The sequence below is a fragment of the Orcinus orca genome, chromosome 12 (genome assembly GCF_937001465.1).
Source record: "Orcinus orca chromosome 12, mOrcOrc1.1, whole genome shotgun sequence".
Classification (NCBI taxonomy): domain Eukaryota; kingdom Metazoa; phylum Chordata; class Mammalia; order Artiodactyla; family Delphinidae; genus Orcinus; species Orcinus orca.
Window position 1 is genome coordinate 2,103,008 of NC_064570.1, and position 71,549 is coordinate 2,174,556.

Sequence of the window (71,549 nt, forward strand, 5' to 3'; positions counted from 1 at the left end):
ACTTTACTTTTCAACAAGAACATAGTTCAAGCATTTGAAGTTACTTCTGATGCTACCAAGTTTCAAACAATGACAACATTTTTCATCCAAACACTTTTCTGCTTGTTCTTTTAGCAGTGACCCCAGTAGACTCCCAGGTTGGTTATAAGAATCTGCTTCTGAATTAGCCTTTTTTTTTTTTTCAGGTCAAATCTGGCTTTCTGGAACACAGCTTGAAACCCCACTTCACAGATCAGCATACAGGTGGTAGTGATTGGAGGGGTCTCTGCACTGGACACTGAGCCTGGGGAAGCTTACTTGCTGACCTCTCTGAGCATGTCAGCCCTGGCGGTGGGGCAGCCTCAGGGAGTGGGCTTGCTGCTTGGTCCCCCTCCCCTGGTTGAGGAAGGGGGACCCCTCAGCAAGACCTCACCTCTGCCAAGCTGCCTCTATGCTTGTTGCAAAACTCAGTGAAGACAAGCCAACAGTTTACTTGTTTTAATGTAATGAGTGGAGAGCAAACTTCACTGCTACTCTGTGGCAAAATATCAATAGCAAAGTAGGTAAGATTCTCTGCCTGAAAATACATTCTTATTTCTTGTTAAATATCTCTTTTAACTCCGGGAAATAGGAACTACTATAAACAGCACTGAGAAGTCAACAGTCTAGCATATGCTCTTCTACCGGCAGGCAGTTCCCTGAGCTGTGACCTCTGGAGAAGTTACTTAACTCCCCTGGTCCCTACAGAAGGGAAATTTTGATGATTAAATGGGATAGAGAAGTGTATAGAAAGCACCTGATGCTTAGTAGATTTTTATTAAAACTGCTAGTTCCCTACTTTTGTTCTTTATGGTCTCAGTTTTCGTTTTTCGAAATTAGAATTTGAAAGTAGCTGGCATCTATAGCCTACTGTAACATTCTATTTGGGTCTTTGGAAGAGATGAAGCTAATTAATGCTTTTGGTCTTGCAGATGTTTGAGAGAGAACCTCATCCTGAAGACTGAAGGAAAGGAATTGGTCTCCTCAGGGGTCTGAACGCAAGCCTGCCCCGGACATGATTCCAGGTCCCTTACATCTCCCAATAGAGGGCTGGACAGACCTCTCCTGTGGTTTCTCCCTGAACCTTAAAATACTGTTTAACATGAAAAGTCCCCTCAGCAGGAGTTTTCCAGGTGCCTGATTGGCAATTTGGATACTGTGTGGGCAGATGGAGAGAGGAGGGCGTACGTGCAGGTCCATCTCAGTCACGGGTTCCAGTGTGCCGTGGGTATTGTCCTGCAATCACTCCCTTTGATGTCAGGAGCTTAACTAGGGCGTAGCTTCCATAACATGATGCATGGGACCCTTAACCCCACGTCCCCCTGAGGCATCCGCCCACCTTCCTCTGAAGCACAGTCTCTCCTCTCCAGCCTCCCAAGCTGACCTCTGCTCCTCCCTCATTCTTTTCTCTTGGCAACCATCCTATCATCATATGGTACTCATCACAGCGCTTCTCAACCTGTGTGACATCGCCCCCTAGGGGACATTCTCAACACGTCCTCCTGTTGTCTCCGTTATCACCAAGACAACTGACCCTCAGGGGCTGGCAGCAGGGTGCTAACCACCCTGAAAGGAAGGGGACCTTCCTGCAGGGGGCAAACCTACTTCTCATCACAGGAACACAGTCTAAGCCTGCTTTACTCTTAACACCCGTCTTCAGGCCAAGTCTCAGCAAGCACTGAACTTACCTGGAACACACAACCCTCTGACCTGCAGGCAGATCGCACTTGGCTTTGCTTGAAATTCTCAATAACTTGTGTTGATCGGTTCACTCTAGGTATCTTGGTGTCAGTCTGCATCTTCACTGCGTCCATGGGGATCCTAACATTAGTGAGCGGTTGGCCAGCTGCAGACACCATCGTTATCTTCTCAGCTGCGGCACCCAAGCACTCAGATACCAAAATACATTTATGTTATAAAATTACTGTATTCGTCAGGGTCCTGCAGAGGAACAGAACCAATTATATATATATATATATTTTATATATATATATATATATAATACATATATTTATGAAAGGAATTGGTTCACGAGGTTATGGAGGCTGAGAAGCCCTCCACGTGCCGTCTGCAAGCTGAGACCAGGAGAGCAGGTGGTGGGATTCAGTCTCGGTCTGAAAGCTTGAGAACCAGCAGAGCTGATGGTGTTAATCCCAGCCGGAGGGCAGGAGAAGATGAATGAGACAGTCCAGCGCATCAGTGAGGCAGGAAAAAAGGGAGGATTCTCCTCCCTGCACCTTTTGTCCCACTCGGGCTTCAGCAGACTGGACGCTGCCCACCCACACTGGGCAGAGCGACCTGCTTCCCTGAGTCCACAGATTCAAATGCTCATCTCGCCCGGAAACACCCTCACACACGTCCAGAGTCCTGTCTCATCCGGCGCCCTGTGCCAATCAAGGTGACACAAAATTTACCATCACAATTGCTTTCTTTTTACTTCTCCTTCATACAAAGGTGAGGGCCTTATATTGCTTTTTATAAAGGCTGTGCTATCTGTGAATTCCATTTGCAGATCATAAAGGAGCATCACACAGGTTCGCTGCAGCGGGGAGGTGTGCTGTCTGATCAAATAAAACTGCGCTTATGAATAGTGGTTCTCGGGGTTACTGTTCCAGGCTGTGGGCATTTTTCATCAAGGCTCTTGAAGACTGAAGTGCTTAAAGGTCTTCAGATAATCTATGTCTAGTGGGGAGATTTCAGAAGACATGACAAAGAAAGATTCAGGAATAAGTGGGGAATTTTCTGGTGCCCCTGAAATTACAGCTCACAGATGGCTACTGGACTCTGCCTTTCACAACAAAAATGCCATGTTAATGAGCTGAGCCCAGACTTACTAAGCCTGAAATAATGATTTTTGATCCAGGCATGGGATTAAAGCAGTGACCATCAGGCCCTGAGGGAACCGCCCCAGGCTCAGGCCCTTGGCAGGGGAGGGAATTGTGTGTCCCTAACCTCAGGCCGGAGGCTTCCTGGCTGTCCCTGGACCACAGCCAGCGGTAGGGGCCCTGCCTTTGGAGTCTCCTTTCTCTGGGTCCACGCTGCTAAGTGAGTGAACTCAGAGGCTAGCACGTGGCCTGCAGGGATTCTCCTTCACTTCCCACCACTGGTGTCTCCATGCTGGCGCCGACCCTGCGGAGCCTCGTGCTGGATTCAAGCCCCAGGGAGACACTGAAGTTGACCTGGGGGGTCCCGAAGCTGCTCACACCCCCTCCCCTCCTCCCCCACGGCTTCCCGGGGACACAGCAAAGAGGGAGGGAAGCATGGCCTCCTCCTTCTGCAGCCCACAAGATCGGGAGGCAAAGACCATCCCTGGGGCTCTGGCGAATACCCTGTTTCCTCCAAATTAACCGGGAGAGTAACACAGAGCAGTGGCTCGCTTTGCTTCAGTCAGTCAAGCAATTGCTCCCATTCTTTCCTTTTCTTTTCCAAGAAAAACAAAGGGAAAGAATTGAAGGAAGGAAGGGTATATTGAAGGAAGGAAGAGAAACAGACATTTTCCAACCTACAACTGCAGCTTTCCAGGGTCCTCTTGGAGAGCTGAATGCTTCTGAGCCCTTGTACGTGCGGCGTGAAGGGAACCCTGGCCGCTCCTGGGAATCCCAAGATCAAAGGAAGGCCTTCCCGGCCGCTGTGTGTTTTGAAAGCTGCCGCTTTGAAGATGTGCTGCAGCTGCTTATTGCTCACTTTCAGAAGGCAGCTTTATATTCTCTTCTCTTTCAGGTTTTTCTGCTAAGTTAGGAAAACTATCTTTTCATTTACTGCCACCTCCTGTTCGGCGCCGGTGGTTTTTAGATGACGCCCCACCAAAGGGCCTGATGAGTGTGCGATGGGATGCCCGCTCCTGCGGGAGGGGCCGGATGGGGAGAGACAGGAGGCAGGTTTGTCTGGTGAGGTTCCTGGTCCCTAACTAAGAATTAAGGATGGAGGAGACACCTGCCTTCCTTCCCTTCCATGGGCATCTTCTTTTTCATTCCTGAATTCTCCCCACTTTGTTGGGAGGCCCTGGGGTTTGGAACAGTGTGAGAGAAAGCCCGGCTTGGACTCCGCTGAGCGAGGCTGGCGGCGGCCCTGGTGGCCTGGCGGGGTTTTCTGAGCCCAGGACCTTTCCAGCTTCCCCACCTGGCAGGCAAGGCCACGCGGCTGGTTCTGGCCTGTGGGGAGGGGGCAGACGAGGCCTGTGGGGAGGGGGCAGACGAGCCCTGTCTCCGGATGCTTCTGACCGAGGCGGGGCCTCTCTCCCTACTCCTCTGGCTGAATGGGGAGGACTTCGGGGACGGAAGGGTGGGAACACGGAGGGACCCAGCGCAACCACGGAAAAGGTCACTCACCCACCTAATGTTTTCTAAGCAAAAATTAACTTTCTGACATTAAGCTACAGAATTGGGGGTTTATGTGTCGGGTCAGCTAGGACTACTCTGAGAAACACAGGCCTGCTACCCCACCTCCAAGCCCTGGTTTTCTTGTCTACACAGAGTGAGAAATAACACTGCCTGCCTCGCTGTGTTCACGCCAAGATCACAGGACATGAAATTTGGGGGTGTGCCTTGACCACCCCCAAATATTTGACAAACCAAATATTTATCAAGCATCTGTCTGGCCTCGGCAGACAGGCTCTCACCTCTGATTATCTTCGCTGCCTTTCTCTGAAACGTCTCCATCCCTTTGCTCATTTGTGTGGCAGAAAAGTCCTCACAACTGCCCATGATACACAGTGAGGGCAGCGCCATGACTCTGCAGCGGGCTACGCCCTGTCTTCTGCCATCTGCCGTTGTCATTCTTGCCAAGTAACATTCCCTCCACCCCGCCAGCTTCATCTGGTCCACCAAGGGGATCAAAATCAGGACACCGGGACAAACGTGTCTGTCTATCACAGCGACACCTAATACCAAGAGGGCTCCAGTCCCATAACTGTCAGGATGACGAAGTCGCTCCCAGTAGGAACCAGGCTGGTATCACTCCCTAAGAGCTCATAATTATGTGCCTGGCAGCTGCACACCCAGGCAGAAGTGCGCCAAGCACAGGCTCCAGGCAGGAAGCAGGGGCCCCGCCAGGGCCGGCGGAGTCCTGGTCCTGAGGTCGGCCCCGCAGCCTGTCTCTGGGTGCCGGACACCAGCATGTCCCTAAGTCCCGGCCCTGGGGGCACCCACAGAGCAGGGCCCACCTTTTTAAAAAGGTTAATTTCTTTTGCCCAGCTTGATTGGGGTGTAAGTGACAAGTGAAACTTACATATGTAAGGTGTACTACGCGGTGTGTTGAGTAGGGATACGTGGGAACTGTCCAGCACACCAAGTTCACTGACACATCCACACCCCACATAGCCACTGGTGATGATGAGAACACTTAAATCTACCCTCTGAGCAAATTTCAAGTACACAGAAACCTATTACTAACTACAGGCCCCATGCCGGCACCTGATCCCAGGACGTCCTTACCTTTTAAGTGGAGGTTTGCGCCCTTCGACCGACATCTCCCCATTCCCTGCCCAGCCGCTGGTGACAACCGCCCTGCTCTGGCCCGGCAGCTGGACTGCTTTTGATGCAGCACAGGTAAGACAGGCAGTGTCGTCCTTTCTGTGTCTGGCTCATTGCACCAGACACCCTCTGGTCCATCCGTGCAGATGATAGGAGTTCTTTCCTCGTCGTGGCTGGATAATATTCCTCACATGGGGAGTGCAGAGCAGATGGAATTGGGGCCTGTTTCAGAGATCAGAGCAAAGAAGGAGCTGCAGGCGCCCCTTTCAAGTGGACTCTGAGATGCTCTGAGTCAGAAGAAGGTGATTAAAGGGCTTGGCCTGGGCGGGAAGCTCCTTCACCAAGGGCACCATCGGGCCCAACTAGGGTCCCCAGAAGCAGGGGCAAAATGGACCATAGGAAATGCAGCTCGTACATTACACACCACCTGTGTCTCACACACGTGCACACACACACACACACACTCACGAGGCTCTCCCACAAGCCACAGCTGTGAACCAGGCACTGGCTGTCTGCTTCACATGACACCCTTACACTCACACCTCTGACCTCCGTGCACAGGGGCGGGGGGAGCCCCGAGGCCAGTGGCCTGACACCGTCTCAGCGGAGTCACGTCTGTTGCTGTTTTGTATCTGCCATCGGAGGTGATGACTCACCCGAGCAGCTGGCACGGGACAAAACCCCACTTCTTCTCCCCGATCAATGTGATTTCAAAACACACAGTCCCCAGACCCAACCGCTGGCCTGTGGCCCTAACCAGCCCTGAAATCTCAGACAGGACGGCCAAGGGGAAGGGCTGTCTGCCGGCCATCCATCCCCACGACGGACAGATCCACGGGCTTCCTCACCTCGTGGGGCAAAAGCCATGCCCTGGAGGCCTTAGGAACCCCACTAGTAATTCATCTCTCCTATGAGGGGAAAGAGAGTCTTGCGGGCTGCAGACCAGAATACCGGTGACTTGCTTCCCAGAAATGGCAGACTTGGGAGGTTTCCAAGGGGGGCCGCCAGCCGAGGGCAGGGGGTAGGGGGGAGACAGGACCAGCGTTTGGCAGAGAAAGTGAAGGGAGGTTGCGGGTCTGGGGCTTCCCCACGCAGAGATGGGGCTGAGGACGGCTACACAGTTTGCAAAGAGAAACTGTGTGTGTGTGTGAGTGTGTACACACATGTATGTGCACATGTGTGTGCATGCATGTGTGTGTACACGACGATGAAAAAAAATACACAGGGTGAGAGCTGTGAGTTAGGGTTTATTTGGGGCAAAATATGGACTGTAGCCCGGGAGACAGCACTTCAGACAGCTCTGAGGAACTGCTCCGAAGAGGTAGCGGGCAAGGTCAGCGTATGTGTGATTTTGGTGAAGGGGGGTGCAGGCAACCAAGCGCACATTTTGCAGGTTTCTGCTGGTCACTCCTTGCAGGGGGTGTTGAAGGTCAGCGGTCACAGCAGCTTGTGATTTAAGCATTGTAGAGGCAGACGGCAAGTGCCGATGTTCAGTCGGCATGTGCACGTGTGCACGTGTGTGTCCTTCCCTTCCCGCAGTTCCTGCCCTCAGGGGTCAGGGACTGTCACCTGTGACGGCTGACCCCTTTGGGCATGTGGGGAACAAAGCGGTGGCCCAGACCCTTGGCTGCCAAGCCATAGAGCAGCCCCCCCTCGTCCAGGTGTGTGAAGGCAGGAGGCCACACCTGGAGATGCTCCCTCGTCCAGGTGTGTGAAGGCAGGAGGCCACACCTGGAGATGCTCCCTCGTCCAGGACCTGGAGATGCTCCCTCGTCCAGGTGTGTGAAGGCAGGAGGCCACACCTGGAGATGCTCCCTCGTCCAGGTGTGTGAAGGCAGGAGGCCACACCTGGAGATGCTCCCTCGTCCAGGTGTGTGAAGGCAGGAGGCCACACCTGGAGATGCTCCCTCGTCCAGGTGTGTGAAGGCAGGAGGCCACACCTGGAGATGCTCCCTCATCCAGGTGTGTGAAGGCAGGAGGCCACACCGGGAGATGCTCCCTCGTCCAGGTGTGTGAAGGCAGGAGGCCACACCGGGAGATGCTCCCTCGTCCAGGTGTGTGAAGGCAGGAGGCCACACCTGGAGATGCTCCCTCGTCCAGGTGTGTGAAGGCAGGAGGCCACACCGGGAGATGCTTCCTTGCCAGGCTGGCTGGGGCGGCTTTGGCTCTGATCTTGCACCAGGTTCTGCAGACAGCAAGGACCCACGTGCAACCAGAACCTTTGGAGTGTGATGCAGGACAAAGATTTCTTCTGACTTGACGTTTCAAAGACTCAGACGTGCGCTTTGCAAACCCTCCTTTGATCTGGTGGCGCGGACTCAGGCACCACCATCTTTCTATCTTTAATAGAAAGATCTATTAAAAAGAAATAACAAGCCCGAAATGGAGTCATTTGTTCCCCCCAGGACAGCAACTTCTGCTGATTTCTGTTCATTGCAGTTTCAAGCTCTCCCAGAAACGGGACCTTTAAAGAGACTGCCCACAATGCCTGACCAGCACCGGTGAGGTCACTGGTGTGATTAGACCCCTGCCTTCCCTTCCCCCAGAAGAAGGTGGCCTGGCCTGGAACAGCTCCTTTCCTCCTCTTGTGACATCTTCCTGCCCCCTCACCCTGCCCCCCTGTAAAACCCTTTCTCTTGGGTCCTTCCTCAGAGCTCCCTTCTCGTTGCTCTAAGGGCTGCTGCCAGATACGCAAATCACTGAATAAAGCCAATTGGACCTTCGCATTACTCGGTCTACTTTTGTATTTTAACAGATCAGAGCCATTGGCTCTCCAACCTCCCAGCCAAAGCATCCGCGTGTGTGTGGCGACAGCGGGTCCCCTGGCTGCAGGCGCGGTATTTCTTTCCACTGCCCACGTTCCCACGTCCCACACGGGGGCCCTTCCCTTCTCAGTCACACGTCAGCTACAGGTCTGCGTGGGAAATGATGATTCCCATCACGTCTTGTAAAATCTCCTTGGGTGACCGTTGATATTTCCTGAAATGATGGTCTTACCAGAGCTGCAACCATCGAGAGAAGGGCTGGGATCCAGGCTCCGTTACCTCCCTCCCTGCTTCGGGCACCTCCCCAGCCTCAGGCTTTGTTTCTCATCCTCAAACCCAACAGCAAAACCGCCAAGCAGAGGGCCTTGCTGCGCTTGGTAAGGACGTGATGAAACGTCTGTGAAGTACGCTCCCCCTAAGCTCATGCTGTCGGTGAAAATTGCTTGGTCAGGACCCTTCCCTTAGCACCTGGAGGAAGCATCTCTCAGTGGAGAGAGAAGTGAGTTCCCCGTACGCGCTGCCCCCAGACCCAGCTGACGATCCCAGCACGGTGTCCACGATAGGCCAGGCCCCAGTTCTCAACCACAGAGGACGCTGAGAGCGTGGCACAGGGGTCCTTGGGGCAGGCCCTGGGCACAGCCTGCCTTGTTCAGGACGCTGCCCTTGGAGGCACTTGGGGTCTCTCTCCTCACTTCTCACTGCACTGATGGCGATCCTGCTGAAGCACTGAGAGGCGTCTCTGGGGCCCCCTGTTAGGCCGCGTCAGCCTGTTACCCGGCCACCTGGGACGGCTGCCGGCCTGGGGGAGCCTCGGCCCCTGTGGAGGCAGCTGGCTGCTTCAGGGACATTGGGCTCTGCTGGCTTTCTGTCTGTCTTCCTGTCTGTCTGTCTAATGGGGTGTGGCCTCTTCCCATCCCTCCATTCTCCAGGCGGTTCTCAAGGTTGCCCAGAGAATGCAGGTCAGTCTCCAAGTACGAGCCCCCAGACATGGACTTTCCTAACACCTGGTGGCCACTCGCCACCTCCCAGGGCACCTCAGGTCTCACCCATCTTAGGGTCACTGCAGAGGCTGCAAATTAGGCTGAGAGAGAGGAATAGGAGAAAAAGAAGCAGAAGTTACTAAGGCGTGCGTGGCGTGTCTACACCGAGAACTCAGGGATGAGGAACTCAGGGTGGTGGGAACCCACAGCTCACACAGCCTCCCCGCAAAAGAACAACAGACTTGGAGAGAAGGGACAGGCCAGAGGACAGGGACCTCGAGCTTCCAGACGCAGCGAAAGATGGGACGGCAAATGCATGGGGCGCTGAAGGGAGGTGAGGGTGTCTCAGGGAGGAGCGGAGGCTGTCACACAGGTTCCTCGGTGTCACCTCCGGGCTGAGAAGAGTCTAGAGTCATCTCATAATTAAGAATAGCCTGGCCCTTGCTGATGGGGGTGGGGGAGAGTTTTTCTTGTATTTACTTTTTCTCAATGCTTTCAGCTCAGAATCCTCTCTGTGCTAGAGCGGCATATCTGGGATGACACCCCCCCGCCCCTCCAGAAGCCAGCCCCAAGGGGCAGTGCAGCCAAGGGGCTCTGGGGCCTGGCTCTTCACCACCTGGAGGAGGTGACTTTCCCGTGCGTCTGCACAAATGTGGTCAGAGTCCCAGCCTGTGTCAGTCACCTGAGCGGGCAAAGCCCCCCAGGCCGGCTGGTTTCTCCTCAATCACTCCTCTGCCACAGCCCGGAGCCCAGACGGGACGTATCGCCGTTGGGTCAATCTCTCTGCCTTTGTTTCTGTTCCACTCGGAGCGGATGCCCTGTTCCTCCCGAAGGACAGGCTCTGGTATCCCAAGAATGAGTCTTTCCTTCGATTTGGATCTGAGCTGAATTCCCTGGAATTAGGGGAAAAGCAACAAGGATGGGCTCCGGGCGCATTGAGATTAGAATTTAAGAATAGTATCCGCTGCAGGAAGATAAAAGCTTTTTCCTAAAAACTTAAAAACTTTTGCCAGCCATTCTCTAGCGATTACTCTCGAGGTGAAATGCTCGAGGTTTTGTGACCCAACCTTTATCCCCCTTTCAGGTAGATGTTGCACTGTGAAAAATGTTGGGTTTAGCAATACAGCAAAATCGGAAAACAATGTAATTATTCTTTTGTATACACTGGTTTTTTTGGATTTTTATAAATTCACCTGCTAAGTATGTTATTGTTGCAGGAAGGGGGACCCCTTCCAGGGCCCGAGAGTGGGCCCTTGTCTAACACCCAGAAATGAATTGTCCATGGAGACACACGTGCTGACAAAGCAGGAGACTTTATTGGGAAGGGGCACCCTGGTGGAGAGCAGCAGGGTAAGCAGTCTCAGGTTTTATGGTGATGGGATTAGTTTCCAGGTTGTCTCCGGCCAATCATTCTGACTCAGGATCCTTCCTGGTGGCACGCACATCACTCAGTCAAGATGGATTCCAGCCAGGAGGATTCTGGGAGGCTGGTAGGACATACGGACTGAAGTCTCCTCTCTCCTTTTGACCTTTCCCAAATTCTTCCGGTTGGTGGTAGCTTGTTAGTTCCAAGTTCCTTACCTCCTGTTGTAAGATAACTCATGCAACTGGTTACTACGGTGCCTGGCCAGGGTGGGTGGTTTCTGTCAGTGGTTCCGCTAACATTATGACTCAGCATTTCCTACAAGCTCACGTGGGGACATCTTAAGAGAGAGAGGGAGTTCCTCAGGGCCCCTCCACTGAGGGGGCACACCTGTTACTTTTCTCTAAAAGGACAGAGAAAAATTTCTTTCTGCACGACACATCGTAATTTTACCTTTCTCTGAAGATTTTCTTTCAGACGTAATATACAGACACAGTGCACAGAATGCATTGTGAATGAAGAATGCTGCTGCCATATCAGTAAACAGAGGATGTTGCAGCCATCCCCAAAGGTGCGCCCTGAGCGTACTCAGGATGGGAAAGAACAGAATGCCGGCCCCAGGTACTAAGGCGCATATCAGTGTAAGGTAGATAGCTAGTGGGAAGCAGCCGCATAGCACAGGGAGATCAGCTGGGTGCTTTGTGACCGCCTGGAGGGGTGGGATAAGGAGGGTGGGAGGGAGGAAGATGCAAGAGGGAAGAGATATGGGAACATATGTATATGTATAACTGATTCACTTTGTTATAAAGCAGAAACTAACACACCATTGTAAAGCAATTATACTCCAATAAAGATGTAAAAAAAAAAAAAAAAAAAGACTGACTTCAATGACCCAGACACTTGCATCTTCCCATACACAGAAAAGCGCTAAATTCATTAACTTGAGATGTCTGATTTTCTTTAATTAGCAGTACTCTTTTGATGTTCTGACTACCTGGTTTCTGTTGCACATATCCTGGCTCCCCCCTCACCTCTTGGGAGCAGTCCCTCAGAGCCATTGGAGAAGCTGTCTTCCAGACTAAAGTCCTCAGAAAGTCCAGCAAATAAAACGTAATTCTCAACTTTTAGATTGTGCATTTTTTTCAGTGGACAGCATTATACTGTTTAGACTTTTGGTCCGTGGTTAATATTCTATTACATGTGAGTGACCATTTTAGATTCTGGGCTTCCAGGAATGAGAAAGCATACTTTCTCCTTGATTCTGTTCTGAGTATGACCGTAGGAAGGATGCAATACTTACAACACTTCTGCAGAAAATATTTGTATAGTTTGCCTCAGGCGGGGCACTACCACAGGAAAATCGGGGGTCAAAGAATTTAGTGAGCACCAATTGTGTGCTCTGCCAGGTGCCAGAGAGCAAAGCAGCCAGACTCTTGTCCTTGGAGAGTGAAAGAGGGTGCAGTGTGTGAAGGGCTTGGAACACCCTGCTCTGTGGTTCAAAGTAGTGTGACCGAGCAGGACCCAATGGGGCCTTCCTGGAACAGGCCCCGCCCCCAGCTCCTCTTCATCAGCTCCGCTCCGAAGTACCCAGATCATAGTACCTGATGCACCTTTCCCGAGTTGTTCTACAGATGCTAAAACCGCCACCAAATGGAAGAAATTAACTACTTGACAACCATGGGCACGTAGCCCCCAGCCCTAGGGGCACCTAAGGATTGATCATGTGGACCCCTGTGACCCCGCCCTGTGACCTTATCATCAACCAATCAGAACTGTGCACAAGCTGATCACACACCCTGGGAGCCCCCTGCTCCCTCAGCTGGCCTTTGAAAATGCTTTCCTGAAATGCATCGGGGAGTTCGGGTGTTTTGAGCACCAGCTGTCTGGACTCCTTGCTCGGCGCCTGCAGTAAACGCTGCACTTTCCTTCCCCACAGCCCGGGGTCAGTGGCTTGGCTTTACCGTGCGGGCAAGTGGACCCAAATTTGGCTCAGTTACACGATGCCAGTTGAATTCGAATCTGAATTATCTGGGAAAATAAGACTATATGAAATACCTCGACGACAATGCCAGGCGATCCATAATTTACTGTGAGACAGTGTAATAAAATACGTTCTCAAGGAAATCCAAGAATGCAACTGCCACGGTGAGCTCAAGAAGACGTTTGCTTTCCATGAATCGCAGAACCTCCAGCTCACCGTCAGTTCACATCACTGACCTTTATTGATAGCTGTCAGCATCAGGTTTCACGGCCCAAGCTCATCTTTCAAGCTGCCCACTCATATGTAAATGAGATGTTCAAAAGCGAGAACCAGGTCCTACAACCAGCAAAAGGAACCCCATCCCCGCCTTGTGTAGCAGACTCATCACCCAACCTAACCCTGCGTGGGCTGCTGTAAGCCCAGGTGGGTTCCCTTTCAGAGGTCTGTAGAGGCTGGGGGATATAGGTGCACCCTTGCTTCTGGGGAAAAGAAAGTGCTTTACAGGGGAAGTGCTAATATTGAGGGGGAAAAAGTTGTCCTCTACCCTTCTAGGTTCTGGCTGGTCTAAGAATTAAACTGACATGAGACGGATTAACAGGAGAAAATCAAACAAAAGTTTAATAACGTGTATACATGGGAGACCCCCCAGGAAAACTGAGTAACTTTTCACAATGGCCAAAACCCTCACCTTAAATACCATAAAGATAAAAGAGGATGTTGAGATGGGGAGAGTCAGTTATGGGAAGTCACCAGGAAAAGTGCAGTAAATAAAGATGATTGTGAGGCAGATTTAAGTCTTGCCTTCTCCACTGATAAAGAGTTTCTAGAGATATGGTCACCTTCCTCTTCCAGGTATAGAAAGGGAGACACCCTTACAAACCTGCTCAGTTTCAGTTTTTTCCATGTGTGCTCTTTCTTATAAATAATCACTTTAAAATAATTAATACTCCAAAGGGGCACATTTCAGGGTGACCCCTTCTGCTCCCTACCCTAGCTTCATTGCAGCAGCACCCCGAGTCCTGTCTTCAGAGAAGGCAGGAGGCACCTTGTGCCTGAGTTTTTGTCTCAAAGGGCTTCATGTGTTTGCCAGCTAAAAATTGGCTCTTGCCGTCTGCCTCTATAAAGACTAAGTTGCAAACTGCTACGGCCACTGACCTACAGCAACCTGAAAGGAGCTCAGGGTGGAGAGCAGGGACGAGGCGCTCTGTGCCCTGGGAAAAGCTGGCAGAACAGGCCTTCAGGTAGTTAGATATTTTCAGGAGAAGATTTTAGGAGCCCAATTCTTGCATCTCCCGGTATCTAGAAAAGCAGTAAAATCATGAGCCGTGACATCTGCTCCTCGTGACCGGCAGCAGGCCTCTGCCACCACGTGTGCCTGATACACGTGCCCCCTTCTCTAAAATCGTACATAACGCTGACCTTCCCCCGGCCTCTTTGCAGCAGTTCCTCAGAGCTATCTGAGATGCTGTCTCCCGGGCCATAGTCCGTGTTTTGCCCCAAATAAAACTTAACTCACGACTCTTACGTTGTGCTTTTTTTCAGTTGACATGTTCAACAAGGAATGTGGGCAGTTTGGGGCAGTTTTGGTCCTGCTGTTTCAAATGACAAATTAAAAAACGTTATTGATATCCCAGTCTTTAAGGGATTCAAAGAAAGCCTGAGGCAGGCTGAGTTAGGACACCTTGAGCGACCTCCCTTGTGGAGCCCACAGCTGGGCTCACACCGGCTCCAGAGGGACAGTGCAGGGCGCTGAGGACCAGGGGACCTGGACCGTCACCCAGGCCCAGCTCCCGGGCAGCAGATGGATGGGCTGGCAGGGCCTTCCTGTGCCCACGTGGACTCGGGACTCTAGAGCCAAGGCTGGAGTTTGCAGGGTGTAGGGGAGGAAAATTTACCACCCCAGAATGTGTCTCTGTGCAATGACAATTATTTTAGGCACCTTATTTATTTTTTATTTTTGGCTACGTTGGGTCTACGTTGCTACGCACGGGCTTTCTCTAGTTGCAGCGAGCAGGGGCTACTCATCATTGAGGTGCGTGGGCTTCTCCTTGCGGTGGCTTCTCTTGTTGCGGAGCACGGGCTCCAGGCGCACGGGCTTCAGTAGTTGTGGCTCGTAGGCGCTAGAGCGCAGGCTCAGTAGTTGCGGTGCACGGACTTAGTTGCTCCGTGGCACATGGGATCTTCCCGGACCAGGGCTCGAACCCGTGTCCCCTGCCTTGGAAGGCGGACTCTTAACCACTGCGCAACCAGGGAAGTCCTAGCACCTTATTTTTAAGAAACAGAAGACTCAAGATGTTTCTCTTTTTACCTCCCCCTTTAGCTACCTAAAGAATTTAGATTAAAGGGCCAGTTCTTGGAAGAGATTTCCATAGTTCACTATAGTGTGAAGGTGTATAGACACGGAGGAACCTGTCTACAGGTTTTTGTTGGGGCAAAGAATAGTGGCTTTATTCAGGAAGCCAGCAAACGAAGATGATGGTGGGCTCGTGCCCCAAAGAACCATCTTGCCTGAGTTAGAATTCAGGCTCTTTTTATACTAAAAGGGGAGGGAGTAAAGTCAAACACTTCCTGGTTCTGGGCAGCCTCCAGAGGGGATGTGTTCATTTCTTCTTCCCTGTAGTCATTCACAGGTGGGCTGGCCAGGATGTTTTTGTTAAAATTCCTCTCTGTGTCCCACTGTCTCTGCTGGCTCAGCAAACATTAATTTACCCAACATTTGCTTTTCCATCCCCACATGAATTGCTTTCCTCCCCTTTGAGGTCCCAAACCCCCAACATCCTCTTTTGTGTTTAGCTGAAAATGGCGTTCAAGGTGAGGGCTTTGGCCATTTTAGTGACTTACTTAGTTTTCTTGGGTCTCTCTCATGTATACATGTCATTAAACTTTTGTGTAATTTTTCTCCTGCTGATCTGTCTCATGTCAATTTAATTCTTAGATTCGCCAAAAGAACCTAAAAGGGTAGAGGACAATTTCTTCCCTGCCAGCAGTTGGCATAGGTGGCTGGATTCAACTTTACTAGCTGAACACTCCTTGCCCCAAGGCTGCTGCAGCTCAGAGAGCCTGGGACACCTGCGAAAAGCAGGCAGGAGGTAAGCATTTTTATTTTCAGTTAGTCTCCCAGATCTCTGCCTGCAGGGTCTGTTAGAGTGGTAAGTGCCCTTTATATCTTTTCTAAAATTATATTAGCAGGAGAAAATACTTGTGCTGATTCCTTGGCTCAGTGACTTTGGGGAAATTTGGTAAATTACTCTCGGTTTGTGGAGAGTCACTCTTTTTCTTTGTTTTTTATGCGTTTGTCATAAGGAAGAAAACCATTGGTCTGATTAGTCTTCCTTTCATCTTGTTCTGAGTCTTGGGAGTGCAGGGGAGCACGAAGCAGAAGTGAGGAGAGCTCCCTCAACAGGAGCTGGAGAAAGACGGGGACAGAGAAGAGGCAGGAGCAGAGAAGAGGCAGGAGCAGAGAAGAGGCAGGAGCAGAGAAGAGGCAGGAGCAGGGAACGACTTTCTCGCTTGGCTCCAGCTTAAAGCCTAGCTGGCGGTTTATGTTTGGCTTCTCTTAGCTGCTGGTTTCTAAACTTTGAGGTATTTTGTTACCACCTTTTTGCTCATTCCCATTGTTTCTTGACAGTCCCAGCTTGACCACATAGGGACAAGAAAACTCCTCTGCCTAACCTGGAGGAGGGGCTGATGACGGAAGCTTGATGTCTACTCAAGAATGAGGAAGATGGGGCTTCCCTGGTGGCGCAGTGGTTGAGAGTCCGCCTGCCGATGCAGGGGACGCGGGTTCGTGCCCCGGTCTGGGAGGATCCCACATGCTACAGAGCGGCTGGGCCCGTGAGCCATGGCCGCTGAGCCTGCGCGTCCGGAGCCTGTGCTCCACAATGGGAGGGGCCGCAAAGGTGAGAGGCCCGCGTACCACAAAAAAAAAAAAAAAAAAAAAAAAAAAATCACCATGGTTAGAGATTTGATGAGAGTGCATTTGATAAGAAAAGTTAGTTATTTCCGTGCCATACAAGAGTTTCAGATAATAACTGGACGATGGGGGTATTGACAAATTTCTATGAAGTTCAAACAGTTTCTGGATACCCATATTACTGAGAAATATTTATACACATGTAAACTAAGAAGGTTTATCATCAGTTCCTATTTCACATACCAGATTAACTTCATGTATCTTTTAAAAAAATTTTTATTGAAATATAGTTGATTTACAATGTTGTGTTAGTTTCAGATGTATAGCAAAGTGATTCAGTTATAAATATATATATATATATATACACACACATTCTTTTTTTACATTCTCTTCCATTATAGGCTGTTACAAGACATTGAGTAGAGTTCCCTGTGCTCTACAGTAGGTCCTTGTTGATTATCTATTTCATATATAGTCGTGTCTGTCTGTTAACCCCAAACTCCTAATTTATCCCTCCCCCCCATTCCCTTTTGTAACCATAAGTTTGTTTTCTATGTCTGTGAGTCAATTTCTATTTTGTAAATAAGTTCCTTTGTATCTATTGTGTTGGTCAAAAAGTTCATTCGGATTTTTCCATAACATATGGAAAACCCAAATGAACTTTTCGGCCAACCCAATATTTTTCAGATTCCATATATAAGCTATGTCATATGATATTTGTCTTTTCTGTCTGGCTTATTTCCCTTAGTATGATCATTTCAGGGTACATCCATGTTCCTGCAAATGGCATTGTTCCATTCTTTTATGGCTTTTCCACTGTATATATATACCATATTTTATCCATTCCTCTGTCTGTGGACATTTAGGTTGCTTCCATGTCCTGGTTGTTGTAAATAGTGCTGCAATGAACATTGGGGTGCATGTATCTTTTCAAATTATGGTTTTCTCTGGATATATGTCCAGGAGTGGGATTGCTGGGTGGTATGGTAGTTCTATTTTTAGTTTTTTAAGGAACCTCCATACTGTTCTCCATAGGGGCTGTACCAATTTACATTCCCACCAACAGTGTAGGAGGGTTCCCTTTTCTCCACACCCTCTCCAGCATTTACTGTTTGTAGACTTTTTGATGATGGCCATTCTGACCGGTATGAAGTGGTACCTCATTGTAGTTTTGATTTGCGTTTCTCTAATAATTAGCGGTGGTGAGCATCTTTTCATGTGCTTTTTGGCCATCTGTGTGTCTTCTTTGGAGAAATGTCTATTTAGGTCTTCCGCCCATTTGGATTGGGTTGTTTGGTTTTTGATATTGAGCTGCATGAGCTGCTTGTATATTTTGGAGATTAATCCATGTTGGTGGCATCGTTTGCAAATATTTTCTCCCATTCTGTAGATTGTCTTTTAGATTTGTTTAACTTCACGTATCTTTTAGCAGGGTCCCTCTGGGAAATTTCAAAGTTAGTTTGAGGTCAAAAAGATTCCATTCAAACTTTGATTTGGGGAAGTTATCAAAAATGTCAACAGATTTGAACATTTGATCAAATAAGATCACAGATCATTATGAAATAATGCTTAATTGTCTATTGAAACAAAGTGACAATGGGAGATTTTAAAGGCAAATACAGAAGTTTACATAATTGTGAATAAAATTTAGCTCTTTTAATATTGAGAAGACTCAGTTCTCCCAAGCAAAGACCTGATAAAGACACGAAACTCAGGAAATTTTGGTAGGACACAAAATCTTTACTTTCCAGGCAGATTACCCAAAAGGTAAAGGAAAACTTTTCACACTCTCTTATCAAGAGCAGAACAATAGTCTAAGAAAATTATGCTCTTTTAACAAAAGAAAACTAAATTCTAATTTTGCACCAGATTGCACTTGTGTAGTTAATTAGAAGCCAGTCTGTGATTTGAAAGTTGAAACTCCAAGGGTATCTGAAGGCCAATAAAAGAAACTCAGAAACTGTACAGACTATGTGATGTGCTGGGAAAGGCATGGCTTTGATGTGCGGGGCAGAGTCAGTTCCTCTACCTTAAATTTAAGGGCACAGCACTACCTGTGTCCATCACAGTATCATTCTTACAAAATGAATAGTATAAAGTGTTTGGCAAAACATAAAGTGCTGCACAAACGAGAGTGATGACAGACTGTGGGTGTTAAATGAATTCACGTATGTAGAGTTTTTATTACAGAGGATGGCGTGTGCTAAGTGTTCAGTGAAGGGAGAGGGCAATGTTCAATGAAAAACTCAATTACAGTTCACTGAATAGCATAACAGACACACCATTATAACAAATATGCTGGGAGAACAGAACGCATAATACCTACTCTGGCTGGAAGAATTGGAGAAGACTTTGAGACGAGGTAATTTTTCTGCAAGGACTTAAATTCTAAAGGAAAGTTCGCCAGGCAGAGAGAGGTGGGTAGGAGGGAAGGCAGGTAGGAAGGCACGACATGTGCTCAATAAAGACAAAGAGAAAGGAAGGGCAGCCAGCTAGTTCAGAGTATGGGCTTTACAGAGAGCAAAGTGGGGACAAGAGAGCAGTGTAAAGAAGAAAACTACCTTCTTAGGTTGTCTGCAGGGGCCCTGTAAATTAGGCTCACAAAAGGCAGATTAACAAGAGACAAATGACAGAAGTTTAAAGTTTAAGGTGTGCATTGCACTTACACGTGGGAGCACCTGGAGATGAGTAACTCACAGCAGTGGTTGGAACCTGAGGTCTCCAGACCCAACTTTATAGGGAGGGAAGGGCACTTATTGAAAAGTAAGTGACATTTTGAAAAAATAATGGGCCTCTAGGAAGCTACATGAGAGATGATAGGATTTGCATTTGCTCTCAGAGCGATCTAGAGGCATTCCACATCTGGAGCTGCGTTACACTGCTTAGAAATCCTGGCTTAATGCAAGACAGAAGAGAGGAGACCAAAAGAAGCTCTTGAAAACAGCCAGAGAGAAAACTCAGATCACCCCCGAATGAATGGCACTAGACTGATGTGAACTTCTGAACCACAGGCATCTAGAAGATCTTCAAAGTTCAAAGTGCTGACCTACAATTATATGCCCAGAATTAACCATCTTTAAAAATAACAGTGCCATAATTACAGTTTAAGATTAAAACAAACAAACAAAAAACTGGGAGGTTTTACCACCCAAGAAGAACTCACTAAAGGAAATTCTATATAATAAACTTCAAAAAAGAGAAAGTTATCCAGTAGAACGGTCTGACACATAAGAAGGAATAATGAGTAAAGACATTGTTGAGCATACAAATAAATGTAAATTAATATTGTCCATAGAAATTGAAGTTTAATTTGGGAGATTAAATTTAAAATAGCTAACATACTACAAAACAGCAACATATAAATTGGGAAGGATGCTCTTAAATTCTTATTATTCAAATGGAAGGGTTAAGACATTAATTCACTTAAGGTTAGTTACACGTGTAGTTAAAAGTCAAGGATCGCCATTAAAGGAGTAGAAAAAGAGTACTTAATCTCTAAAATAGTGAGAAAATGGAGCACGAAAACAAGTATAAAGTCAACCGAATAAAAAGAAACTGTATAGGAGAACAAAAAGAGTAAAAAATTAGGACAAAGAGAAAACACAAATAATACTGACAAAAATAAGTTTAAATATTTCAATAGTCACAATATTATTGAACTAAATTTCAAGTGAATCGGTGAATTTTTCAGATTAGATTCTTTAAAAATTCAGCTATATCTTGAGACACACCTAAATTATAAGAATATAAAAAGTTGCAAATAAAAGTATGGAAAAGTATATGTTAAGCAAATAGCAATCTTTAGAAATTTATCATTATTATATCTTTATCAAAAATTCTTTAGGATAAGTAAGAGCATTATTGAATAAATAGGGTCACTAAATAATTATAAAGATTCAACTCAGGGACTTCCCTGGTGGCACAGTAGTTAAGAATCCGCCTGCCAGTGCAGGGGACACGGGTTTGAGCCCTGGTCCAGGAAGATCTCACATGCCGTGGAACAACTAAGCCACAACTACTGAGCCTGCACTCTAGAGCCTGCGAACCACAACTGTTGAGCCTGCATGCCGCAACTACTGAAGCCTGCATGCCTAGAGCCTGTGCTCCGCAATAAGAGAAAGCCACCGCAATGAGAAGCCCGCGCACCACAAGGAAGACTAGCCTCCACTCGCAGCAACTAGAGAAAGCCCGCGCACAGCAACGAAGACCCAATGCAGCCAAAAATAAAATAAAAAATCTTTTTTAAAAAAGAGTCAACTCAATAAGCAGATATAACAAATCTAAACTTATAAAGAAATAGGCTTTATTAAGTAAAATAAGTCAGGCAGAGAAAGACAAATACTACATGATTTTACTTATACGTGGAATCTAAAAACAAAACAAATAAACATAACAGGAACAGTCATAGATACAGAGAACAAACAGGGCAGAGAGATTGGGGGAGGGAAAAAAATAGGTGAGAGAGGGAGTTCCCTGGCGGTCCAGTGGTTAGGACTCAGCACTTCCACTGTGGGGAGCCCGGGTTCGATCCCTGGTCAGGGAACTAAGATCCTGCAAGCCATGGTATGGCCAAGAATAATAATAATAATAATAATAATAATAGGTGAGAGAGATTAAGAGGGACAAAACTTCCAGGTATTAAAATAAATGAATCGTGTATGAAATGTACAGTGTGGGGAGTATAGTCAATAATTATGTAATATCTTTGATTGGTGACAGATGGTAACAGACTTATAATGGTGATTATTTTGTAATATATAGAAATATCGAATTGCTATGTTGTGCACCAGGAATTAACATAGGGTTGTAGGTCAAGTATACTTCAAAAAACAAACAAACAAACAAAATCATAGAAAAAGAGATCAGATTTGTTGTTACCAGGGGTAAAGGATGGGAGGAAGGGGGAATTAAATGAAAGCAGTCAAAAAGTACAAACCGTTTTGAAAAAAAAAGGAAAAAAAGAAATAAAATAGGCTTTAGAATATTTAAAGCAAAACTGATGGCTCACCAAGGGAGTAACAGGTAAATTCACCATCATAGTGTGAGATTCAGTCTTATTTCTCTCAATTACTAACAGGTCAAGAAGACAAAAAATAATCAAAAACATAGATATTTTGAGAAGTGCACTAAACTAGTTTCATCTAATAGAGAAAAAAAATATATATATAGATACCACTCTGTACTAAAAAGTATACACATTGTTTCTTAAGCACCTGTGGTTTTGATTTGCATTTACCCTAGTGACCAATGACCTTGCCCATCTTTTTTTTTTTTTTGCGGTACGCGGGTCCCTCACCACTGTGGCCTCTCCCGCCGCGGAGCACAGGCTCTGGACGCGCAGGCTCAGCGTCCATGGCTCACGGGCCCAGCCGCTCCGCGGCACGCGGGATCCTCCCGGACCGGGGCACGAACCTGTATCCCCCGCATCGGCAGGCGGACTCCCAACGACTGCGCCACCAGGGAAGCCCTGCCCATTGGCCGTTTGGATAAATGTCCTTTTTAAATAAATGTCTAGTTTTTAGTTTTATTGTCTTTTTATTGTTGAGTTGTAAGAGTCTTTATATATTCTTGATACTAGAACCTTATTAGATACATCATTTACAAGTATTTTCTCCCATTCTGTGTTCTTTTTCACTTTTAAAAAAAATCATACTTCATATATACACTAATATGTATAAAATGGGTAACTAATAAGAACCTGCTGTTTAAAAATTAAATAAAATAAAATTCCAAGAAAAATAAAATCATACTTCAGTTCTTATCTTCTGAAGCCACGATGCTGACCCAGGTCTGCACATCTGGGACTAGGAATGTTGGGAATTCTATCCTGGAACAGGGCGGGGGTCTTGTTTGGAAGCTTCACCGACCTAAATGTAAATCCAATTCCTTGTGAAATCAGTATCTAATTGATCTTTGAATAAAGCACAAAACGCCCTGTGTCGCAAAATCAATCAAACATCGCCAGAATTTACTTCACTTGAGAGAAGAGCTATGAAGGATGAGCCCTCTTTTGAAATGAGGTGGTGCCCATCCATTGTCTGAAAACCACTTCTAAACCCAGACCTGCACAGGCACTCCCGAATTTCCGGGGGTCGGTCTGGCTTCCGTTGCCCACTGCTGGCGGTGTCTCCAATGGCAGCCTGGCTAACGGTACCCTTCCCAGAACCAAGTATCCTGTGCTGAATCTATCAATAAATGAGTGGGCCGAGGGAAGGAGAGAGAGAGAGGATGCTACTGCTCTGTCTTCTCCCACCCCCTTGGAGCTTCTCCAGTTCCACAGGTTCTGTTCTCCAGCTCCACAGGTTCTGAATCTACTTACAGACTCATTGCATGTAGGTATGCATGCGCCTGTATAGATGCGTGTCCATATGCATATATTCTTACATGCATACACACAGATGTAGACGATCCTTTTCATTAAAATGATTTCCTACCATTTTTCTTCAGAACCCACGCAATCGTTTTCAATAGAGGTCTTTACAAAATGTTCTCATTTAATCACACCAAGTCCTCTTCCAGTCTCTCTCTCTCTACATCTTGCCAACTACTTTTCCAAAGTAGTTCCCAGGTCAGCAGCCGCCAGTGCACCTGTAATTTACAAACAGCTCCTGCCACTTGCTGGAGCGACAATAGGTGTGACCACGTGATTCCCCAACATCCTATCAGAAGGAGTTATTTCCCCGCAACCAAAAGCAAACCAGGGAAACATCTCAGCGTTCCGAAGCTCTCCAAGACTGAGAAGCCGCGCGCTAGGATGGTGACTGGGACTTAAGGAGGTCACAGAACTAGGTCAAATTGACAGAGGATGGCATTATTTGGTTTGGGGACAAAATTCAAATTTTATAGATGTTTGTGTGTGCTGGACAGAAAGGCACAAAATTGTCTTTGGCAATTTACCAATGTAACGCTACATCGCTGTGCCTTTGCCTGTACAGAAAATATAATCGATCAAAAACTACAGCATAGTCATCCCTTTTGCCCTCGTCGGGCGTCGTGGGCCCATGTGCATTTGGCCCTCGGCTGTCCAAATTATGGCTTCAGACTCCTTAGCTACTCAGCGCTCTGCCGGGCCTCGCTGGAGCTGCCTGCTCTGGTGTGCTGGGCTCACCGCGCCGGGCTGTGAGCTGCAGAACCGGAACTTTCAGTTGCCGTGGAGAGAAATCTGTCTAGGGGACAGATTTCATCTGGGGAGCTGAGCGGCTGTATCAGTGGCTTGAGGTTATTCTGCCCCTTTGTGGAGATGTGGGGCTGGGAACCGAACAGGACCGCCTCCCCAGGCTTTCTATCAGATGACCTGCTTTATTTGGGGGATGACACATACCTCCCCTAAATTCGTTCGATTCTTCTCTTTGTTTCGCTATTTCCTGTTCGTCCGCTAGTAAAGGAGCCCTCGCCATCCCATCCGTGCGGAGCCCCAGCACCGGGAGTGGTACCTGGCATAGGTGGGCACCCAACAGGCCGCATGCAATGACTGTGGAAGCAGTTCTCTGTCTAAGGCAGCAGAGGGTCCATTGGAAAGGGAGAAGGTTATGCCTTCGGGAAAGGAAAGGTGTGCATGCGTGTGTGCACCTGTGTGCACAGCACGTGTGTGTGCGTCTGTGCACGCACGAGTGTGTTCTACCCCAGGAGCCGCCGTCATCCCTCTGAATACCACGGGGTGGGGGGCGGTGAAGATCGTCCCCTCTGACTCATTCCACTTTGCACGGCTGACGGGGCGAGTGAAAGGCGTGGTCGCTGTGGCCTGCTGGCTGCCTCCACTGGGTTCTGAAACCGCACTCCTTCGGATGGACTCAAACCCACAGTCTCTGCCTTAGGTAGGAGGGTCCTTGAACCCGGTCGCACCTCAGCTGGGACTCGAACCCACAATCTTCTAACCGAAACCACACAACTCATCTCAGGCTCTACATGAAGCTCAGGTTCTTCATGTCCCAGCACAGAGGGAACTCAGCGAGAGGCAAAGTGATGGGCCAGAAGTAGATTTATTAATACAGGACACTTGCGAGGGACATCAACGGGTAGGTGAGAGGGCTGTGCCCCGAGAACTTAGTGAGCTACTTTTTGTAACCAAAGGAAAAGTGGGGAGGGAGAGAAGACCACCTGCTTCCTCTTCCTTTGTAAAGATGTTGCAGGAAAACGGGGCATGAGAGGACGGTCACGTCCCAGGTCTCAGGGGAGTCCCTGGGACGGGCCGCCAAGTGAGGGTCCTTGGCTTCATGCAGGAAAGAACTCAAGATCAAGCCATAGTCAGGTGGAAGCAGGTTTACTGAGAGAGACACCCGCTCCATAGACGGGATGTGGTCCCTCTGAAGAGGCTAGAGCACCCTGAGGTGTGGGGTGCTTAGTTTCCACGAGCTGAGCAATTTCACGGGCTAATGAGTGAGAGGGTTACTCCAACTCTTTGGGGGAGGGGCGGGGCTTTCCAGGAACTGGGCCACCGCCCACTTTTTGGCCCCCTGTGGTCGGCCTGGGAACTGTGATGGACCTGTGGGCGCGTCATTTAGCTGATGTGTTACCATGAGCGTCTGCTGAGGCTCCACTGGAAGTTGAATCTTCTGCCATCTTGGGCGTACTTAGTTCTAACCAGTTTATGTCGTCCTCAATGGCTATGTCATTCTTTTAAGGTTGTGCCCTGCCCCTTCCCCTCCTGTCTCAGTTCAACAGAGGGCGTGCGACCTCACCAGATGCCGCAGGGCAGGGGGCTCTGCAGCTTCCCCTGGAAGGTTCTGGCTGCACAGTTAAGCCTCTCAAATGTCCCAGGTGGAAATGGGTGCTCAGGACCCCAAGGGCAGAGAAGACCCAGAATCTTGAGGGGGCTGGGGGCTGATACCACGTGTGAGTGTTGTGAGGGTGGAAGTATAATAGCTGGACTGTTTCATGTCTTTTTGTGGCCCTGCTTCAGCTGAGTTTCCCTCAGGGTCTCTGCTGTCTCTGATAAGTGATGGGAATGAACTAAAGGGTGCTGACAGAGGGAGGGCTCGGCCCAGAAGAGCCCCCGCCCAGCTCCAGCGTCTTCGTCCCCGCCCCGTCTCAACGCAGAGGACAGCAGGCGAGGCTGCCGCGCCGAGGCTTTCGCCGCTTTGGGAGACTTGCTGTGAGAAGACGCTTTCTCAAGCCAGAGTCATGCTAACGTAAATCGCTTTTCTTTTTCTTTTTCCTTAAAAACAAAGCACTGAGTACCTTTATTTCCAAAGTGTAAGAATTCCTAACTGAGGCAGTAATGTGTTCCATGCCCCACCTACACATTTTTCATCTTTATGTAGGTGAAAGTTTAATTAATGTACAGGGCAAATCTGAATTCATTCGGCACTGCTTTTATTAAGAAAGATGTCAGATTTAAATGTCAGGGAAGGTGATATTAATTTTCTCACATAAGTAATTTCTTTAAAAGAGCAAACCGTTGACGGGACTCCCTTAAATGAGGAGTAATTTTAGCTTCTTAGCAGAAAGTTTGCTGATTTTAAACGGGATTCTTTAGCTCTCAAACCCATGCGACGCGGCTTCTGGTGAACTCGGGTAACAGAACAGTGACACCTAGTGGCTGGTAGAATCACGCCCCACGTCAGCTGTCCCCTGTTCTCTAGAACATTCCATCACTTTGCTATCCAATAAGTGATCATGAAAATTTAAGCAGGTCTACAAAATCATCTTTTGTCCTCAAAGTGATATGGTATTGACGTTAATATTGAGAGTGAAATGATTATTGGTGTCTTTTGAGTCATTCATCCTCATCTCTTTGGCCACTTGAGGGTTGCCCTGGCCTGGGGTTCACGGCTCTGGGGACACATCACCGACGGTGCAGAAATTGACTGAAAGGCCAAGACACCTTCCAGGGTCCTGGAGATTCCCCTGGTCTTCCCATCCCAACCACGTGTTTGCAGGAGTGTGAGTCAGTGGGGACACCCTTGTCCCCACTGGGTCCCTTTGATTATGAGGAAAGTATCACATGACTGTCCTCATCACAGTAACCATTTGGGAGCAGTCCTGGTGGACGTTTCTTCTAAGAAGTATTTTGGGAGAGTGATGTCGCCAAGATGGTTTGACATAGGTCGTTCCCGACTTCACTCCCCTCACAGGAAGGGCAACTAACAACATTCGAGCACAAGACAGCTCTGAGGGAACCCTAGGACTCTGCGCTGAGCCTGCAGCGCCCCGACCCCAGGGACCAAGAGAGATCGCGTTGCCGGGTAAGAAAGCGGCCACAGGCTGACCGCATTACCCTCCCCCAGGCCGGCACAGCACCACGGGGAGAGGCCCCCCCGAGCCCCCGAGTCCCCGGATCCCCAGTGGGAAAAGAGAACCCATGGTGGGCAGAGCAACCTCCCCCTGCCCCCAGCATTGTGGGTCACTTTGCTGGGTGCAGATCTGCCTGCTTTAGATCCTCAAACAGGAGTTTTACTGACCTAAGAGCTCTATTTGCTCAGGTCCAGGCAAGGAGATGAGTCACAGCCCTGCCCTCTGTGCAGACTGATTTCCAGCCGCATCTGACCAGAAGGGCTGGCAAGGACTCCTGGAAGCTGTGTGGCCCAGCTGTGCTTGAGCTGAGAGGTAGGGGGAGCTCATGGTTTGCATAGCAAAGCCAGTGACTGATCAGAGAGCTTGGGATGCAGGTCAGCTTCAGTTAAGGAAACACAGAGCTCCCCTGGCCGTAGAGCTGCTTCTCCCACCGTGCCTGGGCAGGAAATCTAACCCATAGCCCTGTTCATCGCTGAATACAGCCTTCAGCCTGTCTGACCAGAGAACACACCCGGAGCACACGGGAGCCGCAAAACCCATTCAACAGCCCCACGTACAGTGGGATGTGGACACAGAGCACAGCCTGTGGCTTCCCCTGTCTGAAGAGCAGAGCCAGTGGCCTCCCAGACCAGAAAATTCAGTGCACACTCAGACCTAACTTGGGTCCCCAAACAACATGCTATACAGACCCTGGGTCTTGTCCTGCCACCCTGCCAGGGAGGGAAGGTTTTTCATGGCCCCATCTACTAATGGATACAGTATCCAGTTCTGACCAGGAAATCCAGGCAACTGTGGAGCCCGCTCTACGACCTCACTTGGGTAGGAAACACAAGTCCTATCCCACTGTGCTCAGTCAGTGACACCACACCCACAATCCCCATCCTCAGAGCTCGAACAGATGCCATGTCCAGAAATAGACCATGTCCAGAAATAGACCATAAGAGCAGGACTTCCCTCAAACTCTTTCAAAAAGTCAAAGAGGAGGAAACACTCCTAAACTCATTTTACAAGACCAGCATTATCCTGATACCTATACCAGAAAAGAAGACTACCAGAAAAGAAAACCATAAGCCAATATCCCTGATGAGCATAGATGCAAAAATTCTCAATAAAATAATATCAAGCCAAATTCAGCAACACTTAAAAGGATCGTTCACCATGATCAGCTGGGACTTATCCCTAGGATGCAAGGATGAATCAATATACCCAAATCAGTGTGACACATCACATTCAAAGGATGCAAGAGAAGAATCATATGGTCATCTTAATAGGTGCGGAAAAAGCATTTGACGAAGTTTAACATCCATTCATGGTAAAAACTCTTAACACATTAGGCATAGAAGGAACATATCCCAACATAATAAAGACCATATATGACAAGCTCACAGCTAACATCATACTCAATGGTGAAAGGTTGAAAGCTTTTCCTCTAAGATCAGGAACAAGACAAGACTACTCTTACCATTCTTATTCAACATAGTACTGGAAGTCTTAGCCAGGTCAATCAGGCGAGAAAAAGAAATAAAAGGCATCAAAATTGTAAAGAGAAAAGTAAAATTGTCCCTATTTGCAGGTGACATGATTTTATATATAGAAAATTCTAAAGAGTCAACCAAAAAGTCAAATTAATGAATTAAGTAAAGTTGCAGGATACAAACATATAACATATAAAAATCAGTAGTGTTTCTATACAGTAACAACAAATTTTCTGAAAAAGAAATAAAGAAATTGATCTCATAATAGCATCAAAAACAATAAAGTACTTGGGAACAAATTTAACTAAGAAGGCAAAGGATTTCTACTTTGACAACTACAAGACACTGATGAAAGAAATTAAAGACACCAATAAATGGAAAGGTGTTCTGTGTTCATGGATTGGAAGAATTACCATTGTTAAAATGTCAATACTATCAAAAGCTGCCTGTAGCTTCAACGCAATCTCCATCAAGATTCCAATGACATTTTTTATAGAAGTAGAAAAAACACTCCTAAAATTTATATGGAACCACAAAAGACCCTAAATAGCCAAAGAAACCCTGAGAAAGAAGAACAAAGCAAGAGACATCACACTTCCTGATTTCAAGCTATACTATAAAGCTATAGTCATCAAAATAGTGTGGTACTGACATAATAACAGAAAATTAGACAATGGAACAGAATCAAGAGCCCAGGAATAAACCTAATCATATACAGTCAACTAATATTTGACAAGGGAATCAAGAATACTCCATCGTTGGTGCTGGGACCATTGGATATTCACATGTAAAAGAATGAAACAGGACCTATAGTTTACACTACTCACAAAAATTAACTCAAAATGGATTAAAAACTTTAATGTAAGTTCTGAAACTACAGGACTCCTAGAAGAAAACATAGGAACATTCTCACAGACGTGGACCTTGGCAATGATTTTTTGGATATGCCACCTAAAGCACAAGCAATAAAATAAAAAATAAACAAGTGGGACTATATTAAACTAAAAAGCTTCTTCACAGGAAAAGAAATCATCAACAAAGTGAAAAGACAGCTTACAGAATAGGAAAAACATATTTGCAAATGATATATCTGATAAGGGGATAATATTCAAAATATATAAAGAACTCATATAACTCAATAGCAAAAAATAAATAAAATAACCCAATTAAAAACTGGGCAAAGGACCTGAACATTTCTTCAGAGAAGATATATGAAAGACCAACAGGTACATGGAAGGATGTTCAACATTGCTAATTGTTAAGGAAATGCAAATTAAAACCACAGTGTGGTATCACCTCACACCTGTTAGAACTGCCATCATCAGAAAGACAGGAGATGCTGGCGAGAATACAGAGAAAAGGGAACCTTCACACACTGTCCGTGGGTATGTAGATTGGTGCAGCCACTGTGGAAAACAGTATGGGGGCTTCTCAAAAAATTAAAAACAGAACTACCATTTGGTCTAGCAATTCCACTTCCGGGTATTTATACAAAGAAAATGAAAATACTAACTTAAAAAGATATCTGGGGGGCTTCCCTGGTGGTGCAGTGGTTAAGAATCCACCTGCCAATGCAGGGGACACAGGTTCGATCCCTGGTCCGGGAAGATCTCACATGCCGCGGAGCAACTAAGTCCGTGTGCCAAAACTACTGAGCCCGCGCGCCTAGAGCCCGCGCTCTGCAACAAGAGAAGCCACCACAATGAGCCATCCACACGCACCACAACGAAGAGTAGCCCCCCTTCGCCGCAACTAGAGAAAGCCCGTGCAGCTAGGAAGACCCAACGCAGCCAAAAAAGTAATTATTAACTAATTAATTAATTAATTAAAATAAAGATAAAAAGATATCTGCACCCCCCAGGCTCATAGCAGCGTTATTTACAATAGGCAAGACATGGAAACAACATAAGTGTTTATCAACAGATGAATGAATAAAGTTGTGTGTATATATATATATATATATATATATATATATATATACACACAACATAATATTATTCCGTTTTTTATTATTGTAAAAAACAAGGAAATCCTGTGCTTTGCGACCACATGGATGGACCTCGAGGGCATTATACTAAGTGAAGTTAAGTCAGGCAGAGAAAGAGAAATACTGTATGAGCTCACTTATATAGGGAATCTTCAAAAACAAACTCATAGATAAAGAGATCAAACTTATGGTTACCAGAGGTAGAGGGAGGAGGGATGGGGGATTGGAGGAAGGTGGTCTAAAGGTACAAGCGTCCATTTATAAGATAAATAAGTACTAGTTACATAGTTACATAGTGCATGACATGACTACAGTTGGCGCTTCCCTTTAATATGCAGGAATGTTATTAAGGGGGTAAATCCTAAGAGTTCTCATCACAAGGAAACTTTTTCTCCTTTTTTCTTTTCTCTTTTCTTTGTTTTTATTGGATCTCTAAGAGAAGATGGATGTTAGCTGAACCTAGTGTGGTGGATCACCCCACAACACTGCACAGGTAAATCAAACCATACGCCTTAAGCATATACAGTGATGTATGTCAACTATCTCTCAATAAAACTGGAGGGGAGAAAAGAAACATTTTGTCTTGCTAGAGAGCGAGGTCAACTGAAAACCACTTGTTCCTCTAAAATATCCCTCTTAAAATAAAGGGGAAAAACAGAGAGGGAGACTGAAAAACCAAACATGATTAAAGCAATTATTTTAGTGATTGATTCCTGATTAGAAGAAGGACAGTTAGAGGGACGGGACAGGGGTGGAAGAGACTGGATGAAGACCTCCGACGTTCCTTTGCACAAGCTCAGAGCTCCTCAGGAGATACTGGTTGACTGTGGAAAGGGCTGGATCAGCGGCTACTGGGAGCTGCACACTGGAACCAGTTAGAAAATCCAGAAGATCGTCTGGGAACTTTGAACAGTGAGTAGCAGAAGAAAACCTCAGGAAGGTCTTCTGATATCAAAATGTAAGTCATCTGTGGGTAAAGACAGGTCAAAATTGAAGTAAGCTGGAGTGCCGCTGAAAAACAAAAAGGAACTCAGATAACTGATAACAAGACTGGTGAGAAAAGTGCATATGCTATGCTAAGTATGACATTTCTTTAAATATTGCCCCCACTGATAATTTCACTGAGAGTTAACGTCATCTTAGCTGATTTACACTCACTGGTGATTTCTATGTGCCAGGGCTCTTCCAAGGGCTTTCCCAATGGTTAGCTTCTTGAAATTTTGCAACCCTCCTTTTTCAAGAGGAGACTGAGGTTTGGAAAGTCACGCGATCCACCTGAGATGGTCCAGCTAAGAAGTTACAGGATTAGGGTTAGAACTTCCAGATCTCATTCATGTCCAGGGTTATCATCCCTTTTCCTAGACTGTGCTGCTCACATGTCTCTGTTAAGTGTGAAAATACATGTTTAGTCAATCCCCAAAACTCTTATTTTCCCCAAAATGTCTCATAGGAATAAGTTAAGCTGCAAGGGCAAGAACTGTATCGTGCTATTCAAATGGTAAAAGGTTTGCTTCCCTGAGCTGTGTCACCACCCCGTGTGACATTTACCTACACTGTAAGGTTTGCCTTATTGATCCCCACTAGATGAAAATAACTGATTTCACAGAACTTTGGAAACAATCCCCAAACTCCAAATTTTACCAACAATGGAATAAAGCAACTGAACTAACAATTGGAAAGACAAATGATTTCGCTTGCTTATTGGCTGTGAGATGTGGGGTATGTTTAAACTCTAGACTGCTCCTGTCCAATACAATAGCCACTGGCCACAGGTAGCTATTTAAATTTAAATTTTAATCAATTAAAATTAAGTGCAATTACGCATTCAGTTCGTCAGTTGCATTAGCCACGTTTCAAGCGCTCAAAAGCCACGTGTAACTAGTGGCTACTGTATTGCGTAGTGCAGAAAGTTCTCTTGGACAGCACTGCTCTAAACCTGCAATCCCAAACCTCCAAAGTCTTCTGAAGCTGTTTCCTGTCTGGTAATGGGTCTAAATTCTAATGATAAGTATCACAGCACTGTCGGAGGACAGCATGTAAAAGTGCTTTGCAAATTATAAAGTGTTATATAATTTTTTTAAATTATTGCAGTGTTGTAAAATCATAGTCTTTGACGTACTAATACTTTGGCCCTTGGATCTTCTAATCATGTTAACTCTTTTTCAGAAGATGAACTATAGATCTTGAAGCTGACATTTATACTTTGTTCTTTAAGACTGAAGTACATTCCAAGTTCTGCACCACTGATAATTTCTCTTAATGAGGAAGGTACCATTTATATGTATGTATGTGTGTGTGTGTATATACATGTAATACTATGTAATATATATAATTATATATGTGATTATATAATATATATAATATGAAAATCACCACTTTCCTATAAGGACCATATCTATCAGAAATTAGTAGAAAAATGTTCCAGTCCATATGAGCTGATAAGAGTCCTAATTTTTGCCCAGTTAGAAAGTGATTACTGTGGGTTCCAGAGAAGGTGAATGAGTAACAGCCCCGGGTGCTTCAGTGACTGTCAAGTTCATTAACGCTCAGCAGCCTTAGTGACTGATACACGTCTAACTCAGACTCCAAGACAGAATGTGACTTCTAGGTACTGACTGCTTTTCCTGGGCCCTGATTGGTTTCTTTTAGGGAACTACAAATCTCCTGGTGCTTGAAGCTTTTAGGCAGCACGATGGAAAGAAGCCTGAAGAACGTTCTGGTGCTTTCCTTTGGATTTCTACTTCTCTTTATTGCCTACGGAGGTCTGCAGAGTCTGCAGGTAGGTGTGTACAGTCGTCATGTGATCTTACCTTCTGAATGTCTCTGGGACTCCAAGAATTCCCGTGGCACAGACAGCGAGGAACGTGGGGCTTCACCCTCCAAAATCCTCTAAAACAAACAGCGGTTTTTATGTGCAGCCCCAACTCCCAGTTCAGCAGGATGGTACAACTGCGGGTGTTTGACCCTCAGACAAGGAGAGCTGGTCTTGGGTTAGTGATAAAATCCACTTTGCCTTTGCGTCGGTAAAAGGAGACACAAGACGAATCACTGTGAATTTGTGGTCAGGGGCAGGAATGAGAATTCATCAGAGGTCCTGATACCACGCAGATTCCTGCTAGATCTTCCCCCGGGTAGTTCCATTTTAAGTCTGATCTTTAACTGTGAATGAAACCACAAGGAAGCCCCAGGGCTGGTCAGGAAGCAGCCTGTCATCACGCCCTTGTGCTTTCTTCGCCAGCTTCGTGCTCTGTGGCCTGGGGGCTGCCGCACAGTGAAGCATCTGCAAGGTTTCTGATGACGAGTTAGTGTGGTCCTGGAAGTTCTGTCAGTCAGCGACAAGAAGTAGGCGCCTACTGTGTGCACAGAGCTGAACAAGAAAAGCATGTGCAGGGGGCTCAGAATCGGAGGTGCAGGACAAGAGAGGAGAGATTCAAATTTTCTGTCTTCACTGTTACAGTACAAACCCTTTGGACTTGTAGGTGGGCGAGGTAGCTCAGATTCAGCCCTGAATTCCAAGTACATGTTTTCCTCCATGAACCCCTATTCAGTCTTTTTTCTGATTAGGGTCACAGAGAATGAAATTATAGCCCATGGTGATTCCCAGAATCAAGTTGAAGGGGAAGCACAGCCTTCTTTCTTGCCAGGATACTCCATGACTTCGCAGACATTGCTCAGAACGGTGTGATGTTGTAAAATGCTAATGTGTGTGAAACACCTGTTGTGTCATGCTGCCTTGAGCTCACGTTGAATACGGTGTGTGCTTTCTGGAAGGAGAACGTAGCGAGACCATGGACCCATCAGTGACACTGGCCCTACAGAAGCTTGCCCCACCAGAGGAAGTCCTGCTGTCAGCAGGTGGGGCAGCTTCCCTCGGTTCGGGCGTGACTGATGGGATCCGAATTCTCAGGAAGCAGTGGTGATCTGACAGCTGCAGCTGAATGATGGCAAACTGGCCCCCTTGGAAGCCAGGGGAGGGAGTGGGGGGACCCTAGGAGCTGCCAGGAGTCCCTTCTCTCAGGCTATGGCTGTGGGACGCTGAGGCCACACACACGTGGAAGCCTCACTCAGGAACTCTCGGAGTGGCGTCTGTGTGGAGAGAGCAGCGCAGCTGAGGGGAAGCCACACTGGCCTCCACATTCCGCAGGGCTCCTGGGCTGGGCACTGCTGTCAATGGTTTGGCCTCTTCCTCTCCAGAAGACCGGAGATGTTAGAGAACCAGCCCTCCCGCCCTGCCGGGGGAACTATCCCACCCGCCACTCACTGCTGCTCCGTCCCCGCCCTTATCTGGCCCTATTTCCTTGCCCACTGCTCCAGGACATGTAAACATGGTTTAACTCTGTCAGTCAGGACTGGCTTCGGAAACAGCAGGTAAGGACAGGGATGGATGTGGCCCTAGGGATGGCTGGATCCCAGCCACGTTGAAGGGACCTGCGGTCTCCATCACTTCCTTCTGCTTTCATCTGCTTGGCTTCCTTCTCAGGCCCCAGCGAGGCAGCAAAGGTGGTCGTAGGCATCCCCAGAATGCCAGTCCCGGTCTGGATTCGGTCGTGCACTTGTCCAGGACGCAGACACGCATCTACACTGCCTTCCCCACAGCAGACGATCTCTTATTTATTATTCAGATCTCAGTGTACACGTCACACTCCCTTCTCCCCCTACCCTGTGCCCTGGGTCCCACATCTGGGTGAGGCGCCCCTGTGTGCACGCCAGGTCCGCTGGCACACACCACACTGTGCCTGTGAGCTCCATGAGGCCAGGCCCTCGCCACCCCGCCCATCACTGTATCCCCTGCCTCAGACAGCGCTCAGCACTGGATCCAGTGGATCCAGTCCATTCCCCAGTATGGCGTCTGGGGCTCCTGTTGGTCTAGTCTGGCTGGCTGTCCAGCCTCACCTCACCGGAAGAGCTCGACAGCTGTGGCCAAGACCCCAAAGACCTCCTTGGGGCCTTTCCTCTCAGGACGGGGCCTCTGCAAACACACCCCCTAAACGTCCCTCCTCACCCACACCTCCCGACCTTTCCCCGGTCACCTCCGCACCCTGCAGGTCTCGCGAGGCCTTAACTCCTTCCAGAAAGTCTTCTGACGCCTCTGGACTGGACGTCGTGCCCCCCCCAGGAGCTTGGCCCCTGAGCTTCCCCCTGCAGGACTCACTGTCCCACTGCAAGTGGCCTGCTGGAGGCATCCCTGGCCCTGGCAGTCCTGTCCATCGCCCGTTCCTGGGTGGTGGCTGGTGGCTGATGTCTTTCCCTTTTGTATCCCAGGAGCCACACGTAAGCCTCTGCTGGTCAGTGCTTACGGCCGATCCGTCGATCGACTTGCCGAGTGGGTTGAGTGACCGTCCTCGTTGTTTACATACAAGTCACTCCCGTGGGCTTCTCCTCGGGCGTGGATTTTGCAGGCTGGCTCTCCTAACACATGGAGAGACAGGGATTTGAACATGGTCATTCACTTAAAAAAAAAAGACATTTGGTTTCGAAATTTGGTTCCCACTTTGGAGATTGAAATCCGCCCTCCTTTCCAGCGGTGGGCAGCGGAACTCCATCATAAGTAACAAATGTACCTCGCCGCCGACTGGCAGCAGGGCTGTGGGTGGAAAGGAAATTCCAGAGCAGAGCAGTGCTGCCAGCCTCTCATTAGCACACAAAGAGGCAAGGTCACTAATACATGAGACCTTAATACGTAAGTATTAAGAAAACAAAGGGCCCCGGCTGAAGCAGTCCCCACATTCCACACTCCTAGCAACTGGAGTTAGGAGCAGAGATTTCCAGGTAACCCTACTTCAGGCAGACTGTTCAACTTTTGTCTTCCAACCAGACTTTAGAATTTTCATGGCACCAGATGTTGTTCTGTTTCAATTAATCAGCAAACATGACTAAGTACCTGTTTGGGGCAAGGCACTGGGAGAGATTCAGAAAAAGCAGAACGTTCCGTGCGCTCAAGACCCTTGGAGACCCTTGGCATGCACTTGAAGGAAGGGCACCATCTGGAAAGAGGATGAAGGCGGTCAGAGTGTGTTGAGGGGTGGAAAGAGAGAGGAAATCCTGGGGTGAGAACACAGCCTATGGGGTTTGGAGTCTCCAGGAGAACAGGAAAGGGATGGGCGGGGAGGGCTTCAGAGAGGCCCCCCGCTGATGGGTGGGATCTTCTGTCGTCTTGCTGGGGGACCAGGCAGGAAGGAATGGTAATAGTCCAGGCGTTACAGTCCTGGCTTTGGGGTCATCTGGACTAATTAGCTGAGTGTATGATCCTACGCCGCGTGTTTCTTTCCCCCGTGGAGGTAGTAACGCCTGTCTCAGCCATAAAGGAGAAGGAGCATGACAGCTCACATTCCGGTGTTTGCACTTTGCCAACGCTCTAAGGTGCTGGTTTGCTGAGTTTGGGGCTCTGGCGTCTGCAAGGGAAGAGACCCTGTGTGCGAAGTTTTCTTCTCTGGTGTCTGGTCAGTTGTGTGGGGCACAGCGGGGACCCCCTGCACAGTGACCACAGGGTCGGGCTGAGCTGGATGCCGAAGTGAAGGAAATACATGGACGGACCCTTGTGAAGGAAGGTCTGGCTGCGAAGGGAAGCACTAGTCTTCTTCCCCGCCCCCTCCTCTACCCTTTCTCTCCTCCCCTCCCCAGCCTCTACTCCCCCTCCCCTCCCCTCCCCCTCCCCTCCCCTCCCCTCCCTCCACCCCTCCTCCTCCCCCATCCCCCTCCCCTCCCCTCCTCTCTCTCCCTCCACTCCTCCCCTCCCCCTCCCTCCCTCCCCTCCCCCTCCCCCTCCTCTCTCTCCCTCCACTCCTCCCCTCCCCTCCCCTCCCCTCCCTCCCCTCCCCCTCCCCTCCCCTCCCCTCCCCTCCCCTACCCCTCCCCTCCCCTCCCCTCCCCCTCCCCTCCCCTCCCCTCCCCCTCCCCTCCCCTCCCCTCCCCCTCCTCCCCCTCCTCCCCCTCCCCCTCCTCTCTCTCCCTCCACCCCTCCCCCTCCCCCTCCTTTTGCTTTACAAGTGAAATAAATGGAGGAAGCAATTATGCTAATAGGTTTTTCTTTCACAGCAAAAGCCAGAAGTCACGGCTGCCATTGCCTTGGCCTGAGCTGGCTCTGGTTACCTATTTGACCTTTTGTTCGCTTCACACCACGCTATGCTAGGCACCAAGTGAGGAATGACAAAAACAGGAAAAGTGTGCCTTGTGTCTACACAGCGTTAAGCTGGGGCTGCTGGCTCTGCCTCAGGCCTAGCGGGAACCTTGGTCTCCAAGGAGGAGGCTGGAGATGCGCGCGGCCCCTGGCTGCCCTGGCCCCCCGCCTTCTCAGGGATGAGGCAGGGGCTGCGGGAAGCAGGAGGCGTGAGGGCCCCTCTGCCCCAGGCAGGCCACGCTGGCTGCTTCCCCCGCGTCTCCACTTGCTGATTCCCCTTGACCAGAGTTCACTGCAGTCTCCTCCCCTCCCATCCCTCGGCTGGAGGACAGGCCGCCCGCCCAGGCAGCCTGTTGCTGGGGGTCTCCAGGACCTGGAGATGACCCAGACCACCTAGCCCTGGCAGCCGGGCCCCTGACCGGGCTGGCCTTGTCCCCGCAGAGCAGCCTGTACAGCGAGGAGGGCCTGGGGGTGGCGGTGCTCAGCACACTCTATGGCGGGATGCTGCTGTCCTCCATGTTCCTGCCGCCCATCCTCATTAAGAAGCTCGGCTGCAAGTGGACCATCGTCATCGCCATGTGCTGCTACGTGACCTTCACCCTGGGCAACTTCTACGCCAGCTGGTACGCCCACGTTCAGATGCTTCCCGACATTCCCCTCTCGGCTTCTGGGACAGGACGGTAGCGTGGCCTTCTTCCCATGTTTTCCCACCGAGATGTCTCTGTCCCCTCTGCTGGGCCCATGCTCCCCCGACTGCCCATCCTGGCCTCTCCTGAGGCCTCCAGCTTCCCTCCTGGGCCAGGGCACTTTTATGGCCCAGCAACGAGGGGAGAATCTGCCTAAGATGCGGAGGGTGAATTTCAGGGAGACTTAGCAGAATGTGACCTGCGGACCAAACCCCACACCCTCACCCCATCACAGGGAGTGGACGCAGCAGGGCTGGAGCCAGTGCCCCAGGCCGGGCATGAGCTCTACCTGCGCCCTGGGAAAGGGACCCTCGGGGACCAAGCTCTGAGGGCAAGGGCCACGTGCCCTTGTTGCCAGGCATACACTTACCAAGCATCTCTTTGAGGGACACCCCGCTGCCATCCAGGATGTATTGATAGGATGGCTTCACGTCATTCTTTTTCTTGTTACCGTAGAGTTCTCATACAGAATCCTCATGGAGGAGAGCGACAGCTAGACGGATAGGTAGATAGATAGATACGTAGATAGATTGATAGATTGATAGATAATAAATCGTTTCTAACGTACTGCCTTTAGAAATACCTAGAACCCGCCCAGCCTTATTTGTAACCCCAGCTCATTGTAGCTACGTCCAAACACAAAGAAACTGCACTGGCACCGAATTTCACTCTTACAAATGATGCTGAACGAGAAAAGACACAGATTTTTGCGTTCATCTGAGGCTAAGGGGCGACTCTGTCAAGCAGAGCGCCACCAATGACACGGCAGTGCTTCCCTGGGCCAGGCAAGGAGCTTCCTTCTCCCCGAACGGAGGGAAGAGCGGAGGCACCCCATGCCCGCGTTTCATTTCTCAGGTACACGCTGATCCCCACTTCCATCCTGCTGGGACTCGGAGCGGCCCCGCTGTGGTCCGCACAGGGCACCTACCTCACCACCATGGGAAGCACGCACGCAGAGAAGACAGGAAAGCTTGGCAAAGACGTGGTCAGCCAGTATTTTGGCATCTTCTTCCTCATATACCAGTCGTCTGGTGTGTTTGGCAACCTGATCTCGTCTCTGGTGTTCGGCCAGACGCCCACTCAAGGTAACAGGAAGGAAGTGGTGACCGTGGAGGGCCCCTGGTCCCTCTACACACGTCCTCATTCAGGACTTGAGCAGGTGGTCCCGTGAGGCCGCAAGGCATGGCTCTCAGGCTGCCTGTGCCTCAGGGTCACCTGGCCCCCGGCTCTTCCCCAGGCAGTCTGGTCGGGTCTGAGGGTCCGTCTGGTCCACGGGTGCCCCAGGGATTCCAACCCTGGCCTCCCCTGAGCACAGGGGAGCCTGGGGTGCCCTGGGGAAACTTAGGGCCACCGCTCAACTGTGGAACTCGGGTTCACAGAGTCCTTTACTATCCTTCTAGACTAAGAACGGGTCCCATGGATTTATTTTGCCCCTGAATTGATCCATTCACCAGAGTTTTCCTTGTTACACAAAGGACCACTTATCACTTAACAGATCTGAATGGTTGGTGACGATGTTTAATTCATCTGTCTGCCTGACCGCGCTCAGACAGGGCTGCAAAGTGTGGATGTGCCTTATGCCTGCACCCTTTGATGTCTGAGGACTTAGACCAAGGACAGAGGAAATAAATACCTTCAATTCTCACAGGGAATGCATTAATGGGGAAAAATGTTCTAACTCTCCTGCTCTTATCAGGATCATGTCTCTCTGTCTCCGCCCTGATCCTGTTAACCCATGTGAAGTCCCGTGTTTGGGAAACTGTAATAAAAAGTCCATCTCCCCTTTTTGCTCATGTGATGTCATCCCTTGCTAAGTGCATCCACAGAAGGGAACCTTTACGGTGGACAGACACCAATCGTTACTCAGTATTGGAGAAACCGTCAGCAATCAGCCAACAGAAGCTGGGGTGAAGGTTCAGTCTCTGACATGGCTGTGGTGAAGGAGCGAACGGGTTTACTGTTAAAGACATACAGACAAGCGAGCTTCAGTCTCTGCCCAATCATAGGACACAGAATGTGAGGGCTGGAAGGCACTGAGAGAACACTGCAAGTTTTCTCAGCCTTTCTAGGCTTCCAGCCTCCACACGACGAGCTGCGCATCTCACCGGCCAAGGGGACTTTGCAGCACTTTATGTGATAGAATCTGTTTGATGGAAACAATGAAACACTGAGTGTTTTTTCCTCCATGACATCCATCGTCTCTCTCCCGAGATTCTGATGTAGGTCTACTGAGGGTCATTGATCGTTCCAATTTTATTCTTTTAATGGAGAAGAAAGTAACATTCAGAGAAGGTATGCAATAACCTGCCGGAGGTCATGGGACTGGTTCCAGGTGAATCTGAGAGAGAACCCAGTGGGCCTGACACCCAGTCTAATGTACTCTAGTTCTTAATTAATTCCAAAAAGGGGACAAGGTTCAGTTACGTCAAGAATGTAATGTAACAAGTCACCGACATTTATTGCACATTGGTCCAGAGTGTCTTAAAATCAAGTACCCAGACACGTGCCCAATGGGAAAAGCATTCTGGGACACTGGGTCAAACGAGCCCTTATCTCGTGACTCTGACCTATGGTGATGTCTTGTCCTCTGCGTGTCCAGGCTCCTTTTCCCTGGGCATTTTCTTCCTTGTGTACCGTCTCCTGTCAAGTTACCCGTGTCCTCAAAGCACCTCTTTGCTTCCTCCTTCACAGGGGCCATCCCGGAGGAGCAGCTCCTGTCCTGCGGGGCCAGTGACTGCCTCATGGCCACGGCGTCCACCAACAGCACCAACCGTCCCTCCCAGGAGCTGATCTACACCCTGCTGGGCATCTACACAGGTACGTGCTCGGCACCAGGAACCCAGGCAAAGCAAGCCCATCGCCTTCCTGGGTTGAAAGACCACCTGCTCAAGGTATGAATAGTCTCTTCACCTGCAAAAGCCCCACAAGACGCGTCCAGCTGGGCTGTACTCAGCCTTTTCCACATGAAACCGAACGCAGCAGCCTCTGCTGACCGAGGTCTCCTGTGGTGATAGAAGCACTTCACGTCTGCACCATCCAGGCCGTTAGCCATTACGTGCACTTACTTAAATTCTAATTAACGAAAGTAAAATTACTGTTCTGAGCTCACAGCAGCCACGTTCCAAGTGCTGAATGGCCACGCGGAGCGATGGCAGCCCCAGCAAGTGGACCACGGCCTTGGTGGGTTGTGGCTACTCGCGTTCTGAGTACGTCCAGGTGGATTAGGGAGTCCCAAATCCTGGTGTTATCACCTTTTTCCGAGGAGTACATTTGAACGGCTTCTGCTGAGAGGCTGGGTTTGGGCACGGGTCTCCCCAGCACCCGCCCTCGGGCATCGGCAAGGCCTTGGGGCTCCCCCTGCTGGTCACAGGGCAGCGGAAGGCACAGGACGTTGGAAGTTCATGAAAGATGGTTGCCCGAGGGAGTGAACCCCTATGGTTCTTATCCTTAGACGCTCATTTGAATGGAAAATGTTTATGTTAATAGATTTCTAAATGACTTTGCTCTTACAGATGTATCACCACTTTGACGGGCGTACCCTTAGACTAGTTTTGTTGTTGTTACCATTTGAAGAAAATCTAAGGGTATTCTCTGTCATTCTTTTTTTTTTTTTTTTGCGGTACGCGGGCCTCTCACTGCTGTGACCTCTCCCATTGCGGAGCACAGGCTCCGGACGCACAGGCTTAGCGGCCATGGCTCACGGGCCCAGCCGCTCTGCGGCATGTGGGATCCTCCCGGACCGGGGCATGAACCCGCGTCCCCTGCATCGGCAGGCGGACCCTCAACCACTGCACCACCAGGGAAGCCCTGTCATTCTTGAATTCTAGAATCTGTAAAGGTCTTGGACTGTGTCCTTCTTAAAGATCAAGAGTCTGATAGGTATTGGATTTGGTGGGACTGAGTGCAGGACTCCACTGGGAATCAAAGGTCCAGAGGCCACGTGCATGGTCAGTTGGTCTCGCCTGTGAGATAAGTTGCCACCAACACGCCGGTCTCTTTCAAGGTTGCTTCCAAGTCAGAGGTGCCAAGTGAGCCCTTTATGCTACAAGGCAGAGCGAGCGCTGGCAGACGCCAAGCAATGTGCTCGAACTCCTGTGGCCCAGAAACCAGCCAGACAAGACCCTGACTTTCAGTGACCTTAGAGTCCAGATGTGCCTTCAACTAACCAAAATTTGACAGGACGCGTGTTTTGAACAAAGTTCCCAGTTGACATGTAGTTACATCTTCTGGGGAAGTTGCGTTCTAGGGCAGCTTTGATGGGGAGGTGGTACCCAAGCCAGGTGTTGAAGGGTGAGTAGGAGTTTACCAGGCAGAGAAGGGGACGTGAACAACACTGAAGGCGGAGAAGCCCCAGAGGGAGCCAGAGTGGCTGGAGGACAGGGGCCTGGAGGGGGCAGAGGAGCCAGAGACGGGCGTGACCAGCGGTGGCCTTGAGTCTGGACGCGCACTTATTTGTCTTGTAGACAGATTCTCGTGTTAGTTTAGTGTGGGCGTGAGAAAAACTGCGGACAGAGAAACCAGTGCAGGGGCGATACAGTGACCCAGAAGACGAAGGGGAGTGAGGACGGTGTGCAGAGCGAGGGAGGGGCGGCTCAAGAGTTAGAGTGACAACTAGCAAGACTGGACACGGGATATGGGAGCGATGGGCCGACATTCTGTTTGGGAAACGTTCAGCCTGACGTGAGGGCAGAACAGTGTGTCCCCTGGGCAGTTAGGGACCTTCCACAGAGGTCCTGGTTCACAGAGAATCCAGCCGCCTAAGTCCAGACGTTTATGTAAAGCAGGGACCTTGCAGACGTCATACGGGGAAACTCTCTTAGTATCTGGATCCTGGTTCGCAGGGCTTCACACCCTTCTTCCTTCAAGCAAGGCCATGTTACCACAAAGACAAAAGAAAATTATAAAAAACAGAACTAAAATAAGAAAGGAGAAAAACAGACCAAAGCAAAGAGAGCACCATCTCCCTGGAGTAATTTTCTAGGACTCCTGAGCTCTGCCCTCACGAGGCAGCGTATTAGCCCTACCACCAGCAATCGCCCAGTCCATGCCCCTGCAGATGGCCCTGGACCAAGGGACCCTCTGGACACGCGTCTGTGTCCTGGTGAACATGTGGCTTCTAGTCCTACCCCCGGCCACCGCCGCTGCATCTCAGCCCCTGTCCCGGGGAAGCTGTGTCCTGGGGCTGCTCCAAGCTCAGGCCGGGGAAGGAGCTGTGGCAGGTGGTGGGTGTTCACGGCCAGCTGATGTGCCGGTTTGGAGGAGCGCCTGCGTGTGCTGACTTGCTTTGACAGTTAAGTGGGAATCATGACCCCAGAGGACGTCAGTGCCATTGTGAAACGTCTGCGGACAAGAGTCCGGCCTCATAAACTTGGTCACCAGGTTGAGTTACCGTGAAATGGGGGAGGGGACCAATGCTTAGCCAGGAGGAAAAGTAGCTGAATTACAGAGATGAAGCTTAGACGTAAAGTGGTGCTCCTCAGCATGGAAATGTGTTTATTAACTACGGACTTCTCTGGGACGCGTGGGGGGACTGGTTTTACCATTTCTCGGGCAATTTGGAGGAGGGCTGACTTGGTAAGCCTCACCGTTCCAGTACGGCTCAGGCAGCTACGCCACAGTGAGGGGCGAGCCTGCTGCCTTGGGCGTCTGTGGCTACAAGAGATGGAAGAATAGCAGACAAGGTTGGGGACCAGTAAAGACACAGAGTGGCTCAAACCCTCTTTAAAGGGTGACGGGTCAAAGCCAGCAATGAGCGATAAAAACTGTTCTGAAGTGTCCCCGATCCCACCAGGGAGAAGAAAGACCACCACTGGTCCTGAGTTCATCTGTAGATCCCAAACCACGTGTATCATTATCATGGTAGATGGAAGAACAGTAGAGACATAAGAAATGACAAAGGGCCCTCGGCCTCAGTGAGGGAGCGAAAAGGTGTCCACGTAAAGAACAGGAAGATTAAACAGACATTTGTTCTCCCTCGAGAGACAGGAAGGTGGGTTCGTGGCAGAGAAAGAGATCTCGTCATTACCTTCTGGAATCATGAAAGTACAGGATATCCCCTCAAGCATGAAAGGAATAGTTGTCTTGAGTCATTTTTTGATAGATCCCCTGTTCACATGGTCCCAAATACAAATATTGTAAAAGGGAAAATCCCCCTCTCACCGCCACCCAGCTTTCCCGCAGCCTTAGACAACCCACATAGTCTTTAATTCTTAGACACACCTACCGCACGTCTAAACAAATATGTCTTTATGCCCCTCCTTGTCCAAACCAAATGGGAGCACAGTAGACTCCCAGCTCTGCACCTGGCTTTTCCTTTCAGCCATTTGTCTTGGGGGGAAATGTCCCATCTCAGTATGCAAAGAGCTCCTTTCCTTTCTCCAAACGCATCATCCCACTGGGGTTGGGAGATACCCTAATACGTGCAGTTCCTACCACAGGACGTTTGGATGAAGAGATTTGGGATGAACATGAAGAGAAGCCAATGGTAACTTTCCTGGCGGGACCCATAACCCTGAGAAGGGAGCCTAGCTGTTGGTAGAAATTACTTTGAGGATTCTGACGAGAGAAATGGCGCATGGTTAAGGGCCCTGAGGACCTCGGGGGTCTCTCCCCAGGTGTCTGTGTTTCCCGTCACCTGCTCTGTGGGTGAGACAGCCCGACAGTCACAGAACCAGCACACGAGGATCGAGGCAACGTGTGTGGCCTCCGAGTCCACAACAGGGGTCAGGGGCTCAGCCTGCCTCCGTCACCTGAAATGTGGATCTGAAACCGACCCTCCGTTTCGAGAGGAGGAGGAAGTGAGGAGATGAGTCCGCGTGCGCAGTGCCACTGGAGCCCGTCACAGCAGCCTGTCCCCCCCTCCCCTGTCCTTTCAGGGAGCGGCTTCCTGGCGGTCCTGCTCATCGCCGTGTTTCTGGAACCCATAAAAGACGCTCAGCAGGAAAGTGAGGGAGAAAAGCAAGCGTCACCGTTCTGGTCCACTTTGCTGTCGACGGCCAAGCTGTTCAGAGACAAGCGCCTCTGCTTCCTGGTCCTGCTGCCGCTGTACAGCGGGTTCCAGCAAGCCTTCCTGGCCGGCGACTACACGCGGGTAGGCGACGAGGCCGGCGGGGCCGGCACGGGGTCCGGGGCTGCGCTGGGTCCTTCCCGGCCCAGGAGAGCCGCCGTGTGGTTAGGACATCAGCCCACCTGGGGACACCCCTCACCTGAGATGTGTTTTCAGGGAAAGGACCAAAGCTGCTCCGGAGTCATCGCAGGGACACTTACTTGCCTGCATCTCACCCTGTGTCCTCATTTTAGAGTGAAAAATAGGGAAAACCATGAAATCCACAAATAACACTGAAATTCCTTATTACCTAGTTTTTTAAAAATTTTTATTTTATATTGGAATATAGTTGATTTACAATGTTGTGTTAGTTTCAGGTGTACAGCAAAGTGATTCAGTTATACATATACACGTATCTATTCTTTTTTAAATTTGTTTCCCATTTAGGTTATTACAGAATATTGAGCAGAGTTGCCTGTGCTATACAGTAGGTCCTTGTGGGTTTTCTATTTTAAATATAGCCGTGTGTACGTGTCGATCCCAGACTCCTAGTTTATCCCCCCACCTTTTCCCTTTGGTAACCATTTTTTTTCTAAGTCTTTGAGTTCGTTTTGTAAATAAGTTCAGAGGTATCTTTTTTTTTAAATTCCACATATAAGCAATATCATATGATATTTGTCTTTCTCTGTCTGACTTACTTCACTTAGTATGATAATCTCCAGGTCCATCCATGTTGCTGCAAATGGCATTATTTCATTCTTTTTAATGGCTGAGTAATATTCCATTGTATATATGCAACACATCTTCTTTATCCATTCCTCTGTTGATGGACATCAGCAGGTTGCTTCCATGTTCCATCGCCACCCCAGCTCCCTCCCGGGAAGGCTTGCCAAATGGGCCAGATAAAAGGCAGGGTAAAAATCTGAATTTCAGGTAAACCACCAATATCTCTCAGTATAAGTATGGTCCTGAGTATTTGGACACCCAAGAGTTTCTTTGGCAGCCCTACTCTTAGGACAGTCCTGTTGGGGTCTTGGAGTTTCAAAGAATGAAGACAGAATGACAAACAGTCCCCCCGCTATCCAGATGCAAGGGGCCTCCTAGCCTGTCTCCTGTCTGTCCCCAACCCTGCCCCCGAGTCACGGCAGGAGCGCTTCTTCTCATCTCTATGGAGATTCCCTTCCTGTTCCTTCCATCTTCTTCTTTTTTATTAAGACTTTATTTTCTTAGAGCAGTTTTAGGTTCACAGCAAAACTGAGCGGAAAGGACAGAGAGTTCCCGCACACCCTCTGCCCCCACACGGGCACATCCTCGCCCGCTGCCCACCTCCAGAGGGTCCGTTTGTTACAACTGAGGAACCTACCTGGATACATCGTCATCACCCCGAGCCCACAGCCTACCTGAGGGCTCGTTCTTGGTGCTCTACATTCTCAGGGTTTGGACAGGTGCATAATGACATGAAGCCATCATTATGGTGTCATTCAGAGGAGTTTCAAGGCCCTAAAAATCCCCTGAGTTCTGCCTGTTCATTCCCCGGCTCTGTCCTCACCCAGCTGTCTTATAGGCAGGATGGGAAATGACCCACACCAGCAAGAAGAGTTCAGATTCGCCCCTGTATAAATAACATACGGTACAGATACGCGGGGAGAAGTCTGCCAGGCAGCCATGCAGAGCGTTCCCTGTTAGTTCTTACTCAGAGGAGGGTTTTCCTTACAAGCACAGGCGTTCTCCACCCTGGGAGCTGGAGGCCAGCTTCGCGGGCCAGCTTAGCGGGCCAGCGGTCACAGGGCAGAAAGCGTTTTAGCATGGGCTGTATCCCCGGATCAAAGTGAACCCCCAAACCGCAACTTCCGAGCTCAGCCCTGGAGCAGGCCTGAGGCAGCGCAGGTGACTGGCCTGTGCTTCTCCCCCAGTCCTACATCACCTGCGCCCTGGGGATCCAGTTCGTGGGCTACGTGATGATCTGCTTCGCAGCCGTCAACGCACTGTGCTCCGTGCTGTATGGGAAGCTGGCCCAGTACACAGGCAGGACTGCTCTCTTCGCGCTAGGTAGGTGGACCGTGGACGCACAGTGGACGCACTCCTGGGGCAGGTCTGGCTCCACTGCGGGCGATTAGAGCGTGTGTGATGAGGGCCAGGGTTGGGGTAAGGACGGGGTTTGGTGCAGGTACAGAAACGGGGCCCACACCCGCAGTGGGGGCCATGGGGTCAGGCAGGAGACAGGGAGCCTTCCAGAAGGAGGAGATCTGTGTTCACGTGGTGGATGAAGCTGGTCTTCTAAACGGGCATCACCTTCTATTTTTCTTGAGGGAACAGGAAGGATCAGAGACAGCGTGAATAAGGAGAAATGAGGGTGTTAAGGAGACAGCTACCTGGTGGCCCGGTCAAGGCCCAAAGGGTCTGTGGTGAGGGAGCAAGAGGGAGGGAACACATTAACCATTGGTCAGTGCTCACTGGGGGCCAAGTAATTTGCTTTATATCGAGGAGAGAACAGAGAAGCAGAGTAACTTGCCCAAGGTCACACAGCCTCGGAGAACCCAGGATGCACCTGCTGTTTCTGCTCCTTGGCAGTCCCTGAGGGTCATAAGCTGCTCTGTTCCCACACTCGAGGGACATCACAGCGTCTGCAGAATCACAAGGCCAGGGCTTAGGGCTTATTATGATAAAGTCAGGAGGAATGAGGAAGCTCTCCCCCAGCCTCTCCCTCCTTGTCCTGTTTGGAAGCCCCAGCTCCCCGGCTGGGGCATCCCTTCCCGTCCCCTCCTCATGCCCCCTACTCAATGAGAAGCAGGGGTCCCACCACTCGCTCCTAATGAAGAAGCCCTTCTCTCTCCCACTCTGAAGCCCCATAATCTGGGGACCCCCTCTGCCCAGCAAGGCGACACTTGCCTCTAAGACACAGAGGTGTGTCACCCCCAGGCCCCCCACCCGATGATGTGCAGGCCAGAGGTGGACGGAATCGCACCCCTGCCAGGCGTGCCCTGCATTTCACCTTCAGTCTCCGTGTGCCACGTTAAACCCACCTGAAGAAATCAGTCTGGATTATTTCAGGAACATCATTCCCGCCTGGAAGCAAATGGTCAGAAGACTCGTCCTGTAGCACAGAGTGTCTGAGAGAAGCCCCTTTCCCCGCTCACAGGTGCCGTGACCCACCTGTCTTGCATCATCGCCCTCCTGCTGTGGAAGCCTCACCCCCGCCAGCTGCCTTTGTTCTTCGTATTTCCGGGCCTCTGGGGCGCGGCCGACGCCGTCTGGCAGACACAGAACAATGGTGAGTGCCCGGCACAGAGCCATTCCTGCTCAGGTGGCCCCGCCTTGGCCAGTCATGGGGGGACACGTGGTGGGTGGAGGGCCCCCCAGGGGGACGCGGTGACATGTGCAATAAGGGCAGTGGAGCGGGGACCACACAGGCGGGAGGGCTCCAGTTCCACACTGGGGATTTGCAGTGCTTTCTCTGAGCGTCTACTCACATCCATGATGTCCATGAAGTGTGCAGCTTTCTTTCCTGAGATGATGGTTCCTTCGTGGCTCCCCCCTGGAAGAGCTGGTCTGAACAGAACAGCCGCTCTCAGCTGAGGTTGGGGACAGGCGGAAGCGCTTACAGGTTACCGGGACAACGTCCCTGCAGTGGCTCTAGGGCTTGGGGGGGGGGTGTCAGTTTTCGGGAGAACGGAGTTAAGGGCGGGAGGGTGAGCAGAGGCTTCACCGTGGGGGCCACGCCCGCGTGGGCTCCTGGCGGATAGTCCTCCAAGCAGCGGGGAGCCTGGGGGAGGCAGGGAGCTGGGGGGGCCGGGGGGGGCGGGGGGGGGGAGCCGTCTCTGTCGCTTTAGCGCCGCCACAGGACTCCACAGGCTGGGGGCTTGTGAACAGCAGACATTTACCGCTCAGAGCTCTGGGGCTGGACGTCCAGGGGGAAGGCATCGCAGATTGGGCGTCTGGAGGGCTGGTTCACAGAGGCTCTCTCTTGCCGTGTCCTCACGTAGAGGCAGGGGCGAGGGGCCGATCTGCGGCCCCTTCGCAAGGGCACTGACCCCTCCCGGAGGGCCACACCCCCCGACCTCGCCCCTCCCAGAGGCCGTCGCCTTGGGGTTTCAGACACTGAGAGGAGAGGCTGGCTGGCCCGAGGTAGGGCCGACGTACCGCTGAAGGGTCCACTTTCACTCAGCACTGGTGGAAGCAGCAGCAAGGGTTTGGGGGGGAGGCTGGCAGGGTCACTGCTGCCATGACCCAGGGGACGGTGCGGACCCACCGGGAGGTGGAGGGCAGGGGCGGGGCTGGGAAGGAGGCCGAGGGGCGGAGCTTCTGGACGCAGGGACTCAGTGGTCCCGGCTGGGCGTCGGGATCCCCAGGCTGAAGGCGGCATACGAGCCCACAGACCTGGACGCATCAGCTGAGGGGCTTGGCTTGAGCTTGAACACGACACAGAGAGGACTCCGGCGGGGGGACCCAGCACTGAAAAGGGGCTGTTTGGGGCGCGTATCACTTACAATTATTTCAGGCTGCGCCGCACGGCACGCGGGATCTTAGCTCCCCTGCCAGGGATTGAACCTGGGCCGCCGTAGTGGGAGTGCTGAGTCCTCACTACTGGACCGCCAGGGAAGTCCCTCTCGTAGGATTTTAGATTCAGACTGAAGGGCTGTGAGGGGAGGGGCCAGAAAAGGAGCCCCTGGCCGGGAGGGGAGGGGTACCCTTTCTTTGGAACGCGGGGGAAGGCAGGCAGAAGGAAGGATACGGGCCCTTTGTCACCACGGGGAAAGGAGTTCATTCCCGCCTGAGACACGTGGCTTCCTAGAGAAGCCACAGCTGGCGACGACCTAACAGAGGGTCTTCACCGCGAGCCGGCCGTCAGTCCTGCGAGGATTCGTCCGCGGATGTAGGCCAGCCGGGCGGCATCACCCTCAGCGCACCGCCCCCTGCAGAAGCGCGGCCACCGGCCCGGGCCTGGGGCGGAGCGGGACTCGGGCCCGGAGGTCCAGCCGCAGCCTCGGCTGACGCTGCAGAGAGGGCGGGTGAGAGGCGAGGCGGGCAGAGCCGCTGAGGGCAGGGGGGCCCCCGCCAGCGCAGGGGAACTGGAGAGCTGCCCTCAGGCCGCCGAGAGCTGTGTGCGTGGCCAGTGCTGTCCGGCACCCTCGGGGGCCCTGCACCCCGACACGGCGGCCACCAGACGTTCGACAAAGGCCTCAGAGGCCAGGCTGTGGACGTGAGGGACACGGGAGAGGCAGGCGGGGGGCATCAGGGGAAGAAGTCCCGGCAGCCCCGAGTGCATGGGGAGCTGGACGGCCGGAGCCAGGCCTGGGCTGGAGGCTCAGGGTTCAGACTGTGGTGCAGGGAGCTCTTCCCTGGGCTGCAGTGGGTGGGAGTCCGGGCCGCCCACGGAGGGTGGGAAGGGAGTGGCCGCAGCCCAGGAGGAGACGTCCAGCCGAGGCCCAGGGAGGCCTCCTGTGGACGCAGGCTCCCCGCGTGTCAGGAGGCGCCCTGGGTTGGCAGGTTGGCGGCATGTCCTGCCAGGGGATGAGCCGTAGCTGACTGGGTCTGGGGGAGAGACCACGGGAGAGAGGGGAGAAGGGGGCTGGCGGGCGGCCCATGGAGGACACGGAGGGCGGCTTGAGTTCTGTGTGACCTAATGGGACGAGGGCTGAGGGCGGGAACCCTTGGCCCTGAGTTTCCCGAACCACCTACGGCCCTGGCCCCGGGCGGGAAGGGTCGGAGGCCCCAGGAGGTGAGCCATCTACACAGCCGGCATCCTGCAGATGCGTGAGCCCAGGGCCCCAGAGGTGAATCTGGCTCAGAAGAGAGCCTCTTCCTTTGGAAACACCACCCACCATTCAGCCCTTATCGGGGAAACACCCGGGACTGGAAACTGGGTCAGGCCAGTCCACAAACAAGCCACAGGCCAGCGTTTCCAGGGACAGGAGAACAGGTACACGTGACCTCACCCATGGTGGACTCAGTACTCCAGGACGGCCTCTCCTTACTATCTTATCTGTTGCTGGCTTATGAAACAGCTGAAAACATCACTGAACAAACCCCGTGCTGTTGGAACCAAGGGGTTTGGGTTTCACAATCTTGGCAGGAGGCTCTCCTGAAGTTCTGAACCAGGTGACAAAGGTGTGTGAGGCTCAGTGCCGTAATCTGGTGTGTTTGGACAAAGGTCAGTTGGTGGAAGCAATGACAAACTAGTCTCAGGCTGGGCTGCGATGTTGCTCAACAGAAGAAATACTTAATCGGTAGGGGAAAGGTACACAGACACCGCGCTAGCTTTTCTTGGCCGTGCAGACTTCTAAACGAGTGCAGGTCACAACTTCCCCCGTAGGAATCTTAGGCATTTTCCCCAGGGAGCATCAGGAGAGAACTGCTTTCAACATCCCAGAGGAGGTGTGAAAGACGCCCACTGTTTTACTGAACAGTCCAAATGCTTCTGCCGTCTTGCTTTCTAATTAGCTGACATCTCTGAGTTCCCTTGAATTTTTTACAGTATTTACACATTAGAAGTCAGCAGCCACGCAATAGTCCATACGATAATTCCTTAGGTGTTTCAAATGATTGCAAATAAAATGTTTGGTTTTCTTTCTCCCTGAGATATAGGAGTAATTGCTTTAACTCTCCTTTTCTTTCCACGGACATGAGAGACCGTCAGGCAGAGCCTGTCAAAATTGTGCAGAGTTACATGAGGTCCAGTGAATAACTTGGATAAAGACCTCCTTGAATAAGGAATGCTAATTTAAAATGAATTATTTCTGTCTTTTTGTTCAGATCAAAAGTAATTTGTTTCAAGGAAAAATCAGTTGCTGGGGAAGACTGTTGTTTTCGTGTACGACTTGAGAATTTCTTTCGGCGTCTATACTGGCGATCGTCTTGGCTATAGGAGGGATGCTTTAATGACTGAGTTCCCTGCAGGCTGGCTCCACCAGGCTCTCTCGGGCTCACCACCCTGCAGCGTGGTCCATCCATACCGTCTCTGTATTTTCAAAAACTGGAAATTTTGTGTAGCTTTCGCCACCTCCCAAGACCAGCTCTCTCTCATTTTTGCTTTTTCAATAGCGAGTTGGATTTCTAATCCTATTCTCCCTGAACGTGTCTCTCTTCTAAGAAGATCCGTGAGCCACATACTTCCCTGGTTAATGAGACTGGATACAAGTCAGTACAATTCAACCCTCCTTTTCAGTCATCACCTCTCAGTTTACAAACATTGTTACAGTTCTCCAGTTTAGAGGCAAATCAGGGGCGGGAAGCATCCAAGCCCCCCCCCCGCCCCGCCCCCCCGCCCCCCCGCCCCGCCCCCCTCCTGGGGCAGAACCGTGCTTCTCGCTGCCCATGTTCACACTGGGCTCCGGGGATCCCTCCGGCCGTTGGAGCCAGTGACCTGGGCGGCTTTCTGTTTATCCGCCCTGACAGTTCACGAAAGGTGGGTACCGTTGCCATGGCAACCCTTGCGCGCGCCAATGCCTGCACTTGAGATTCAGAATGTCTGGCCTAAAAATACTCTTTTGCCCTGTCAACCACCAAAGGGGCTGTTTTCAGGTTGATAAACTCAAAAAGCCTGTCTTCTCTTACATGTCCAGTTCATGTATCCTGTCTTTTCCAAACAAACAATACTCATTCACATCCTGTCATCCGACGACAGGGGTCAGCATCCGGTCACTTCCACCTGGTGCCTTTCCCAGGTCAGGCTGCAAGCAGGCTTTTCTCTTCCTTTTTCTTTTGGAATAATCTTAGATCAACAGGAAAGTTGCCAAGACAGTACAGAGCTCCCATATACTGTTCACTCTGTTTCCCTTAACTCGAACATCGTACAGAACTGAGTACATTTGTCAAAACCAAGAAACTAATATTGGTACATAACGAAGCTTCAGACTTCACTCAAATTTCTCCAGGTTTCCCCCGCACCATCCTCTGTGTGCTCCCGGATCCCAGGCAGGCACCGCGTTACACGTAGCCAGCCCATCTCCTTTGTCTGGTCTGTGCCAGTTTCTCAATTTTCTTTGTTTTTGATGACCTTGACTTTTGGAGAATACTGATCAGGTGTTTTGTAGACTGTCCCTTAATTTGGGTTCATCTGATGTTTTCTCATAATTAGGCTATAGAGCTAAGGGTCTGGGGGAGGAAGACCCCAGAGCGAAGCGCCTTTCTCGTCACATTGATCGGGTTACAGGACAGCACATGACTGGTCATTGATGCTGTGGACCTTGATCGCTGGTCCAGCCAGGGTCTGGCTCCTCCCACGCAGAGGGCTACTCTTCCCTTCCACTGCCAGTTCTTTGGAAGCCAGTCACCAAGGCTACGATTCAGGGGGAAGTAATTACCCCTCACCTCCTGGAAGAGGCGTGTGTACGTGCATTAGGTATAGTTCTTCTAGGACGAACATTTGTCCCTTCTCCCCAGTTTATTTAGCTATTTACTCAAAAGTTTGTCTACATCAGTATGGGCTCATGTATTTGTGGTATCCTTTGGGTTACAATCCAATGCTACGTTACTTACTCCTTTGTTCTAATTGTTCCAACTTTGGCGACTGGGGTCTTTCCCGTTGGCACCTGTGTCCTTTCGACTCGCCCCCCCCCCCACCGCTACCTATTTTGGGTTTTTTTAGTACCTCCTCACTGTTAGGCACTCCAGAATAGTCTAGGCTCATCTGGTAACTCCTGTGCCAGCCCTAGATTAGCCATTTCTCCAAGGAGCCTGGGTGTGTTTTATTGGAGAATGGTATTAGGAAGTAAGATCCGAGTGCTGGGTGTGCTCATTGCTACTGAGATGACACCGTTTCTAGGCACTCTCAGTGGACAGAGCGAGGAGATGGGCATAGGCTTACTGGCCCATATATATACACACACATCTATTTATTTCTGTATCTGCATATCTATCTATCTATATCTATCTATAAAATAAGGCTGAACTCACACTGACGTCCCAGCACACAGGCTCATTCTATCACCCCCTTCTCACCCGCTATCCCACTGCTGATCTGTAACTTCTTTCTTTGACCGTGAGAAACCCAGTTTCCACTCTGTATACCACATTGCTTATTTGTTCAATCCTAGCTCACATGTAATTTCAGAGTTGTTGAACTATTGCTTTGAGACTACTTCTCTTTTTCATGTCTTTCCCTTCTGCCCTCCATGTCCTTAACGGTTGGAATTTGACACAATTAATGTGCTGCCTTCTTTACGTTTGGATTAAAATAGGAAACAGATCATTAGTAATTTCCCCAAAAGCCTGACTTTAATTATGACTGGTTCCGCCCTCTTCTCCTCAGGCTGGGCCATATTCCCAAATGGGGGCAAATGGAGTCCCCCAGACTCCCTTTCTCTGCGTTTTCTTAGACGGCAATTCCGGCTGCTGACATCAGCCTTCTGCAGGCCATGATCCAGCCTCTCCTGGACACAGCCATCTGAGGAGGGGGCAAGGGAGGGGTCCTTCCCTCTTGTCCAGCTGTCACACGTCTTCTTCCGTCTCTGTCATTCATCCAGAGGCACAGCCAGCTTCCCACAGACTTCTGGGTTCCAGGTCCTCCCGGTGAGGGCCCCTCCTGCCTCCCAAACTGCTGAGCTGTTCTGCACGCGAGGCTGTGAGCTCACAGCCACTCGACCTCTCTTCCCTGCGGGTGGATCCCCTCACCAGGGTCACAGTTCAGAATCAGACTCACAGAATGGCGAGTTCTTCATTTGGCATTTAAGGCCCTGGGGGCCCAGAAAGTTTAAGTTTATGGGAAAACCTCAGGAAGCTGAGGATCCCATAGCCACTTAAAAGGCTGAACTGACCTTGAACCAGAACTTGCCCAGGAGAGAGTGGGCAGTGGGTCCCTTATCCTGGAGCACAGTGGTCTATAATTGTCACGGCCTAAACTTAACCTTGAAATCGCCTAAAGACCCCAACCTATAGACCAAAAACGTTGACTTAAAGCTAGATTTGGCTGTGTTACTGGATTTTCAGAACGTCAGGGTGCATTTGTCAGGAACCACAACCCGCTAAGGAAGCAGCTGGACCTTTTTGCCGGAGAACAGGACAGAATCCACCCCTTGTAGCCACAGTGTCACCTTGATCTTCTTCTCTAGCATCTTGTTTTTAGGTCCTATTTTAGAGTCACCCTCAGAAGAAAGACAAGAGACCTTGAAGTAATCTCAGAAGTTAAGTCCCAGGGTGTGGTTATTAGGTTCTCTTTGTGCATTCACTTCCATTAGAGAGGGTACTTTGCAGACTCCACACAAGAAGCACACCTCCTTCTGAATGTTCCAGACAGCCTCCAGTTTTCCCAAATAGGCATGTGTTGTTTAAAATGTGTATCTTATGTCATATCTTATATCTGCCTGATGGACCCCGCCCTGAGCGGTTCCTGTGCAGATGGACATCTGAGTAACCAAATGCCAAGGGGCGTCTCCTGGGCGCTGACATTTCCAGGCAGGGCTGCAGGAGACCTTGCTGCTGCCCTCAGACCTTTCCCCCCAGTGCTGGAGGGGCCCCTCCCCGCTACAAGCCTCCCCTCGCCTGTTCTAAACGCGGGGGAGAAGGGGAGGGGTAGAAGGAAAGGGGCAAAGTTAAAGGAACAGAATGAAAAATGAATATGTGCATGAAAGTTCCGTCGTCCGCTCTCCCCACCACAGCTGCTCGCCCTGTAGGCGGGACAGTTTTGAGGACACGCCCACCGCCCTGCGGACTGCGCTGCCTCTGGGAATGAAGGGCTCCGGGTGCAGATTCTGTCTGGTCCCGCTGGGCTCGGGGCTGTCTGCCCATCCCCCCCGCTCTGGAGCCCACGCTTGACATTTTGGTTCACGCATTATCTGACCCACATGCAAAGGGGGTGCCTTGGCCCGTGCCGTGCTGTGTGTGGTCACGTGTCCTTTGTTACCTGAACTGCCTCACCAGCGTGGGCTTTTGGGTTGTAAGGGGAAGGGGAGAAAAGGAAGCAGCAGCTCTCCCCCCAGGACTGCCCACCGTTTGCTTGGGTTACTGTTTATCCTCTGAGAGGTGTGCTGACCCGCAGAACGTGCTGACACTGCAGGACGTGCTGACACTGCAGGACGCGCTGACACTGCAGGACGTGCTGACGCTGCAGGACCGGGCTCAGCGTTTTGCCACTTCATGAGTCACCATCCACCCATGCGTCCACTCAGTCATTCAATAAGGATTTTCGCTGACACTGGGTTGCGCGGGAATTATCATTCCAGATAAGATGGGTTCCTGCCTCAGGGAACCCACGGCCTAGCAGAGGACAGGGGGACGCAGGGCAAGTCCATCAGCCAAAGTGGTAGGCGTGGTGACCAGGCAGCTCCGGGCAGTGCAGCAGGACATCGGCCGGGATGCTCAGGCAGGTCCCCCTGTTGAAAACTTTCCCTTCCTAAGTGTCCACCTTCCAGACATACTGCTGCCTCGCTCACGTCCTGGGGATGGGGTTGATTCCCGTTCGGCGAAACTTTCCCACACTGCAGACAGGAACAGAAAATCATTTCCCTTCACCTAGAAGCATTATCAGACTGTACTAGTTCGCGAAGGCTGCCACGACAAAATACAGCAGAAATGGAGACTTGAGGTCTGAGATCCAGGTGCGGCAGGGCTGTTCCCCTGAGGCCCCTCTCCTGGGCGTGTACTCGGCCATCTTCTCCCCGTGTCCTCATGTGGCCGTCCCTCTGTGCATGTCTGTGTCCTGACCTCCTCTTCTTATATGGACACCTCTTATATAGTCACACGGGATTAGGACCCACCCTGATGATCTCCTTTAACTTGATCACCTCTCTACAGGCCCAACTGCAAATACAGTCACACTCTGAGGTCCTGGGGGCCAGAACTAGCACATGTGGATTTGAGGGACACAGTTCAGCCCCTATCACAGACTCAGGTCATTTCTCTCCCAAACCTTCAGACAACCACCCAAGGGCAGAAAGAGAAAGACAAATACCGTATGCTAACACATATATATGGAATCTAAGAAAAAAAAAATGTCATGAAGTACCTAGGGGTGAGACAGGAATAAAGACACAGATCTACTAGAGAATGTACTTGAGGATATGGGGAGGGGGAAGGGTAAGCTGGGACAAAGAGAGTGGCATGGACATATATCCACTACCACACGTAAAACAGAGAGCTAGTGGGAAGCAGCCGCATAGCACAGGGAGATCAGCTTGGTGCTTTGTGACCACCTAGAGGGGTGGGATAGGGAGGGTGGGAGGGAGGGAGATGCAAGAGGGAAGAGATATGGGAACATATGTATATGTATAACTGATTCACTTTGTTATAAAGCAGAAACTAACACACCTTTGTAAAGCAATTATACTCCAATGAAGATGTTAAAAAAAAAAACCACCCAACGGGGTTTGAGTCCCTTCATCAAGAACTCGGTGTGGGGCGGTCTCACTCGGAGGCTTCACCTGGCTGAACGCTCTTACCCCTAAAGTCTCCAGGAGGGGAAGGAAAGGCCCACACAGTGGTGATCCCCTTGCCCTGCGGCAGGCACCAAAAACCCCACGGTTGAATAACTTAAGTACTGTGCACTTCCCCTAAGTGCAGGAATGAATGGCCTTCCCCCTTCTCGCCTTCATCTACGCGGGTCCCACCTCTCGGCCTTGCTTTTCTTACCCGCAAAGCTCGGGCTTGGGCCGCGCCCCCTACGGTGCTAACTTTCATCCGTTCTGTTTCTTGTATCTACGGTGGCTCTTCACTGCTAGAGAACGTCACCTGACTTGCTATCATCCACAGCGTGAAATAATTCCAGTTTTTACAAAGGAAGGTCCTGGTTTTATTGGGAAAACTGGGCCGTGGGGAAGTTGCATATTTCCGGTAACGATCAGAGAGGTCGTTTGCGGTTTTACAGCCACATTTTCACCCGTCTCCCCCCTGCAGCTCTTTTCGGGGTCCTGTTTGAGAAGAACAAGGAGGCCGCCTTTGCCAGTTACCGCCTGTGGGAAGCCCTGGGCTTCGTCAGCGCGTTCGGATACAGCATGTTCCTGTGTGTCAGCGTCAAACTCTACGTCCTCCTGGGCGTCCTGAGTCTGGCCATGGCGGCATATGGAACGGTCGAGTATCTGGGGTCCAAGAAGGTGGCCAGGCTGCGCACCGAAGAGCAGACAAAACCAGCTGAGGAAGGAGTAACACAGACAGAATGTGAAGCAACAAACCCCACGGTGGATGAACCCAGAGCGTATCAGCGGGAGAGTTTTACCTGAAGATGCCTCAGAGTTTATAGTGGATTCTTTACGACTACTTCAACATTTCATTTTTTACGTGAATTTTTTTTTCTATTTTATCAAATTTTTCAGTCCACCCTCTCATCCATAGAGATCCAGAGTATATGTGAAAGATATAAACTCAGGGTACAATCAGCCACTCGGAACTTGCCTAGAATCATGGGGGTAACAGCTGATGCTTGTTTTTGTTGTTGTTGTTAAGAATTGGAACGCTGCTTAAAAAATGCAGCCCAGGGCTTCGCTGGTGGCGCAGTGGTTAAGAGTCCGCCTGCCGATGCAGGGGACACGGGTTCGTGCCCCGGTCCGGGAAGATCCCACACGCCGCAGAGCGGCTGGACCCGTGAGCCATGGCCGCTGAGCCTGCACGTCCAGAGCCTGTGCTCCGCAACGGGAGAGGCCACAGCAGCAAGAGGCCTGCGTACCGCAAAAAAAAAAAAAAAAATTGCAGCCCAACACCATCATTTTACAAACAGGTAAACTGAGGTCCAGGCAAGTCAGTGACTACCTCTGAGAGTCAGTAAGTGACAAAGCCAGACTAGGGTTTATGTCTCTTGAAACTTATAGAGTATGAGTTTCTAAATAAATGCAATTACATTATGGACTTGACTCTTGTCCACATACTTTGGACACACACACACACACACAACTCATCACATTACCCTGTTGTAGACCATTGGAGACAACAGACAAAAGTAATTTCCAGGGCTTCCCTGGTGGCGCAGTGGTTAAGAATCCGCCTGCCAATGCAAGGGGCATGGGCTCAAGCCCTGGTCTGGGAAGATCTCACATGCAGCGGAGCAACTAAGCCCGTGTGCCACAACTACTGAGCCTGTGCTCTAGAGCCCACGAGCCACCACTACTGAGCCTGCGTGCCATAACTACTGAAGTTCGCGTGTCCAGAACCCGTGCTCTGCAACAAGAGAAGCCACCACAATGAGAAGCCCGCGCACCGCAACGAAGAGTAGCCCGCACTTGCCACAGCTAGAGAAAGCCTGCACACAGCAACAAAGACCCAATGCAAGTAAAAATAAATGATAGATAAATAAATTTTTTAACCTCTTTATTGGAGTATACTTGCTTTACAATGGTGTGTTAGTTTCTGCTTTATAACAAAGTGAATCAGTTATACATATACATATGTCCCCATATCTCTTCCCTCTTGCGTCTCCCTCCCTCCCACCCTCCCTATCCCACCCCTCTAGGTGGTCACAAAGCTGATCTCACTGTGCTATGCGGCTGCTTCCCACTAGCTATCTATTTTACGTTTGGTAGTGTATATATGTCCGTGCCACTCTCTCACTTTGTCCCAGCTCACCCTTCCCCCTCCCCATATCCTCAAGTCCATGCTCTAGTAGGTCTGTGTCTTTATTCCCGTCTTACCCCCTAGGTTCTTCATGACCTTTTTTTTTTTTTGCTTAGATTCCATATATATGTGTTAGTATACGGTATTTGTTTTTCTCTTTCTGACTTACTTCACTCTGTATGACAGACTCTAGGTCTATCCACATCATTACAAATAGCTCAATTTCGTTTCTTTTTATGGCTGAGTAATATTCCATTGTATATATGTGCCACATCTTCTTTATCCATTCATCCGATGATGGACACTTAGGTTGCTTCCATGTCCTGGCTAAAATAAATTTTTTTTTAAAAAAGAATGTATAGAAGTAATCTCCAAAAGGATACGACATGTGAGGCTGATAACACGGTGAGGCTGATAACACGTTGAGCCTGGAGGTGGGGCGTGCCGGTCGCATGCCTTCTGCCCACTCACCAGCAGTACCTACGTCCACTCTGTCTTGCTCCTTCCTCACCATCTTTGATGGCTCAGGAACACCTGGTAACGCGGTCACGGCCCTTCTTTGAGCCCCGCTTTCTTTCTGAGGCATCCCAACCCTCTGGCACCTCTCAGTGTTCCCCGTGTTTCCTCTTTTCTCCTTTCATGGACCTGTCAGTTAGACCGCTGTTTAAACACCACCCCCCTGTGGCCAGTGTTTCCGAGGTGCGTCCTTCAGCCCAGCCCAGGGCCCTCCAGGAGGCCACCTGGCCGCTCTCAGCGGCACTCTTGCCTCTAGGGCTTTGCTCACCTGCCTCGCCGACCTTGAACGCTCTCCTGCCCTCAGCCCCTATCCATCGAGCTGTCTGGGCTATGCTCGTGGCCCATGAACACACACACTCGGTCTTTTGTATGAGCATCTCCCCCTGCTGGACCTCAAGCCTCCCAGTGTCCACTATGTAATACTAGTGGGTGCCTAATGGAGGTTTGTTGAGTGAAGAAAATGTAGCAATAATTCAAAGAAAGATGAACCCATCCTTGGCCTGTCCATGAGCTTCCAGCCCAAGCCTGGCCCTTCCTCGGTCGTTGGTTCACTCACTCACTCAGTACCAACCGAGCCCCAGATGCCCCGGATGCAAAGCTGAGCCAGTCCACACGCTGTCCTTCCTTCCTGCAGCTTCAGCCAAGAGAGAAGACAGGAGTTAACCAAATAAATAAACGTTTCGGCTGCTGTGAGTAGACACATGAGGCCTCTCAGATGCCACCTGCCCCCGCTGGGATTCGCCCAGGACCCCCAGCTCCGGGACTGGCCGCGCTCTGCACACCCCGCCGTCCAGGCCGGGCCGTCCTGTCCGTGTGGCACCCTCTTGCCCCACCCGTCCGTCAGACAGCTCAGGTGCTGTGCTTCCCCTCCGTCCTCCGGCCGGTCTCCTCCAGGCCACACACACACACAGCCGCTCCCCCTCACGTCCTGCCTGCCTTTCACGGCTCCCAACTTCCAGTCCTTTCTGCCGGCGCCAGACCCTCCCCTCCGCCCAGGACCGACCCCCTCCATCCCACAGCCCAGCTCCTTCTGAGGGCTCCCAAGTTCACGGTCTGAACGGACCACGACTATAGTCTTCTTAACACCACTGAGGCTTTACGTTCTCGAAATCTCATAGCACCGTTTCCCCTTTTCTGCCAGTCTTGCTGGCCACCTTGCGCTGTGTCTGTTTGCAGGAGGCCTGACCCCTTTGCATTCCCCCAATGCGGAGCTCAAGTCATTTCACAGCGAGTCAAATCTCAGTGAGCATCTCTGCAGAAGGCCCTCGACGAGGGCTGGATGGCATGGACCACCCGCCGACCTGCAGCGCTGCGACCCTGTACATAAGCCACGTGGGCCCTGCCTGCAGATCGGGTTGACCACGGCCCAGTTCGGAGCTGGGCTGTGGGTGCTCACTCAGCTCAGAGCATCTGAACCTGAGGTGCCCTGCCTTGCTCAGGAATCCCTCAGGCCTTGGCCCCGAGACACAGTGGTGCCAGGAGTATGCCCTGGGCTCAGGGTCCTGCAGGGATGCACAGTGTCCAACAGTGTCCCAGCGTCAGAGCCCGGAGACAGGGGCCCCCAAGCAGTCCTGGGTTTCCTTGATTTATTTTAATTTTTCGGAGGCCGGGGAGGCGCCCTCGGAGACTGACAGCCCTGGTGTGACCTGACGTAGGGCTGCGTGCCGTTGAGCACCGGCCTGCACCCCGAGGATGGGCTGACCTGGCTTAGAAGGCAGCAGCGAGACGCTCAGTACCCTTGCTGGGAGTGCTCAGTCCTCCTGAGCCTGGGTGCTGGTGCTGGGGGCACTCTGCCTGCGGAGATCCAGCAGACACCCAGCAATGAGGGGGATGTGGGCAGAGAGGCCCGGACTTGAATGTCCGGCCCAAGGCTGCCCGGTCTCCCAGTTCCAGGCAGAGAAGCCAAGCGGAGGGCATCTCCGCGTGGCCCTGAGGCAGATCCCGCTGCCTGAAGAGCGCACTCGAGGCCGAGGCGTCACCAGGCTCTGAACAGATGGCTGAGCACCTTGTTCTGTTTGCTGCTGCTGCTGCCCAAAGAAAACTCTGCCAGGAGCCCAAGCCCCTCTGGGGACGGGAGGGCGTCAGGTCCAGCTGGATGCAGGCCTGGGCGTCTGGAGGGCCGCTGCCAGGGCTGCCGAAGCCTCCCAGCTGGATAACACTTTCCCCCCTGCCAACCGGCTGCGGGGCGGCACCCTGGCCCTCCTGGAAGGCTGCCTACGGCATTCGGGCCGTTTCTTTCCTCTTCATCCTTTGAACTCGGGCGTGTGCCCAGGTGCCCTGGAACGACGGGGCCGAGAGGCAGAGTCCTCGGGGCTCTTGTCTCCTCCTGGGCAGGAGCGGGTGGGGAGGGTGAGCGGTGGGGCCCCTGCATCATGTCAGCGTTGCTCTGGGAAGGCTGAATGGTGGCAGAAAGCAAGTGATTTAATCTTGCTCTTACTGTTCCATTTGCAAAATGGGACTCTTCCTGCTTCATAAGGAATCATTAAGACAGTGTGTGGGCTTCCCTGGTGGCGCAGTGGTTGAGAGTCCGCCTGCCAATGCAGGGGACGTGGGTTCGTGCCCCGGTTCGGGAGGATCCCACATGCCGCGGAGCAGCTGGGCCCGTGAGCCATGGCCGCTGAGCCTGCGCGTCCGGAGCCTGTGCTCCGCAACGGGAGAGGCCACAACAGTGAGAGGCCCGCGTACCACAAAAAAAAAAAAAAAGTAAGACAGTGTGTTATTAAAAGGGGAAAGGGGCAGGGGAGATAAATTAGGAGTTAGGGATTAACATAGACTACTATATATAAAATAAACAACAAGGACCTATTGTAGAGCACAGGGAAATATACTCAATATTTTATAATAAGCTATAAGGGAAAAGAATCCGAAAAAGAGGAGAGAGAGAGAGAGAGAAAGAGAGAGAGAGGGAATATGTATATGTAAAAAAATAAAATGCTTCGAATTTTTTTTAAAAAGACAGTGTGTTATTATAAAACACTGTGAAGGGCTGTACACAGTGGAGTGAAGAGAATGAACGCCCCAGACCAAGGTTAAAATGCAATGGTTTCGTCTATCTCTGAACGCGGGTGGAGTTAGTACAAGCCTCGACTGGATTGGATCCAACAATCATAAATCTCTTGACCCACCTCCCAGGGCTCAAGAACAAAGGCATAATCTTACTACTTGCTCAGAGTAATTAATGAGGGCCAGGTTTTTAAAAATATAATGTATGAAAGTATATCACAATATATTGTTAAAAATTTCCTAAAAATTAAAGGTATATCTAAAATAAAATGTTAAATGTAGAAATAGCAAAGTTAAAAGCATATAATAATAAGGAGAAAGTGAGCATGGCAGTCATCTAGGCTTATGCTGCCGGACTCACAGTCATTGTCTAAAACGAGTGCTGAGTTTACTGGCAGCCCAGGCGATAAAAAAGAACACAGATGGCCTAACAATCATTATCTGATACCAGGAGGCTTGCCAGTGTTTCAAAAGAGAATAATTTTCTGGGTCCTGAGAGAATAGTTTCCGAGGTCCTAAGATGTAAAGGAGTATTCACGTGGGTCGCAGGTGAGGAATGTGGACGAGCCCCTGGATGCTGGCTATGTTCTGGCTGGTTGGTCCTGGTGACCACTGACAGCAGCTCAGGGACTTCTGCCGGACGGTGATTCCGTGGACAGGTAGGGCCAGGGGTGCTGCAGGGCCAGGAGGGCGGCTTTCAGTGAATAATGTCAATCTCTTCCCACTGAGCCCTCCAGGAGGCTGGAAAGTTCTACTCAAGGCCAGGCTTTGGGCCCTAGGTGACCCACACCCTCAGCCTCACCCAGAACGTACTAGCACCGCTCCAACGGGGTTTACGTAGTCAGGGAGTAAAGTACACAAGCCATTTTACTAGTCAGAGAGGAAGACAAAATAAATCACATAGAATGTGAGGGTTAAAAAGGACTAAGGGGGCTTCCCTGATGGCGCAGTAGTTGAGAGTCTGCCTGCCGATGCAGGGGACACAGGTTCGTGCCCCGGTCCGGGAAGATCCCACATGCCGCGGAGCGGCTGGGCCCATGAGCCATGGCCGCTGAGCCTGTGCGTCCGGAGCCTGTACTCCGCAACGGAAGAGGCCACAACAGTGAGAGGCCCGCGTACCGGGGAAAAAAAAAAAAAAAAAGACTAAGGTGTTTGGCACTCCTTTCCAGTTTCACGCTCACATCAAAGACGAGGATGGTGTTTCTTCCCGAGTCCCTTTCCAGGCCCGGGTCGCAGCTCTCCTCCGCATCCCTGAGCCCCCTCCAGCCCCCTCCAGACCTGCTCTCGGAACCTCCCCCTCCCCCAGCCGCACGGCCCTCTCCAGGCCTCTCTCCTGCCCATCACCTGTGTTCATCTCCCATTTCCCACCTCCCCACGCGCTTCCAACTGCCCCATCAAATTACCTCCACTCCGGCTCACGGGGCCCAAGCTTCCTGGTTTTCTCTTTCAAATACCAGAATTAAATATTTGACGTATCAATCTGATTGCCAAGTATGTCTCCAGGGCTTCGTCTCCGCTCAAGGGCAAGTCTCCCCCCTCCCGTGCCGTGGGGAGGTGAGGCTCTGCTGGCAGACCAGCTGGGACACATTCACGGTGGTGCTTCGTCTGCTGGCCTCCAGATGCTCGGCTAAGCGTCTGGGTAAAGCAGCCTGCCGGGGGGGGCGCGTCTCGTGAGCTGCAGGGGCGCTCCCAGCCCAGGCGACGCGGTGGCCCCCCACAGGGCCGTCACCACCACCTTGCTGAGCCCTTGACCAGCCATGAGCCTTCTGCGTGTGTTAGCTCATTTCATCCTCACGGTTGGGGGCAGTTTGAGTTTGTCTCTCCTGACCTCTGACCCAGGGGTCCAGCCTGGCGTGGAGCCCGGGCATCAGCATTTCTAAAAGCTCCCCGAGTGTTTGAAAGTGTAGCCAGGGTGAGGCTCCCCTGGTTTTAAAATCATGTTGTTTCTCTGCTGCTGCAACAGCGTGCTCCCCCCGGCCTCCAGCCACCCACTCTGGGGGCCAGGCCTCCCCTGCGGATCTCTGCCCCCCAACTCAGCCACGGGCAGACAACACTCGTGAGCTCCGGGGGGTCTGGGCCTCGGCTCTCGGCTCTCTCCCGCCAGGCCCCAGACACTCCTCTGCTTCCAGCATCACCTCCCTCGGTCGCCAGCGCCTGTGGGTTTTGCTTCTGCGAAAGCTTCCAGCCCCTCTCTCCTTGGTCTCTGGTGCTTCACGAGCCAACAACAATCTTCCAAAGTGCCGGAGTCACATGCTGCTTCCCCTGCCCACAAACCACCAGCCATGGTCCTTTTCTTTCAGGGTGAAGTCCAGCGGCTTAGCCTGGTTTACAGGACCCTCCAGGATTCGGTCCTCTCTCGTCCTTGTCCCCCGCCATCCCTTTTCTCCCCAAGATATAATACACACTTCCCCCAATACAAGTCTATGTGTGTATTACTTATAATCATCTGTGCGTCTAAGCGGGTACTGCTGGCTTTACTAAAATGCCTTTCTTCCTCCACTGCTGGCCCACATTAGTGCTCAAAATTCCCCTTAGATGTCTTTCCTTAGGGGAAGTCTTTTAAAACTGCCCTAACCTCCCCCAGGCAGCAGCCTGGCTGGCTCAGGTGCCCTTCCATGGCTTCCCCAGAGGGTTCTGCCCTTTCTTCCTCGCCGGCCCTTGAGGCTCCTCCCGGGATAATAATCTGTCCCCTTGTCTGTCCCCTCCCCAGCGTGAGGGTGGGAACGTGGGCAGATCCCACAGCTGGAGGAACCTGGGTCTGGAGCAGCAGTCGGTTAGTTTGTCCTTTCCTCCCGCCGGGGCTCAGCACCCTGGAGGGGCAGCAGGTGGGAGAGGAGTGCGTGTCCGGGGCCGTGGGGACCGGGCGGGCGGCGCCGCATCACCCGGGCAGCGGGACCGGGCACGACGGGTGTACGGCGCCCCCTGGCGGGTGGGGCGGGCGGAACAGGGCGCGCGGGCGGGCGGTCCTGGGCCGGTCATTCACCTGAGTTCCCCGGGCCATGCTCCAGCCACAGGTGATGCTCCTGGCCCACCTTCCTCTGGTTCAGTGGCCCGCTTGTTATTTCTGTTAGAACATCAGTCCGACTCTCAGTGCAACGCTCCTTCACCTCTTCTCCCCCAGTTCCCTACAAAAATAAAACAAAAAACCACAAGCCTCCCCACCAGGCTGCTTTGGGAGGGAAAGCCTCTTATCTAGGAATTCAAAAGCAGGTCATTCTCCTAGGAGGCTCCGTCCATGTCCGCCCTCAGGATGTTTTCATACTGCATGGAGCAGCCCTTAATTAGAGACTAGTTCTTTCCTTCCAATCTCCAGTTCTGTGGGGTTTCTGTTTCCCTCCACCTACCGCCCTGGAATGTGATCAGGGACCCGAGTGGAGATTTTAACCTGTGGCCATGAGATCCACAAGGATTCACTGGTGGACACGTACAGGGAAACACGCATTCCATCGATGAAATTCTGAGGCGAGGGAAACGTCCTTAAAGAAAACCAGGCTTGGGAGGGTTCACATTTAATGTAGGTCTGTGGGAGGTTCCAGGGACGTGAGGAACCCCAGAGCCACCGTTTGAAGGTCTTTGCCCCCAGCCCCTCCCCTCTGCTGCTGTCTCCTCAGCCCCCTCGCTGTCCCACCTGCCCCTCCAGCTCTGCAGCTGAGTTTCCTACTCCCAGCCACTGCCAATCCAGAAAATAGGCAGAGGCCTACTGTGTGCTGGGTGATCACCACACAGGGTAAATAGGGTAAACAATGTCCGTGACAAACGTTACCAAAGGGAGAAAGCTTAACCCTGGTGCACCCCGTAGCTGGTGGGAGGCATCCGACTGAATGCAAACCAAACGTCGAAGAGCCGAGGGCCTCCATCACTCCAGGCGGAGGGACGCCAAGGCCATGAGACTGACCAAGAGGGCCTCCAGGGACACAAATGGCTGTAACGTGCTCCACAAAGCAAGTCTGAGGTGGCGTGGGCCCAGAGGAGGGGGCAGAATCCTGCCGGTGGGAAGGGACAAAGGGCAAGTAAGTGGGCTTTGAGAGCCGTGGGGCAGACATCTTTTGGGCAAAATTAAATGCTTTTTTATTCAGAAAAATCCAGAACGTATTGTGTTGCTCATTCTGTGCTGAGACTACAAATACTTATAATTCTTACAATACTTCCCAGCTTTAAGCGAGTTATATACCAGTGAGGAGGACCAATGAGGACACGCATCTGTAAAGAGCGACGTGATATATAATTCAATACAATGTGTACTTGAGCGGCAGCGGGGTCAGGGAAGAAGGAGAAACATCCCAAGGCGGCCAGGCGCAGGGAGAGGCCCAGCGCCTGGAAAGGGCAGCCAGGGATGTGGAACCGCAGCTCAGGCACAGCTGTGGACCGCCCACCGGTCCCATGCTGGGAGGGCCGCCCACCTCTCTCAGCCTCGGTTAGTGACTTCCCCACAGATTCTCAGAAGTCCCCGGAGCCAGGCAACGGCCCCGGCCAGAGTCCTGCCCTTCCCCTTCCCGAGGGGCCTCTGCTCTATCCCACGTGGGCTGACTCTCCAGGAGACTTGCTGACTCTTCACTCTCTCATCTGATTTTCACCTCCGGCCTGGGAGGGGGACCTTATAGAAAGGAGCTATGTCATTTCCAGGAAAAGAGGTCATTTCAGAGAAGACGCTGGAAGCAGTCTCAGAGGTTGGAAGTCCCCGCCTGGGGCAGTGTGCGAGGGTCCTGGGCACCAGTCTGAGTTTACGGTTCATGTCAAGGAAATTTAGCAACCTCAGAATGTTCCTAGGATGTGAATAGCACGTGTTTCATGCCTAAGAAATCACCTTGAGCATCATTTATTGTTGCGGAAAAATTTTTAATCTTACAAAAGTAAAATTTCAGCAGAAGTTGAGTAATTGTACTTAAACTGCAACACGGTGTGCAAATGCACTTCCTAGTTAAAACAAAAAAGCCCTTTAATGTTTTTCTTCATTTTTTTTTCAGGACAGATGTAAATGAACGGAGTTTCAAACTCAAAATGATGAAAATCCCCTACATAGACCTTCCTGAGTGGATACACAAGAGGAAGATGAGGACAGAAGTTAAGGTGACGGCACAGGACTTGTTTTCAAAGGTGTTCTTTTTAGTTTCATTGCTCCTGGAGAAATCAACTTATATCAAAATATGGCATTCCTTATATTTTTTGTGAAACTGAGAATTTGTAATTATTTATTCATTCAGTTGTTTATTCAAGAAATCAGTGGGGACTTCCCTGGTGGTGCAGTGGTTGAGAATCTGCCTGCCAATGCAGGGGACACAGGTTCGAGCCCTGGTCCGGGAAGATCCCAGATGCCGCGGAGCAGCTAAACCCATGCGCCACAACTACTGAGCCTGCACTCTAGAGCCCGTGAGCCACAACTGCTGAGCCCACGTGCCACAACTACTGAGCCCGCGCACCTACAGCCCGTGCTCCGCAACAAGAGAAGCCACCGCAATGAGAAGCCTGTGCGCCGCAACAAAGAGTAGCCCCCACTCGCCGCAACTAGAAAAAGCCCGCAAGCAGCAACGAAGACCCAACGTAGCCAAAAATTAATTAATTAACAAAAAAAAAATCAGTGGATCACTGCCACACACGCAGTCCCTCTCTGCCCCTAAGGGTGGAGCTGCGTCTGATCCACTGGGTGACACACCTGGGTCACCCAGTGGTGGTGAGTGAGCGGTGATGAGGGCAGTGCTATTTTCGAAGGCTGGTCCCCGAAGGCCCTCTTGACAAGTGACAGTTGAAGCGAGTTCTTGAAGGGAAGTGAGCGCAGGAGCATCTGTGTGTGGCGCGGAGACAGGCACGACGGCGCCTAGAGGTTGAAGAAGTTTCTGTGACTTTCTCTTGCAAGAATAAGTAAAAGTATCCAAGAGCATTTTCTAAATTAGATACTACCACGCACTCTCAGGTTACGAAAATTAAAACAATCTCATCTTGATGCAGAATTAGAAAGTTGAAAGTTCAGTGGAAGGGAATAAGTAGTAAAGAAATAAAGTCAAATATGTAGAATGTGATCAATTTGCTTTTGAATATTTTGTACTTTTGTTTAAAAATTTTCCTTCTGTCGCATCACAGGAAATCACAGACGCCCTTCTGTGGAGCTAGCACCAGTGAGTAGAGACGGTCCGTAGGGTACAGGCTCCCAGCGGGCGGGGTCGGCATGGGGTGTGGCCAGCTGAGTGCCCCCCACTGTCCCGGCCAGGAACCCTGCAGGAGGCAGGTTTCAGCAGTGACCTTCATGCCGCTGTTGAAATTTCCATGCCGTAAATGAGATGATGGTCACTGGAAGCCGTGCCACGTCGGGGAAAGGCAGGGAGAAGGGACGTCACCTCCAGGGCTCTGCACTTGCTGGAGGAGACCTCACGTCTCGGGGGAAACTCACCGAAAGTGTCTTCACCAGGGAAACAGGCATGAGCAACCCCAGGACGCGGGCCCCCTTTCTCCCTTCAGACGGAGGATACACGCGGGAGCTCGAAATCTGGAAGACAGGCAAGCAGGGCGTAGCTGCTAACAGTTTATGAGGTGGCCAGTAGCCTCCTGCCTTGACCACGTTTGGGAAGCAGTGGAATCTTAGTCCTTATTTATGCAGCAACGTCGTGGACCTGGAGATGCTCACACTAAGTGAAGTCCACCAGACCGAGAAGGACGAGTACCTCGCGATATGACTTATATGTGGGCTCTAAAACACGATCCAAATGAACTTATCTGTGAAACAGAAACAGACTCACAGATGTAGAGAACAGACTTGTGGTTGCCAAGTGGGGCGGGGGGATGGATTGGGAGTGTGGGGTCAGCAGATGCAAACTAGTATACATAGAATGGATAAACACGGTCTTACTGTACAGTACAGGGCAATATCCTGTGATACAGCGCAATGGGAAAGAATATGAGAAAGAACACATATATGTATGACTGAATCCCTTTGCTGTAGAGCAGAAAATAACACAACATTGTAAATCAGTTGATTTACTTCAATACTTCAGTAAAATACTTTTTTTTTTTTTTTTTTTGCGGTACTCGGGCCTCTCACTGCTGTGGCCCCTCCCGTTGCAGAGCACAGGCTCCGGACGCGCAGGCTCAGCGGCCATGGCTCACGGGCCCAGCCGCTCCGTGGCGTGTGGGATCTTCCCGGACCGGGGCACGAACCCGTGTCCCCTGCATCGGCAGGCGGACTCTCAACCACTGCGCCACCAGGGAAGCCCTACACATATATTTTTAAGCATAAACTGTGTCACACAACAACTATTTTTTGTGGCTTATCTGATCATTTTCCCGGATCAGAAGACACGATGCTGCAGGGCGGGTTCCCTGGCGGGTGGTGGGACTGCCCCCTGCCCACCCCCTCCTCAGCCTCCCCTGGTCAGCACTGTCTGCAGTTTCTTCTCTCTTCCTCTCTTTCTCAGCTCTTCTTTCCCCAGACATTGAGATGGGCCAACATCATTTCTCTGGCTGTGAGAGCTGTCGGAAGGGCATTTAGTGGACTTTAAACCCTTGTTTTCATGAGATCAGTCACAACATCTTAATCACACGTATTCTCTCTCTCTCCCTCTCTCTCCCTCTCTCTTTCTCTCTATCTCTGTCTCTGTGTGTGTCTCTCTTTCACCCAGAGGGTGTGATGCCCACCTGGACATAATTAACCACACTGCGAGGCTGTGGCTCCCACACAGCGTACGCTGCCAGCCTTAGTCTCGGACTGATGCTTCCAAAGAAAATGGTTCCCTCTCATGTGTAAACTCACAGTTTAAAAACTTATTTTTAAAATTTACAGTTATTTCCTGATTATTAAAGTGATCTATTCTGTTATAGAATATATAGGAAGCTCTAAAGTAAAAAAAAAAAAATCGTTTGTAATCCCATTACTTGGAGATAGCTACTTGCTAAAAATTTGGTAAATTTCCTCCCAGTACTTTCTATAAACAAGCAAGATTAGGTGCTGCTCTGCACAGTTGACAATGTGGATTTTTTTATCCATCTAATCTGTAACCTTAAACAACTTCTCATGTCATTGTGTTTTGAAATATTTAGAACATCGGCATCATAGACACGTCACAGGGATCTCCTGTCGCTCAGTCTTTGCTTATGTCACTAGCTATCACTTTATGAAAGACTCTAAGACATGGAACTTGTGTCCAAGGTACAGGAGGGCTTTGCGTGTGTTTGATTTTAATTTTTGTTGTTTGTTTTTAGTAAATAGGTGTAAAGTTGACAAAGAAGATCTTACGTTCCTTCGGTGTTCTTTCTAGATCTATCAGGCCAGGAATCTGGGGAAGAAAAATAATTTGAGGGGACCTGCCGAGGAGGCACTGAGAGTGGATTCTCCAAGGACGGGACCCTGCGTCCACAGACACCAGGCCCTACCCCCTGCCCCAGACTTGCAGCCCTGGGACCGTGTCGCGTCCCGGCAGAGCTGCAGCTCTGTTGTTCTGTCAGTGACCTGGTTTCGCTGGGCTCGCCCCAGGTCTCTTCAGCTCTGGGAACTTGTAGTCGGCCCACCAAAGTGTGAGTTTCAGGGACAGGCCCT

At 50.6% G+C, this 71,549-nt stretch overlaps 1 protein-coding gene across 1 annotated transcript; it reads left to right on the forward strand.

Moving 5' to 3' along the window:
- Positions 1-37,585: 37,585 nt before the first annotated feature.
- On the forward strand, positions 37,586-59,213 carry UNC93A (unc-93 homolog A; the record flags this gene model as incomplete). The annotated part of the gene is made up of 7 exons (XM_004278899.3): positions 37,586-37,926; positions 38,845-39,074; positions 40,681-40,806; positions 44,865-45,079; positions 46,948-47,083; positions 48,174-48,305; positions 57,863-59,213. Coding segments are annotated over 7 exons (1,503 nt in total), but the record flags the coding sequence as incomplete, so codon positions are not given.
- Positions 59,214-71,549: the final 12,336 nt, after the last annotated feature.